At 38.0% G+C, this 72,089-nt stretch overlaps 1 long non-coding RNA gene and 2 other non-coding genes across 3 annotated transcripts; 1 reads left to right on the top strand and 2 right to left on the bottom strand.

Annotated features, from left to right (window-relative positions):
- Window positions 1-4,040: 4,040 nt before the first annotated feature.
- On the bottom strand, window positions 4,041-6,055 carry LOC125499336 (uncharacterized). The gene is made up of 3 exons (XR_007276133.2): window positions 6,005-6,055; window positions 4,994-5,060; window positions 4,041-4,283 (listed from the first exon to the last, which is right to left on the bottom strand). It is a non-coding gene; the product is annotated as an uncharacterized LOC125499336 (long non-coding RNA).
- A 21,917-nt stretch (window positions 6,056-27,972) lies between these two features.
- LOC125492193 (small nucleolar RNA R71) lies at window positions 27,973-28,079 on the top strand. Its single transcript, XR_007268637.1, has one exon. It is a non-coding gene; the product is annotated as a small nucleolar RNA R71 (small nucleolar RNA).
- A 26,400-nt stretch (window positions 28,080-54,479) lies between these two features.
- LOC125492081 (small nucleolar RNA R71) lies at window positions 54,480-54,586 on the bottom strand. Its single transcript, XR_007268529.1, has one exon. It is a non-coding gene; the product is annotated as a small nucleolar RNA R71 (small nucleolar RNA).
- Window positions 54,587-72,089: the final 17,503 nt, after the last annotated feature.

Genomic DNA, 72,089 nt, shown 5'->3' with positions numbered 1-72,089 from the left:
TTCGCATAGGCATCAACGTTTTACCCAAACTCCCACAGTTCATTAAGTTCATCTACTAGAGGTTGCAAAAATACACTATATCATCTCCTGGAGATTTAGGGCCAGGAATTAATAAAATATATATCATATTATCACTCTTCATGCACATCCAAGGGGTAGATTGTCGGCACCAACATCACTGGCCAAATACTATATCTACTACTCATATTAGCCCAGATTAAACCCATCACTAGCTGAACCCAATCGTACATTATGTGCATCTTTAGCAAAGTCTGAAAATGTTTTGTCCAAAGACTTCCATGCTTTTGAATATGCGGGGTGTCTATTTATCCCATCATCTTTATTATCCTCTTTATGCCATCACATATGCCTTTCTAACTTGGAAGAAATAAACATCCTTCGTAGTCGTAAAATTAAGGGGAAATGACGCAAGATTAGTTGAGGCTCTCGAGTTGTCTTTTGGACATCCTCCTCATCTGAATACTCATCACCACCTTGCACGACTTTCTCCTTCCATCTAGGAGCTACACATTTAGGACAATTTTTCTTCATTCGCAAATTCTTTGAAACAAAATACAATGATTAACACAAGCATCAATCTTTACATAATCTAACCCAAGTGATTTTGTGTATTTTTTTGCTTCATAAGCATTTGCAGGAAAATTCTTGTCATAGTTAAAAGCCCTATGAAAGGTCTTTAATAACATTGGAAAAGATTTATCACTCCATTTATTGCTAACTTTATTCTGTAGCAATGAGATAATAAACTCTAATCTTTTAAATGTGGTACACCTCGGATACAACTCGGCCTCCATGTCTTCTACTAATGTCATTGACTCCTTAGGATATTCATGATTGTCTGACTCTCTATTGTTTCCATTACCATCGAGCACAGAAGAAGTAGTTGAATTCCATGCATTTGTCGCTTCAAAAATTAATGGAGCCATGTCGTCAAAGGGCATTTCTATTTCATTTTCCTCGTTATCTTAAACCACCTCTGTTTTTCCTTCAAGCTCAACTGATTCCCCGTGACTCACCTATGGATTGTAACCATTATCGATACCATGTACTAGTAAGTGAATTTGCATTGTTTTTCGATTTTGGGTAAAAAGCAATCCACATTTCACACAGGGACATTTTAATCATGTTTCATCACTTTTTTCTTTGAAAGGAAACTCTAGAAACTCATCGATCCCTGCTTTATACTCCGGTTTTCGACTATCCTTTATCCCACTATGATTCATCTAACTTCAATCCGTATTCATTCTTTTAATAAAGTAAGAAAAAATGCTAAAGAAAGAATAATAAAATATGTCTCTCATTCAGTTAGAAAAAATTTTTATCTCCAAACTTACTAGCTTAGGTAATTGAATGCAAAAAAAAAAATTAGATTTGGCACTATAGAGCAATAGTGTCAATTTAAAAGATTAGTTTTGGCAGTAGAGGGGTGGTGGCAGTAGGGGGAGTGTGGGGGTGGTGGCAGAAGGGGGGGGGTGTCAACAGAGGGGTAGTGCAACAAGGGGGGTGTTTGCAGGGGGTGGTTGCAGCAAGGGGGTGTTTAAAAGGGGGGCGGGTCTACAAGGGGGTGGTGGCAGTAGGGGAAGTGTCTGCAAGGGGTGGTGGCAGTAGGGAGAGTGTCTGCAGGTGGGTGGTGGCAGTAAAGGGGGGGTGTCTACAGAGGGGTAGTGCAGACAACTAAATTCAAAAAAAAATTCACAACAAGGACAACAACATCTATGAAGGATGAGCACTTCAAAAAGTAAAACATTCAATTCAAAAAGTAATAATTGATGTAATGGAAGGTTGAGTTTTAATAAGAATTCTCATTTTCTGACAAGAATCCTTTGCTCTCCTACGACAAAGACTAGTACACTAATGCTAGATTGCACAACACGATAAGCTTATGACATCTCAATTCAACCACAACAAGAACACCAACAAAAAATGTCATGCATCCATGTTTACACTCATTGGAACCACATTTATAATAAATACCCACTAAATGTACCACAATCATAATCAACAACTTAAGAAGAATATTTAGTATACCAATACTCCAAAGTCCAAACTAGACACATCCTCAATATTATGTGCCAAATAAAAATAGTGACATTATAAACATAACCAGAAAAATGACAACAGATACATCAATACAGAAAACCATAACCTTTCGTCCAGATTGCCAAGAGCAACCCATAATTTCATAATCCACAACTTTCATAGCAAGCTTAGGATCCAAGGAAAATAATAGATACCAAAAGATACATGCTAAGCCAATAAATAGAAAAATATATTTAATCATACGAAATTGTACTACACCTTCTAAAACATTATAGGATATACTAATTAGATTCACTTCAATTTACTAGATGCTAAATCGCAAGCATGAAAGAAAGACATCAAACAACTTGATAGAGTGAGCATAAAGCACATTGCATTACATTAGAAGTTCTAATTCATATTCATTCAAAAATTAAACGTATAAGATTGCGGTAAAACTAAAATTAAAGCAAAAATTCTCACAATTTGGAAATCATAATTTCAATTCAAAATCTCAACAATTAGAGAACAAAAACAGACCTATAAATCGTTTAATCCTTCTTCTTCAGGCTATCTCTGATCTGATGCAACGCGAAGAAAATACTTTTGATCTCGCTATAATTAAGCCGAAGTTCTGCAAACCAAAAAAATTGGTAAGAGTACAATAAATCAACCAGCAAATTTGAAACAGAAAAATCTAAAGAATGATGATGAAAAAGAGAGAAATAGAAAGAAAGTAGAAGACCTAGAATTTCGTACCAATAATGAGAAATAAACAATGTAAGTAATTCAATAAAACATTGACAAATTCATAACAATAATTCAAGGTAAAGAACTATTTTGCTTGACAATAAGAGGGGTTGATTCGTGACTTAGGGTAAAATAACAAAAGATACCAACCTTGCCGCCGAAATCGCCGCTAGCCTCACCGCTCATCTCTGGCAGCCACCCACATCACCACCTGCGTAATTTCAAAAGGTTATGGCAGAGCATAAGAGGGTAACAACTGACCATCAACCAAAATTTCGATCATAATTGAAGAATTCATCAAAGAGAAATCACCTGAGATTGTCGAGATGATGAGAAACGTGAGTAAGGTGGTTAAGAATGTCGAGAAACCTGAGAAATGTGAGATATGTCAATTTGATTCATGGAATAATTAATTGGCCATCATAATTGAAGTCGTTACCTGAGAGACGTCCAATATCTCGTTGAAAATCACCAAAAATGATCGGGAAAAACTAAAGATGATGCCACCACTGAACCACCGTGAATCGAAGAGAGTGTGAGTTGAGAGTTATGAGCAGTTGAAGTCTTGGGTGTGAGGGGAGGGAATTTGTTTTTGTGGGAAAATTTTGGAGCGACTTTTATTTTTTCGCGATTTTCTATTTTTGTTTGGGCAACGGATATTTAATTTGAACTGGCCCATCACTAAATAAGGGCAACGTAATATGTAATTTGTCACCTTAGTAAGGTAATGGGCAACGCAAATTTAGTTTGTCGCCCTAATATGTATTTTGGCAACAAAAAACATTTTTGTCGCACAATAGTGTTCACTAGGCAACAAATTCAACTCGTCGCTCTTGTTGTCAACTATGGGCCACGACATTCAGTTTTGTTGCCCTTGAGTTTCAAATTCGTCGCCCAAGACCTATTTTCTTGTAGTGAGGTGTTGCATTAGTACTACCCGTTGCAACAAAGCTTTACTTTAGCGTGTCGTTGCAATACGGTGTTGCATCATAGCAGACCGTTGCATTAGTTCGTTGCATTTGCTTTAAAATGTAGTAGTCTTTATGCCAACCGTTTTGTGTTTCTTTAAGGGTCATTCCTTTGGTTTATCTGATTTAGGAACTTATTCCTCCAGGATCACTTTCACTTGTTCCTCCTCTATTGCCTTAGGAAATTTTCTTTTTTGTGAGGAACTAGAGGCTATCCTCTGTAACAACCCTGAATTTCCAATACTTCTAAAATCAACTTAGTATAAATAAATTCGGAAATCCAAAGGTGCTACGCCGCGATAATTATTAATAATAACTGCAAGGCTAATGGTTCTGACTAAAACAATAACCAATAAGTTATAACTAATTATTACAGACCAACTAAATAGAATGTAAAATAATTATTACAAACCAGAACATAAATCTTATAAATAAATAACAGCGGAAGTCTTTTTAAAGTCCTATTAAATCAAAAGGGATCCAACGCACTCTTTAACCCAACTGGAGCTAACTATCTTCAAGTCCCTGCACATTAAACACTGTAATATCAGCCAAAGGCTGAGCAAGATTTAATACTGAAATAAAACAAAATTATTCAATGTGCAGGTAAGATATATAGGAATATCTTACAAATTCATTTAAAAGGAGTACATATTATATATATAAAATTAACTTTCTAATAACCTCAAATACGATCTTTCTTTCTTTCTGAAGTATTCTGTAAAACTTTCAAATATAACCTTTCGTAATCTGTGAGTAGGAAGTATATAAAAATCCAATGAGCTAGCTAGGCTCACTAGACAAGGTAAACACCAAAGTCCCTAGTATGCATACCCCTAACTTGATAACGTACCAAGAAGGAAGACAAATGGCAAGAGTATTGATCAACATACTCCCGACTACTAAAATATATTGTTGAGACACTGTTAACTCAACATACTTCCAAACTAGGAGAATACCGCTTACCGGCAACCCCACAATAAAACTCTATAAACCCTCGTAAGGGTGAGGAACTTCCTCCTTTCAAAATCTCAACTTGGTAGAATTGAGGAACTTCCTCCTTTTAATATAAGTCTCATAAATAATCTCATAAACTCTTTCAATATAAATATTGAGAATAATATAAATCTCAACGCATAAACTTCATAAAATAATCTCGTTTTAAAAAAATAAATTTCCAAACATTATAAAATAGTTTCTCAACTCATCTGTACAAGCACAGTAAGAAATCTTACCCTATCAGCAACCACAACTAACAAAACTCAATCTCAAGTCAGAAAGGTTCCTCTACGAACCCGCAATCTACAATATAATAACATAGTATAAGTCAGTTGACTATACTTCACATAATCCACCTATAAACGACATTACTTAGTTAAAGAGCTTTAACCATTCCCAAAAACAATAATGTTACTACTAGCACGGTAAACTTGCATAACTAATCTACAAATGAAGACTCGACACTTATTTATTTTGAGAATTGAAATGAATGATTCTAAAAAAAATCATAACTAAAACTATATAAACTCATGACAGTCCATACCTAACTTCTTGTTGGTTCAACTATAGACAACATATATTGACAACCTTATATATGGAAATAATAAAACTACATCCATACTTGAATGTAACTAAAATATTCGTCGACTAGCTACCTACACCAAATCAACTTAGCTAATGCCACTTCTAATATTGCATTACAGCATGATCACATTCATTAATTGAAATAATTGCATATCCTCCATAAGGTGAAGTTGTCACCAGATCACAATACCAACACAACACAACAATCCATATAACATATTACCGCCACCACCATAACACCAAAACAGCTAAACAACAAGAACTTGCACAAGGCATAACTCCTAGTATACAACTCCAAATCACACAATTCTTGAGCCTAAATTCATTAACTCGTCAAGCTCTACGACTTTCATGAAGTAACCAAGGTCTAAAAAACGACAGAATCATTGAGAAAAAAGCCAAAACAGTAGCTGCATGCAAAACAGAACAAACAATCCACATATAACAATAATTTTAGAGTAAGCTGTAGAGACAATAATTTCACAAATCCAACTCAAAAATACATCAACTAAGTCGAATTAAACATGAAACACAAACCAATTATACCAATTTCGCATAGTAGGAATTTCCCCCAATTCGATTTTGTTATGAACCCTAATTAAACCCCAAATTCTGAAAATAAATCACCAAATATGAAAATAAAACTTAAGATTATAACTTACTTGATTAGGGGAAGTAATAAGGATGAAACTACACTATAAAAGACCCGAAAATTGCTCCTTGCTCCGATTTTCGTCCCGGAATCCGCAAGCCCAAGAACTAATTCTTCTCTGTCAAACTAACGAACCAAAGATGAAGATGGAGATGATGGATCGGGGTTGATGTAGTGATGGTTGGTAAATTATTTGTTTTTGAAGGTTTAATGGTTGATGGGAGAAATTGAATAAGATGAAGAAAGATGGTGTCGTGGGTTTTAGATGCCAAACTACTGCACTACTCTTCTTTCCTTTGTGTTTTTTTTTTCTACTTGCTCTCTTCTTATAATACTATATGATAGGTATTGGGTACTTAACTTACCCTTGTAAATTTAGGAAATTTGTTTTTGACCACATCAATAATAAAGTCAAAGCTAGTAAAAATTTATATTGTTAATAAAAGAAATTTGAAATAATTTTCATTAAATAAATTAATACAGATAATTATTGAACGGGTATAAAAATACGGGGTGTTACAATCTACCCCCCTTAAAATAAGTTTTGTCCCGAAACTTAAAGTATTACTCAAATGATTAAACTTATACTCTTGTTTCTGAAACAGCTCACGAACTTTATCATAGGAATCATCGTAATATAACAAGTAGGGAGTGGAACACATTGAAGCTTTATCATAAAACTTTCAATCACACATGCACAAACTTTATCATATAACTTTCAATCACACATCTATAAAATTATTATGAATTCTACCCCCCTTAAAAGGGAGTTACGTCCTCGTAACTAAAAATTTACCTAGGTGAAGAGATGGGGATACTTAAGACGCATCGCATCCTCAGCTTCCCAAGTAGACTCCTCCGAGTTGTGGTTTGACCACAACACCTTCACGATTTTTGTTTCACCTTTGCGAGTCTTTCGAACTTTGTGATCTAGAATTTGAACCGGAAACTCCTCATAAGTCATGTTATCATCTAACTGGAGAGTCTCTAGCTGTAGCACATACGAAGGGTCACTAATGTATCGCCGCAACTGAGAAACATGGAACACGTTATGCGCACGATCAACGCCTGGCGGCAATGCCAATCTATAAGCCACCTCTCCTATTCTCTCCAGAATCTCATACGGACCAATGAACTTAGGGCTCAACTTGCCCCTTCTTCCCAAATCTCATAACCCCTTTCATAGGAGAGACTCTAAGCAACACCTTATCTCCCACCTGAAACTCCTCATGGCGACGATGCTTATCACCATAGCTCTTTTGTCTATCTTGTGCCGCCTTCATTTTCTGCTGGATGAGCTTGACCTGCTCAACAGTCTCCTGAATCATCTCTGGACCAATCACATCTGACTCACCAATATCACTCCAACACAAAGGAGTACGACAACGCCTACCATACAAAGCTTCAAATGGTGCCATTTGAATGGTAGAATGATAACTGTTATTATATGAGAACTCAATCAAATCAAGCTTATCCTCCCAAGATCCCTGAAACTCTAAGGCACAACCCTCAACATATCTTCCAATGTTTGAATAGTGCGCTCCGTCTGACCATCTGTAGGAGGATGAAAAGCTGTGCTCATCTTCAACTTAGTCCCCAAAGCTTCTTGAAGCTTCTGCCAAAAGTTAGACAAGAATCTGCAATCTCTGTCCGAAACAATATCACTCGGAACACCATGAAGTCTGATCACGTGCTCTCTAAGCATAGCAATCGTTCATGCTTCCAAGTATCTTTCATGGGAACGAAATGAGCAGACTTGGTAAGACGATCCACAATAACCCAAATCATATTATTCCCCTTTGGTGTCCTCGGAAGTCCACAAACAAATCCATTGAGATCGAGTCCCATTTCCATGTAGGAACCTCTAAAGGTAATCATCCCCTGAGGCCTCTTGTGCTCACTCTTGACCTTCTGACAAGTCAAGCATCTCGAGACATACTTAGCAACATCCGTCTTCATATGAGGCCACCAAAAAGTCTGCTTAAGATCCTTGTATATCTTATCCCCTCCAGGATGAACTGAATATTGCACTGAATGAGCTTCTTCAAAGATCTTTTCCTTCAACTCAGGAACATTAGGAACACACCATCTCCCCTTGAATCTAACGCTACCATCCTCAGCCACTGTAAAATTGACAGGCTCATTAGCTTGCTTGTCCCTTAAAAATTGATCATGTGCTTGTGCTTTCTTGATCTCATCATATAAAGTGGACTGAATCATAAGAGAGTTAAGCTGAGCTCCCAATTGCACTATCTCCACATCAAGATTATGGAACTCCTCTCGAAGACGATTCCTAGAACGCATGGTCTGCAAACAGTGAGAGGATTTCCTACTAAGTGCATCTGCAACAACATTAGCCTTACCCTCATGGTATTGAATCTCCATATCATAATCCTTGATCAGCTCTAACCATCTCCTCTCCTCATGTTCAGCTCTCTCTGAGTGAAGATGTATTTCAGACTCTTGTGGTCTGAAAATATCTTGAATGATGGCCAAAGATAATGACGCCAGATCTTAAGCGCAAAAACAACAGCTAGCAATTCTAGATCATGCGTCGGATAATTCAACTCATGGTTCTTCAGTTGCCTAGAAGCGTAAGCAACAACCTTTTTATCCTGCATAAGCACACAACCAAGACCATTCTTCGAAGCATCTGTGAACACTTCGTACTCAAGGTTACCATCAGGTAAAGTCAACACAGGAGCTGTGGTGAGACGCTCATCAAAATCTGGAATGCCTTCTCACAATCATCATCCCAACGATACCTAGTATCCTTCCTCATCAATGCAGTCAATGGCCGAGCTATTTTCGAGAAGTCCTTCACAAACCTCCTATAATAACCTGCCAAGCCAAGGAAACTGCGAATCTCAGTCACACTCTTTGGAGTAGGCCATTCTGAAACAGCTTGGATCTTTGATGGATCAACTGAGACACCCTCCCTAGAAATGATATGACCAAGAAAAGCAACTTTCTCCAGCCAGAATTCGCACTTGGAGAACTTAGCATACAACTTATTCTCCCTCAAGACCTGCAGAACAGTGCGAAGATGCTCTTCATGCTCACTAGCATCCTTTGAGTAAATCAGTATATCATCTATGAACACCACCACAAACTTATCCAGGTACGGCCTAAAGACTCGATTCATCAAGTCCATGAACACTGCTGGAGCATTAGTCAACCCAAAGGGCATAACAGTAAACTCATAGTGCCCATAGCGAGTTCTGAAAGCGTCTTAGGAATATCATTCTCTGCAATACGAAGTTGATGGTATCCAGATCTCAGATCAATCTTCGAGAAAACTCCAGCTCCCACCAACTGATAAACAAATCATCTATTCTTGGCAAGGGGTACTTGTTTTTCACGTAACATTGTTGAGTCTCTATAATCAATACACAAACGAAGACTTCCATCTTTCTTCTTCACAAACAAAACAGGTGCACCCCATGGAGATACTAGGCCGAATGTAGCCCTTATCAAGCAACTCTTCTAATTGAGCCTTAAGTTCTTTCATTTCAGCAGGCGCCATTCTATAAGGAGGCTTAGAAATAGGTCCAGTTCCAGGCATCAAGTCAACACTGAACTCAACATCACGTCTCGGAGGCATGCCAGGAATATCATCAGGAAAAACATCTACAAACTCACTAGCAATACAAACATCCTCAACACGTGGCTCTTCCTTACTAGTGTCGTGAACATGGCAAAGTACATAGGACAACCCTTCCTAAATAGGATTTTAGAGTCAAGCAGAAATGATTTTTAAAGAAGACCCTCTATAAAACTCATGGACTCCACTAGGACCAACTACGAACACCTTTTGTTTCTCAAAATCTATCTTAGCTTTATGCTTACTAAGCCAATCCATCCCTAGAATTACATCAAAATCATGCAAAGGAAAAGCTATCAAATCACTCTAGGGTGGTACTACCACACATAATAGGGACATCTGGATACAATATTACATATTACAAGTTATGATCACACCAGAAGGAATAGAGATGTCTACATCACAATCTAGAGTCTCTAACCCTAACTTTTTCAAAGAGGTTCAGACACAAAAGAATGAGAAGCACCAGAATCAAATAGCACATAAACGACACCGAATGAATAGAAAAAGTACCAGTGACCATGTTGCCCTTGGTGTTTGCCTCAGTCTGGTTCATCACATGAACCTGCCCAGTGTTCCTCCTCACATCACCTCTTTGTCCCTGAGTAGCATTTGCAGTCCCTCCATTGCGATTAGGTGCAGCATTCCCTGGTGTAGAAAGAGCAGGACGACTGTTGTTACCATTCTGGGTCTCTTATCTGCTTGCGCCCCATTCCTCGAACTCATCTCAGGCCTGAAGTTCCTCGATCTAGGATTACTAAAACATTCATAAGCACGATGCCCTTTCCTCCCACAGTGATTACACTCCACTAAATTACCATCACAATCCTTGCCAAGGTGGTTCTCACTACAACGTTTGCAATAGAAAATCCGATCAGTCCTCTGAATTTGATGACCTTGGGGCTGGCTACGGGAAGAAGTGGAGTTCTGATTGTCCTTTGAATACTGCTGACTGGAACCTCCCTTGTTATAGTTACCACCAGAATCACGGTTCCCAAAGTTTGATTTTTATTGAAACCCCCTCTACCTTTGTTGTAACCAGCGAACCAGATGTATCAACCTTTTCTGTGCCTGAGTAGACCCTGCTGGAGTGGATTTCAACTTCTTTGCAGCTAGTCTCTTTTCCTCAATCCTCTCAGCATTACAAGCACGAGTGTACACCTCCTTCACTGTGGCATACTCACCAGCTCCCATCCTAGAATGAAGATCGGGTCTAACTTCTCCTCGAATTTCACCGCTCTCTCCTGCTCATCAGGAACTAACCCCTTAGCAAAACGAGCCAACTCCTGAAATTTCACATAGAACTCATGAACTGACATATCTCCCTGCACGAGATCATTAAACTCCGTCCTCTTCCTCTTCCTCATATGGGCTGGAAAGAATCATCACGAATCGCCTTCTTGAACTCAGTCCAACCAAACTCTCTCTCTTCCATGATCTTCTCCTTCCTCATCCACAGTCACCTTAGTAGTCAGATCAAACTTGTTATGAGTCCACCAAATATCAGCATCCTCAACCAGATAATAGGCAGCAGCATCAACCCTCATCTCATTCGGGACTTGGAGAGTGGTAAAAATTTTGTCAAATTCTCTAATCCAGTTCTCCATCTTAGTAGGATCACCCTTTCCATCAAAAGAAGACGGTTTCTTCTGGTCAATTGCCTTAGAAATCACAGCAGTTTTTGAACTAACATTGCCAGCATTGGAGTAACAGGAGTATTAAGAGCAGCAGCTTGAGCCTCAACAAGTTTCTCCATAACATCAGTTAAGGCTCGAGTGGATTGAGCTATCCCACGCATTATACGATTCGAACTTGAGTTTCTGGCACGCGCGTGTCTACGCATCATCTTAAAAGCACAATAGAAACAAAGATAAACCAAAAATGATTCACCCTTACCAAATTATTCTTAACAAAAGAAAGAAAAGAAAATAAATAAATGAATCAAGCAAGAACATGAAAAGAGAAGTATATATCATCAGCTCATAATAGTATAATTCCTTGTCTTCCCATATCACTTCCTCACAATGGCTTTTCAATTTTAATAAGTTTATTTACCTATTCTTTTTAAAGTCGTCTTAAGGAAATCTTAGTAACCTAAAGCTCTGATACCAACTGTAACAACCCTGAATTTCCAATACTTCTAAAATCAACTTAATATAAATAAACTCGGAAATCCAAAGGTGCTACGCCGCGATAATTATTAATAATAACCGCAAGGCTAATGGTTCTAACTAAAACAATAACCAATAAGTTATAACTAATTATTACAGACCAACTAAATAGAATGTAAAATAATTATCACAAACCAGAACATAAATCTTATAAATAAATAACGGCGGAAGTCGTTTTAAAGTCCTATTAAATCAAAAGGGATCCAACGCACTCTTTAACCCAATTGGAGCTAACTATCTTCAAGTCCCTGCACATTAAACACTGTAATATCAGCCAAAGGCTGAGCAAGATTTAATACTGAAATAAAACAAAACTATTCAATGTGCAGGTAAGATATATAGGAATATCTTACAAATTCATTTAAAAGGAGTAAAGATTATATATATCAAATTAACTTTCTAATAACCTCAAATACGATCTTTCTTTCTTTCTGAAGTATTCTGTAAAACTTTCAAATATAACCTTTCGTAATACGTGAGTAGGAAGTATATAAAATCCAATGAGCTAGTAGGCTCACTAGACAAGGTAAACATCAAAGTCCCTAGTATGCATACCCCTAACTTGATAACGTACCAAGAAGGAAGACAATGGCAAGATATTGATCAACATACCCATCTACTAAAATATATTGTTGAGACACTGTTAACTCAACATACTTCCAAACTCGGAGAATACCGCTTACCGGCAACCCCATAATAAAACTCTACAAACCCTCGTAAGGGTGAGGAACTTCCTCCTTTCAAAATCTCAACTTGGTAACATTGAGGAACTTCCTCCTTTTAATATAAGTCTCATAAATAATCTCATAAACTCTTTCAATATAAATATTGAGAATAATATAAATCTCAACGTATAAACTTCATAAAACAATCTCGTTGTAAAAAAATAAATTTCCAAACATTATAAAACAGTTTCTCAACTCATCTGTACAAGCACAGTAAGAAATCTTACCTTATCAGCAACCATAGCTAACAAAACTCAATCTCAAGTCAGAAAGGTTCCTCTACGAACCCTCAATCTACAATATAATAACATAGTATAAGTCACTTGACTATATTTCACATAATCCACCTATAAACGACATTACTTAGCTAAAGAGCTTTAACCATTCCCAAAAACAATAATGTTACTACTAGCACGGTAAACTTGCATAACTAATCTACAAATGAAGACTCGACACTTATTTATTTTGAGAATTGAAATGAATGATTCTAAAAAAAATTATAACTAAAACTATAAAACTCATGACAGTCCATACCTAACTTCTGTTGGTTCAACTATAGACAACATATATTGACAACCTTATATATGGAAATGATAAAACTATATCCATACTTGAATGTAACTAAAATATTCGTCGACTAGCTACCTACACCCACTACAAAAAAAACTACATATAGAGGCAAGCCAAAATTGCATCTAAATATATATTTGTAGCCTCTAATGGTGTTTAGAAGCAATTTTCTCGCTGCCTCTAATTACTCTGTCGCTAATTATAGGTTGCCCCTAATGCCGCCTTTTAGAGACAGATAAGTTATGGTGTTGCTAAAGACACTTATGTTTAGAGGCCACCATATGCTTGCCGCTAATTGTTGGTTGCCCCTAATGCCACCTTTTTGAGGCACAAAACTTGAATTGTTGCTAAAGCCACTTACATTTAGAGGCGACCATCAAGCAGTCGTTAATTATAGGTTGCCCAAAATGCCATATTTTTGGGGCACACATGTTACATTGGTGATAAGACCATTTATATTTAGAGGCAACCATAAGTTTGTCTCTAATTATAAATTGCAATTGCTTAGTTTTTGGGGCACACAAATATTGTTTCTAAAACCACTAATGTTTAGTTGCAACTATAAATTTTGCCGCAGATTCTAATTAACATAAATGGAAGAAAGAAATTATAGATTTATCAAAGAAAGAAATATGTATTTATATAAACGTGACAACTATACACAATCCAAAATAATACCCATAGATGGCCAACTGTAAATCCAATCCGGGAAACATAATAACCTAGAAGGTTTTAACATAATCATTCCCGTATATCTAAGGAGGCAAAATCTAAGTAAATTAAGCTATGTAGTCAATGCACCATGTCTGCCAATCTGTTCCAAAAAGCATGTGCCCAAAAGATCTCCAAAATCTGCAACTGTTGTACATCTTCCAAACTGCTGTACATCTTCCAAAAAATCTGCAAATAGGAAAAACTTACAAATATTTTAGTAACAAAATGGATGCATAAAATAGATACCCATCGTAATCAGGTTAAATGATAATGTACCATATATGTTAACTGCCAATATTCCTGCTAGAGCAAAACACCTACAAAAAAGAAAGTAAGCAAGAATCCTCCATTAACATTTGCTCTAGCTAACAAGAATCCTCCATTAACCACTCAATTAAATATCAATACAATATTAGTATATTATGAAGAAATTGCCGTATGAAATTCAGAGAAATAAAGTAGGGTGAGAACTAAGAACACATACTGAGCCGGTCCTTATATATGTCTTCCTGGTCAAAGATCATGACCCCAACCCCCTTGTTCCTCCTCCAGTTAGACGTCCTCCTGTAAGACCTTCTAGGAGCAAGCAATCCCGAGTACAAACCAGAAAGATCCAACATTAAAATTCAAAAATAACATATTTAATAAAAAGAAAAGGAATACAGAGACATCTCAGTCCCTCGACAAAATATGAACTTTCAATTGGTTTTGGATTGCCTATCTAGACCCTCATGTATTGCTTCGCCAAAGAGTAGCATGCTTGAGTGAAACAAACTAAAGATAAATTTCCCTTCCTATTGTCATATCTTGCCTCTCCACTGTAATCTATCTTACGCTTTCCCAGAACCCAATAAAAAAAGATATTGAGGCAATTCACAAAGTACGAAAGTTTTTCACACAATGCAAAAGAGATCTTTAGATTTCAATTTCTTGAAATCTGCTACAACCACATGATAAGATGCCAAGCAGTTAATTCAAAGCTGCTCTTGAAAAATATGGACAGGTCTTATTGGCTATCCAAAAGTGCCAACACAAATTCCATAGTCGTTCAAGCCATAAACAATCTATAGCTACAATGCAGCAGAGCACCATAAAGAGAGCACCGGGCGAACACCCCCCCCTAACTAGTCGTATGGGGTGGGGTGCTTGTGGTAAGCTGCTCAAAAGATCACAATATATATATATATATATATATATATATATATACTACAACTTACCCATGTCCATCCAGGATTATGTGGTCTTCCATGTGCCAGGTTAATAATGTTATATGGTATACCAGAAGATGTGTCCCATGCAGGCAATCATGTAAAGAACGCATTAATTACAACGCAAGCAAGAGATGAAAAGCATCATACACTGCAAGAGAGTAGGTTATTAATATTCTAATCTCTACAACTCAGACCCTCAGAGGTAAAAGGCATTTCTTCAGACCAAGGTCAGAAGACAGGAAAAGCGCACAGCCAGACGCAGCAAAATAAGATTAACAATATGAAGTATCCACCAAGCAAGTAAGATTAACAAGAGACTAGCTTTTAAGATACAACTGCATCTTAAAAGATACCATGAAAGTATTGACTCTATCGTTGTAATCCAAATTGTGATCAAAGGAGAGAGCCAAACAGGAGATACTAGGCCAAAATTTTGACATGAGCTTAGGAACGATATTAGTAACATCACAATATTAGAAGAAGGGTGTCTTATTGGGTATATCTCTGTAACAGTAGCACACCACAATTTTAAATGAGACATGTCCTTAGTGAGCGCTAGATTAGTCAAGTGCCACCCACGTCAATTTCTCAATGTTTCTTAACTCAACTTCATTCTCTTGTAAATCTTTAACAATATCACACATACTATTACTCTAATCGATCCTTATAACCCACTGAATCATCTAAGCCACACCACTTTGACCTTGAACAGAATTAAGATCATAAAAAGCTAGTCGATAAAAGAAATTGCTGTTAACCAGAAAAGAGAGAATACTATTATATAAAATACTATCATCCAGAATGCAGAATGTCCATCTTAATTCGTTGACTTCATAAGCAAATGCGAAGGAAAATAAAGGACAAAAGAAGTAATAACACTAATAAGGTTTCCCTCTAGGCTCTAACAGCTTGAAATAGACTACTAGTTACAATCAAGAACGAATCTGGACAGAAATTTCACAACAATATGACAACTCTTCATGCCTCTCTCTTACAAGTATCACATGCAAAGAAAAAATGGATTACAAGACATGAATAACAGAAATTAAAGCCTTAACTATTTTCATTTCACCAAAATTAGTGCTCATGTTACAAAATGGAAAAAGAGCTACTGTGCCACTATGTAAAAATAATCCTGTACACTGATTGTGATATTATGATACCAAGAAATACTAGAAAATCTTCTTTGCAGAGGAACTTAATAACACCAGGTAGCAGCAGTACACAAGAATGAAAACCATAAAGACTAGCAAATATTGCATGGTGACGCACAAGTCAATGAAGCTTAGTAGTGAAGAATTCTGAAATTCAGTCATAACAATTATGACAGTACAATTCAAATGTGAACTGGAATAGCACAAAATTGGCAAGCTTTTTTCAAGATGATCCAAAGTTACAGGTCATGTAAGTTTGATAAAATTATTGATGAGCTTGACAAAATTATAGGTCAAGTAATAAGTTTGCTACAATTTATTAACTTCTTGTACTTGACAAAAAAAAGCCAGGAGAGAATCATAACTTGAATTCTTACCTTCGAGACTTCTTGGAAATGATAAATCCACAAAAATTTCAGTCGTCGGAACAATACCAAATATTTGCGATTGAATTTACTCAACTCTTGTAAATGGATCTTGGTGGTTTCAAAGACAATATGAAGAAAACATGGCTATGTCTTTCTTTACTCAAATCTTATGAAAAAATAATTTGTATTGATTGACTTGCTGCTTATAAGGGTGGTATACAAGTTATAGGTCTCCTTTTGTCCATTTTTCTACTAAAAAAACCGTATGAAAAATTAGCATTGCTAATTTATCATTGTAATCATTATAGATGACATATACATCTTCGAAGAAAAAAGAATTATAAATGCTTTCTGATTAGTGGTGGGAATTCCAACTTCTAAAAGTCGTAGATAATAAGAGAAACATGAGATGAGGTAAAATAAAGATTAAGCGCATCATATATACATCTACCATTATTGAACATAAGAACTTAGGGAGCAAAATAGAATAAATAAACAATTAAGATTTGTCATTAAACCATTAATTCGACATAATTGACAGTAAAACCAAGAAATTGGTAAAACGAAATTAGGGATTTCAAACTTACTAATGATTAAAATTGAAATTTTTAACTAGATTATAAAAAGAGTGAATTCAAGGAACAAACATGCTAGTATAACATGAATCGTTGCTCTCAAATTTAAACAACAAAATACAAATACAGATCAATGAAACAAACGTTTCGACTGAAAAATTACCCTTCGACGCCGCGATGAAGAATATTTCAATTGTGAAGTTGTTGGTAATGGTTCTCCGCCATTCTAAGAATGTTTTGGAAAATTGAGAAAACCGACTAGAATCTTGTGATTTGGGATTTTTAGCGTTTAGGGATTACTGGATTAGTGTGTGGTATTCTTTCACGATGGCCAAAAGTAGCGCCTAGTATATTTAATTTTGGGAATTAGCACAATATGCTATATGTACTTCAACTAAAATTTGTCTCTAGTTAAAACATACTAATTTGAAATCTAATGTGTTACTTATTATTTAACAGATATTAGTATTACTTATTATATTAGTGTTACCTATCTCAAATATATTAGTGTTACTTATTTTTTTTTTTTTTATCCATAGTGTTACTTATTATATTAGTATTACTTAGAGATGTTACCATATATAAAGTGTTACTTAAAAGTGTTATATTTTATTGAAGTGTTACAATAGGTGTTTGACAGGCTAAAGTCGCATCACCTAATCAAAAATAACCTAAGGTCCACTAACTAGTAGTCAGGGAAGTCAGGATCGAATCCACAGGGAGAAGTTGTACTATTGTATCTGAACTCTAATATTATACTAACAAAATCAGATGAATGGTTGTGTTACTAAGCTAAACAGGTAACAGAATTAAATAAGAAGGTGTAAATATATCAGTAAAGTACTAGAATCATGGATCACTATGCATACAATTCGGGAAATCAAGGATAAACGATAACCACCTAGTAAGTCAATTGTCTAGGGCACACGTAATTTCTCTCGAACATTACCTCCCTCAAAGATCACCCAGCCGCTCTCGCATAGTCAAGGGTCACTTCGCCTAATAATTGAAAGCCTATACGGTATCTCTCCTCTCGAAGTAGATTCAATATTGCAGAAGTAGAAATATAAATCAGGCCTAACTTATAATCCTAGCATGAAGAAACAATCAAAGGAAACAATTGAAATACCAGATAATCAAACTAATCTATCAATCCCTTATTGTATACATAGATCTCCACAATTCTAGATATAGAACTACTCACTCATAATCATGAAATCAATAACAAGAATCATATAAAAACTCATACTTGGAAACATGGCAAATAACTAAGAAAACAAAATAGTTAACAATGGAAGAAATAACAAAGAAGTAAAGAAGAAAGATTACCTAATTATATTGAACTATGAATAAGCAAAAGGTTCGATCTTGAATTGAAATCACAAAGCAATAAATTAAGGTTCTTGAAACCCTCTAGGGAGAAAACTAATAATAAAAACTAGATAGGAGTTAATAATTCTGATTTTTCTATTTATACAAGTCCTAAAACAATAGAAGAAAATCTCGAAAAAAGGGCCCGCAATCATTAAAAATCTCGCGTCTCGCCAGCCGCCCGATCAGGCCAAAGTCGCCCGACAGGATCGGGCTCCAAAGAAGATGATTAAGGCCAAAACCGCCAGACGCCCGATGCAATCGGGCTGACCCGCCCGATGACATCGGGCGGCCTTATGAAATGGGAGGCAGAGTGCTGGAATGGCGCCCGACGTCGGGCCAACTCGCCCGATCGGGCTAAAGACCGAATTACGACAGGGCATAAAACGCCCGATCGGGCCCGCAGCTGAAGCATGGAGAACTGGTATCTCGCCCGATCGGGCTGGGCCGCCCGATCCAATCGGGCCGATCGGCTTATCTTCGTTTTCTTTTCTTTCTTTGCTCAAAGTCCCGGAAATCATCCTCGGGATCTAGAAACTCGGCATCTAACCTCTCTAATCCACTGTGCAATCATGTAAAGTAGGTGATAGCTTCCAAAACCTACAATTCAATACAAAATAGCAAACACACAACTAGATGGAGAGAATTAGTACCAAATGGCTCCTAGAGCACCATAATCACAACTTTTAGCACATAATTAGGGGAGAAAACTCTATATAAAACCATAACATCAAACTCCCCCAAGCTAAACCTTTGCTTGTCCCTAAGCAAAGCACACATGAATATGAATAGAATTTGCTTCACCCCTCAAAGTATGAAACTCAAACATTTTGACCTCAAAAACCTTCAAGCAAGCAAAGTTCAAGTTCAGTTGATCAGATCACTTTTGACTACCAATCACTTAAGCAGATTGTCCGAAATAGCAACCATACATAACTTGCACATCTTGAAAAGGGCTCACCAGGATGTCACTCCTCTCAATTTTTGTGGCGAGCATAAAGTGTGCCCGAACGCTCACCAACCCAACCATAATATCCCTTCCCTCTCACACTCTCATGTGTTTAGAAAAGGTGAAATATCGCTCATCCTACTCAAGTCGACTCGAATAACAAACTTAAACTTCGACTTTGGCACATTGACTCTGTATCATTCCAATAAACATTCAAACAAGTGCTCAAAAGGTCTTTCTGAGGGTTGTAATGGGGCTCGGGTAAAGGTATGGGAATTATTTGGGAATGTGGTGGAAAAGCCCAGAAAAGGGGAGCAATCAACACTTAGAACTAGGTGTGGTAAAACAGCTTCCATGATCTCAATCACATACCCAAAATAATGACCAACTTTAGATTTTTCGAACCAACCAACAATTGTTTCTTTGATAGTTTTCAGCAAAATGTATTGTCCTGGTTTTTACTCGTTTTTCATGACTCGTGACTTCTTGATCCTTTTCATGTGTTATTTTCTATTTTTTTTTTCTTTCTTTTTTTCTTTTTTTTTTTTTTCTTTTATTTCACTTCACTCATGTCATCATAAACATATTAATTCCAATCAACCCGAAAATCAACCACACTAGTTCTATCCTAACAAATGCTCCCCCAAGCTAGGCTTGGGACAATAAACATTGAAAAGGCTCAAGGCGTGTAATGTGGCTTGATATAGATCCAAAGAAACTCATTAGGCTCAGCGGGGCTAGGAGGGAAATGATTCTTTTGTAGAAAATTCTGAGGCCAAAAATCAAAACAATTGAACGCCTCTATCACAGCACAATGTTCAAAGTCATCAGAAATCAACGAGTACAATGCCAAAGTCAAGATAAGAATGATATGAGGAACTAACACACAAGGATAATTCGGACATAAATATGCATCCGAAGGCTCGAATGAATCCTTACAATATAACCAGTCCAAGCATGCAGTTAAAGTAGGTGTTTTATCATCAAAATCTACTCAAGACCAAGGCAATCAAAGATCACATCACAACATCCCAATCACGAATGCCCGATTATCCAGTATAATGAGTTAAATCATTTTTAAAGGCAAAGTTTGGGGCACAGGGAAGCAATTTCACTATTCATGTTCAACTCGTTTTTTGTTTTTTTCAGCAATATTTCATTTTTTGTTGTTTTGTTTTTTTTTTTTTATGAAAAGAAAAAGTTAACCAATTAACTAGCTTAACTAACCTAAGAACACAACACTAACCTACCTAAAAAGCAATAATAGTGAGAGGGGTACTTACAGAAATCCTCCCCCAAGCTGAACGAGGCAATGACCTCATTGCACAAGAGGAAGGGGAAGCATGGATATCAGTCATCCATGTGCACGTCCTCACTAGCATCATCTCCATCCACCTCATTGCCGGGCTGACTGTAGCTCGGGTTCCACGTATACCACGAAGGATGTGCATCATGCTCAGCAATGCGATGCAAGCGGCAGTTCTCGTCATACATCGAGTACAAAGCCAGGTGTTGATCGTTGGCTAGTGTATCGACCCGCTGACTAAGATTCTGGAGAAGAACACCATTGGCATCAACCTGCTGGCTGATACCTTGGATAGCCGCTGTATTGGCTGTAATGCCAGTATCCATGCGGTGAAGCAGGGTCATCATTTCCTGAAAATCAAAGGAAGGAGGAGCAGTAGAATATGGGGGAGGGGGAGCATCAGAAGATGAGGGGATATCCTCAACATGGGGGCGACGATAATATGTACGCTCAGGGATCTCGGGGCGGGGGGTGGGAAAGTCAGAACCTGCAATGGGAAGGTGATAGTGAGGTTGGCCAGGTTTGATTTTGGCCAAAGGGCTGGGCAGGTCAATGGAACGCATTCCGTTAATTTGCCACTTGTATGTGTCCCCACCCCGTTCTAACCAATGCAGGCGAGTGAGATAGGCATAGTCCAAGAGGGTAGGGCCTAAGGCTGGCTGATACTGGGTCTCGTCAAAGTCTGGAATGGCCCTAGCAAAAAGAGTGACTAGCCCCCCGTTCACGATGGGCCGAGAGGAGAACGTCCCGTCGGCGCGCCTCTTAGGGTATGTGGTGGCAATACGCTCCATTTGGAGCGCAACATGGTGAGGGATGTTGTAGTGGAAACGGCGGGGAGTGCCCCGATACATGTAGCTGCCTATGAGATAAAGCTCATCCCCGCGAATGAGCTGCCCCTCAACCCTCCCAAACAAGGTCTTAGACATGAAACGAACCCAAATTTTGAAGATGGGTTGGTGTATATACCTAGCATGACAGTGTTGCAAGGTAAAATCTGTTTCATCCCCCGTTATAGCATAGTAGACATCCCTGTGATGATAGTCAGGTGGATGCCCAATTTCCCCCCGGTTGGAACACGGAGTATGCGAGCAAACTCCGGCAGGGTGAGGGTGAAGTCCCTATTTAACAGCCTATAGGAAACATGTGAGATTGGTCCGGAACGAGGGTGAGTCACATTCAAGCTACTATAAAATTCATACACAAGCACGGGATAGGTATTGACATGAACAGTATAAAAGGGTTCCATACCAATGATTTTCATGAATTCCTTAAATTCATTATGAATGCCCAATTTATCCAAGAATTCAATATCGAGAAATGTGGTAGGACTTACCTCGCGCCCCTTGAGGCGCTGAAATCGTTCCCTCTGTTCTTCCGTGGAGAAGATGACGTCCGGGAAAGTCTCATCTCTGGGAATTTCCGGTGGTGGTGGTGGTGGTTGGGACCCCGTGGTAGATCTTCGTCGCCTTGTGAACATTATGCTAAGATATGCAAAAATATCAACCCTTCAACTCACTCTTTAATGGGGAAAAGATGGGAAGACTTGAAGCACTCAAATCCTCACTTTAATGGTGGAAGAAAAAAAAATGGAGAAAAAGATGAAGGAGAGAGATAGAGTGGGAAAAAAAGTGAAGAAAGTAGGATGAGAGATGAGTAGAAAGTGATAGGAGAGAAAAATTGGTAAGAATTTGAAGATTTGAAGGAGGGTCTTCAATGGTGGAAAGGGGTTTGGAGAAGAAGATGGGAGAATTAGGGGGTTAGGGTTTGGAAGAGAGAGAAAATGTGAGAGGAAGTGAGTGAAAAGAAGGGGAAAATCCCCTTTATTTTGCCAGCCGGACCCCGAGCCCGATCGGGCGAGCTCGCCCGACGCCATCGGGCGTCCCTTTTTTTTTAAACTTTTTCTGAGTTTGGTTGCGCGCCCGATCGGGCTGGATCGCCCGATCCTATCGGGCTTCTGGCTTCTTTTTCCTTTAAAGAATGATGGTTGCGGGCCCGATCGGGTGTCCACGCCCGATCGGGCGATATTTTTTCGTCTTCTCAATTTGTTGCGCGACCGATCGGGTGTCCACGCCCGATCGGGCGTTTTTGTCGAAAAAATTGTGACGGTGTTTCGCCCGATCGGGTGGGATGGCCCGATGGGATCGGGCGACGCACTTTTCCTTTGTTTTTCGAATTTTCGTTGCGCGCCCGATCGGGCAGCCTCGCCCGATGGCTTCGGGCGGTACCCAGTGAGCTCTGTCTCGTATTTTTTTTTTCTTTTGGTAGGCACTCCTGCACACATGTAACCTGAAGAGGGATATCAGTACCCTCTCACTCTCTCACCAAACTACAAAAAATGAACAAAGTAAAAAAATCAAAACTAATAAAATCTAGAAAAAACTACGAAATCAAAAGAAGGAAATCGGGTTGCCTCCCGATTAGCGCTGGTTTATAAAGGTCCCGCACGACCATAATGCTTCATCCCTCAAACAGAAGGGGAGGGGGGTTGAAGGTATAACTCCTCCACAGATCCAACAGGGATTCCGGTATAGTACAACTTCAGACGTTGTCCATTAACTTTGAATTTCTCCCTGTTACATTCATCACCTCAATAGAACCAAACTTGTTAGTGTTAGTGACAGAAAAAGGACCAGACCACCTAGATTTCAACTTACCAGGAAAAGCTTAGTCTAGAGTTGTATAGTAAAACCTTGTCACCAATATTGAACTCCCTACTCAGAATTTTCTTATCATGCCATCTCTTAGTGCGCTCTTTGTAGAGCCGCGAACTATCATAAGCATTTAGTCTAAGTTCATCAAGCTCATTAATCTGCAGTAAACGCTTCTCTCCGGCCAATTTGGCATCAAGGTTCAACTCTTTAACCGCCCAAAAAGCCTTATACTCTAGTTCGACAGGTAGGTGGCATGCTTTTCCATAGACTAGGCGATAAGGGGTGGTACCAATAGGGGTCTTAAAAGCAGTTCTATAAGCCCATAAGGTGTCATCTAACTTATCACTCCAATCTTTTCTCGATTTAGCTACCACTTTCTCCAAAATAGACTTTATTTTCCGGTTAGACACTTCTACTTGCCCACTTGTCTGAGGGTGGTATGCTAGGCCAGTCCTATGGTAGACACCATACTTTTTGAGTAGGGCTTCAAAGGTTCTTTTGTGAAAGTGGGATCCCCCATCACTAATGACAACTCTTGGTACCCCAAACCGTGGAAAGATAATCTTTTTGAACATTTTCATGACAACCTTAGAGTCATTGGTCGGTGATGCAATAGCTTCTACCCACTTAGAGACATAGTCAACAGCAACAAGTATGAAATTGTTGCCTGAGGAAGAGGGAAAAGGACCCATAAAATCAATACCCCACACATCAAATAGTTCAACTTCTAGGATGGGTGTTTGGGGCATCTCATGTCTACGGGAAATATTTCCTGTTCGTTGGCATGCATCACAAGACTTAACAAACATACTAGCATCATGAAAAAGTGTTGGCCAATAAAAACCAGATTGAAGTACCTTTGCTACTGTTTTGGAAGGCCCAGCATGGCCTCCACATGGAAGGGAGTGAGAGTGCTTCAGAATGTCATGCACCTCCCACTCTGGGATACATCGCCTGATATAGTGTCAGCACAGAGCTTGTAAAGCAGAGGGTCATCCCAGAAGAATTGTTTGGCATCATGGAGAAATTTCTTCTCTGTGGTAGCTCAGCTCTGGAGGGGTTTGTCCACTCACACAAAAGTTGGCGAAGTCCGCATACCACGGGGTAACAGAAGTGACTGCCAGGAGCTTATCATCAGGAAAGGAGTCGTCAATGGGAAGACCTTCTTCCATATCTGCATACTGCAATCGGGACAAATGGTCAGCTACTACATTTTCTGCACCCTTTTTATCTCTGATCTCCAAGTCGAATTCTTGGAGCAGCAAAATCCACCGAATGAGTCGAGGCTTGGCCTCCTTTTTGGCGAGAAGGTACTTCAATGCAGCATGATCAGTGTAGACAATGACTTTAGACCCAAGCAGATAGGTCCTGAACTTGTCCAATGCATAGACCACAGCTAGCAGCTCTTTCTCTGTAGTGGCATAATTGACTTGAGCTTCATCGAGTGTCTTGCTAGCATAGTAGATGGCATGGAGGATGTTGTCTTTTCTCTGACCAAGGACAGCTCCCACAGCATAATCACTGGCATCACACATAATCTCAAATGGGAGGGTCCAATCTGGAGATCGGATGATAGGAGCAGTAATCAAAGCTTGCTTAATCCTGTTAAAAGACACTAGACACTCATCAGTAAACAGGAACGGGGCATCCTTGAGGAGCAACTGAGTAAGTGGTTTAGCAATTTTAGAGAAGTCCTTGATAAAGCGGCGTAAAATCCCGCATGACCAAGAAAACCTCTAACACCCTTAACATTCACAGGAGGGGGTAATTGCTCAATCACTTGAATTTTTGCTTTGTCCACCTGGATGCCTCGTTCAGAAATAATATGACCAAGTACCACTCCTTCAGTAACCATGAAGTGGCACTTCTCCCAGTTCAAGACAAGGTGGACATCCTCACATCTTTTCAGTACTTTAGTCAAATTCAGCAAACATGCATCAAAATCAATGCCATACACACTAAAGTCATCCATAAATACTTCCATGATGGACTCAATAAATTCAGAAAATATGGCCATCATACAACGTTGGAAAGTAGCAGGGGCATTACATAGGCCAAAGGGCATCCTTCTATAGCAAAGGTACCATAAGGACATGTAAAGGTGGTCTTCTCCTGGTCATCTGGGTGGATAGGGATTTGGAAGAAACCAGAATAGCCATCTAGATAACAGAAATGAGAATGACAAGCTAGACGTTCCAACATCTGATCAATGAAGGGAAGGGGAAAATAGTCTTTCTTGTGGCAACATTTAATTTCCTATAGTCAATGCACATACGCCACCCAGTAACTACTCTTGTAGCAATTAATTCATTTTTCTCATTTTTAACTACAGTAGTACCACCCTTTTTAGGAACCACTTGAACTGGACTCACCCACTTAGAATCAGAAATAGGATAGATAATCCCAGCATCAAGCAATTTCATAACCTCCTTTTTGACAACTTCCTGCATATTCGGGTTCAAACGACGCTGACCTTGTATACTAGGACGATGATCATCCTCAAGATGGATTTTATGCATGCAAAAGTCAGGGCTTATGCCTTTCAAATCATCAATGTTATATCCAATTGCCTTTTTATGTTGTCGCAAAACAGAAAAAGTTGAGACATTTGACCATCATTTAATGCAGCACTAACAATCACAGGGCAATTTTCAGAATCATCCAGAAAAGCATACCGCAGAGAAGGGGGAAGGGGTTTCAGTTCAGGTTTCTTTACCTCTACCGGTGGAGTAGCACATACTAACCGTTCATCCTCATGAGTGGTAGTACCATCAAGCTCGACACAGGTAAAAGCTGCTTCCCAAGCATCCGCTTCAGTAGTCCGGATAATATCACACCTGTGGAAGAGTAAAACAAAGCAAAGCCTCCAGTGGATCCCGCATAAGGGATTGAGGCATGTCATCATTAACCAGCACATCAATGACATCTATTCTGTAACAGGCTTCCTCTAGCATGGGACTTTTCAAAGCATTGGTCAAACTAAAAGTTACCTTATCATCCCCCACAGTCAAAGTTAATTTCCCATTTTTTACATCTATGACAGCTCCAGCAGTATGAAGGAATGGTCTCCCTAAAATGATTGGGATTTGAGTATCCTCTTCCATGTCAAGCACAACAAAATCCACAGGAATGTAAAATTTACCTACCCTCACAGGAACGTCCTCTAAGATACCTAGGGGGTATTTAACAGAACGGTCAGCCATTTGAAGAGTAATGTTGGTACATTTTAAATCTCCCATGTCAAGCTTTTTACAAACAGTCAAGGGCATGACACTAACACTAGCACCTAGATCACATAAGGCTTTGTCAATAAATATGGTGCCAATATTACAAGGGATGGAGAAACTCCCCGGATCTTTCAATTTAGGGGGGGATTGATTTTGTAAAAGAGCACTACATTCTTCAGTAAAGGCAACAGTTTCTACTGCATTAAAGCTCTTTTCCTAGTCAAAATTTCCTTCAAAAATTTAGCATATGCAGGTACTTGAGTAATGAGTTCAGTAAATGGAACAGTTACCTGAAGATTTTTCACTACCTCCATAAACTTACCAAGTTGTGTGATCCAGCTTATTCCTTGATAGACGAGTGGGAAAGGAACCTTGATCGCAGGAGTGGTTGAGGGACTGTTTTCAGGTACTGTCTGCTTCTCTGCATTTGTGTTGGTGGTAGCCTCAGGAGCTGACGAAGTTTCAGTTATGTCTGCATTTTTTTCTGACTCAACCGGACCATCCTTAGGCATTGGGGGACCATCATAATGTGTCCACTCCTAAGAGTGATGGCGTTGGCAGTGTCCCTTGGTTGCATGATTGTGAAGGTAAGGCCCCAGGTGGCCTACTAGCAGAAGAACTAGCCAACTGAGCTAGTTGAGTTCCAACATCTTGTTATGCGTGCCCAAATTTTCCAGTTGAGCTTTTGTGTCAGCTTGAAAAGCATTGAACCCCTTCTGCATCTGGAACATCATATTCTTCAACTCTGTCATGGCTGGGTCAGCAGGAGGAGCAGGCTGTGGAGGTGCTTGATTTCTCTGAAAACCAGGTGGAGCTTGTTGTGAAGGTTGGTATTGTTGACCCTGTTGTTGAGGTGGATATGGTTGTTGGGTTGAGGGTTCAACACATTAGTACTCCTATATGAGAGGTTGGGATGTGTCTTAACCCAGGATTGTAGGTGTGGAATAGGGGTTGAATTGGTTCCTAGGTTGTGATTGGAAAGCATTGACAGCCTCACAGTTATTTCCCAGCGCAGGACACTCTTGAGAGTTGTGCCCAGATATTCCACAAGCATCACATACATGCACATTATAGTTAGAAGCACTAGCCATCGCATTAACACTCATATGGGAGGAATCATTACCTAACTTCAGGGAGTCAATTTTCTGAGTTAGAGTAGCTAGTTGCCCAGACAGTAGAGAAATGGCTTCAACATCATGTTTACCACCTTTTTCAAAGAGGAACGAATGGTAGAGGCTTGATTAGATGCTAGCTTCTCCAAAAGTTCATACCCTTCCTCAATTGCTTTATCCATGAAGAACCCACCAGATGCTCCATCAATTACCCGTCGTGTATCTGCATCAACTCTAGTGTAGAAAATCTGACACAAGTACCACTGGTCCAACCCATGATGAGGACATAGACGCTGCAGATCCTTGAACCGCTCCCAAGCTTCATATAGAGATTCACCAGGATCTTGGGTGAAAGTAACTATGGCATGTCTCATATCTGCAGTTTTCTGGTAAGGGTACCACTTGATGAGGAAAATCTTGGAAAGTTCTGGCCAGGTGGTGATGGTGGAAGGCAGCTTGTTATACCAGAACAAAGCTTTATCGCGCAGAGAGAAACCAAATAGAAGGAGTTCATCTCATCAGGAGTAACACCAGCTTGCTTCTGAGTAGCACAACACTGTAAAAATCTCTGCAGATGCTGATTTGGGTCTTCAGATGGTAACCCAGCGAACTGATTGTTCTGAACCATATTCAAAACATGAGACTTGATCTCAAAATTTGTAGCAGCAATAGTGGGCATCCGTACCCCAGTAGGCACGTTATCAGGAGATGGTTGCGCATAATCTCTAAGGTTCGAGTAACATTCTCACCCATGTTGACAGTAATAGGTGAGGTGGGGTTTTCTTGTGTGGGGAAGTGGTGGAGATGGTGTTTTTGGGAGGGTGTCCCTGCAGACAGCTTAGCTTGCTTAGTTTTCTTTCTGAGTCTACGAGCGGTCTTTTCAATCTCTGGATCGAACGGGATGAGATTTGGAGATTTCAATTTCCTGCTCATACACCAAAAACACTAAAACAAACGTGAGATGCTCCAAAGAACAGGTGTTCTTCAGAGTAGAGGTTAGTTTAATACTATAATTCAGACAAAATAAAATAAACCGTCTCCCCGGCAACGGCGCCAAAATTTGACAGGCTAAAGTCGCATCACCTAATCAAAAATAACCTAAGGTCCACTAACTAGTAGTCAGGGAAGTCAGGATCGAATCCACAGGGAGAAGTTTACTATTGTATCTGAACTCTAATATTATACTAACAAAATCAGATGAATGGTTGTGTTACTAAGCTAAACAGGTAACAGAATTAAATAAGAAGGTGTAAATATATCAGTAAAGTACTAGAATCATGGATCACTATGCATACAATTCGGGAAATCAAGGATAAACGATAACCACCTAGTAAGTCAATTGTCTAGGGCACAGTAATTTCTCTCGAACATTACCTCCCTCAAAGATCACCCAGCCGCTCTCGCATAGTCAAGGGTCACTTCGCCTAATAATTGAAAGCCTATACGGTATCTCTCCTCTCGAAGTAGATTCATATTGCAGAAGTAGAAATATAAATCAGGCCTAACTTATAATCCTAGCATGAAGAATACAATCAAAGGAAACAATTGAAATACCAGATAATCAAACTAATCTATCAATCCCTTATTGTATACATAGATCTCCACAATTCTAGATATAGAACTACTCACTCATAATCATGAAATCAATAACAAGAATCATATAAAAACTCATACTTGAAACATGGCAAATAACTAAGAAACAAAAATAGTTAACAATGGAAGAAATAACAAAGAAGTAAAGAAGAAAGATTACCAATTATATTGAACTATGAATAAGCAAAAGGTTTGATCTTGAATTGAAATCACAAAGCAATAAATTAAGGTTCTTGAAACCTCTAAGAAAAACTAATAATAAAAACTAGATAGGAGTTAATAATTCTGATTTTTCTATTTATACAAGCCCTAAAACAATAGAAGAAAATCTCGAAAAAAGGGCCCGCAATCATTAAAAATCTCGCGTCTCGCCAGCCGCCCGATCGGGCCAAAGTCGCCCGACAGGATCGGGCTCCAAAGAAGATGATTAAGGCCAAAACCGCCAGACGCCCGATGCAATCGGGCTGACCCGCCCGATGACATCGGGCGGCCTTATGAAATGGGAGGCAGAGTGCTGGAATGGCGCCCGACGTCGGGCCAACTCGCCCGATCGGGCTAAAGACCGAATTACGACAGGGCATAAAACGCCCGATCGGGCCCGCAGCTGAAGCATGGAGAACTGGTATCTCGCCCGATCGGGCTGGGCCGCCCGATCCTATCGGGCCGATCGGGCTTATCTTCGTTTTCTTTTCTTTCTTTGCTCAAAGTCCCGGAAATCATCCTCGGGATCTAGAAACTCGGCATCTAACCTCTCTAATCCACTGTGCAATCATGTAAAGTAGGTGATAGCTTCCAAAACCTACAATTCAATACAAAATAGCAAACCACAAATAGATGGAGAGAATTAGTACCAAATGGCTCCTAAGAGCACCATAATCACAACTTATAGCACATAATTAGGGGAGAAAACTCTATATAAAACCATAACATCAGTGTTACAAAAAACTAAAGTGTTACATGTATAGTCAAGAAAATTGACACTTTAAAAAGTGTTACCAATATGTGTTACTTAAAGTCAATTATGTAGTAGTGAATTATCGATGTGATCCTGAAAAAAATGGCTATCGAGACAACTAATTACCAAATCAACTTAGCTAATGCCACTTCTAATATTGCATTACAGCATGATCACATTCATTAATTGAAATAATTGCATATCCCCCATAAGGTGAAGTTGTCACCAGATCACAATACCAACACAACACACAACAATCCATATAACATATTAGTAAAAACCTAGCCTCCCCTGTCCTTTTCTCTCTCTAAAACCCTAGCCTCCCTTACCCCTTCTTCATCATTTAGGGGCTGCCATGGATGTTTTCATCCATGGTAGGCCCCTTTTTCCCTTTAATTTTCAGTTTTTAGTTCATTTTCTTATTTTGTTCAATAAATTAGTATCTCTTTATGAGATTTTCTCAAACCCTTTTATGGGGTTTTTAGTCTTTGTTTTGGAAATCTCCTTCTCCCCTATGGGAGTTGTGAGTATGGTTCTTTTGTTTTTAGGTATGAGAAATTATTCTCATTGGTTGAAGTTCGAGATTCAACATGAAGAATTAGGGTTTCACAACTTCTGTAAAATTATGGAAGACTATTGGAGTACGTTCATCCCAAAATTTCCGCATCTGCAGATCGTATGCCGAACCAGAGCGAACTCACAGATTGCATTGCTTCAGATGAAGATTTTTATTAAGGCAAAATTAAGTCAAATCTGCGATGTTTACATTTCTAGGGTGATATGTATTTCTATTAGAATTTTATGTTTTTTCAGAAATGACTTGTAAGTGCCGTTTGGCGAAATATTAATGAAATCCCTTTTCTTTCTTTCAAAAAAAAAAAAAACCCATATAACATATTACCGCCACCACCATAACACCAAAACAGCTAAACAACAAGAACTTGCACAAGGCATAACTCCTAGTATACAACTCCAAATCACACAATTCTTGAGCCTAAATTCATTAGCTCGTCAAGCTCTACGACTTTCATGAAGTAACCAAGGTCTAAAAACCGACAGAATCATTGAGAAAAAAGCCAAAACAGTAGCTGCGTGCAAAACAGAACAAACAATCCACATATAACAATAATTTTAGAGTAAACTTTAGAGACAATAATTTCACAAATCCAACTCGATAATACATCAACTAAGTCGAATTAAACATGAAACACAAACCAATTATACCAATTTCGCATAGTAGGAATTTCCCCCAATTCGATTTTGTTATGAACCCTAATTTATAAAACCCCAAATTCTGAAAATAAATCACCAAATATGAAAATAAAACTTAATATTATTACTTACTTGATTAGGGGAAGTAATAAGGATGAAACTACACTATAAAAGACCCGAAAACTGCTCCTTGCTCCGATTTTCGTCTCGGAATCCGCAAGCCCAAGAACTAATTCCTCTCTGTCAAACTAACGAACCAAAGATGAAGATGGAGATGATGGATCGGGGTTGATGTAGTGATGGTTGGTAAATTATTTTTTTTTGAAGGTTTAATGGTTGATGGGAGAAATTGAATAATATGAAGAAAGATGGTGTCGTGGTTTTAGATACCAAACTACTGCACTACTCTTCTTTCCTTTGTTTTTTTTTTTTTTTTTCTACTTGCTCTCTTCTTATAATACTATATGATAGGTATTGGGTACTTAACTTACCCTAGTAAATTTAGGAAATTTGTTTTTGACCACGTCAAAGATAAAGTCAAAGCTAGTAAAAATTTATATTGTTAATAAAAGAAATTTGAAATCATTTTCATTAAATAAATTAATACAGATAATTATTGAACGGGTATAAAAATACGGGTTGATACATCCTCCCTTGAGTTAGTACCCTATCTTGGACAAAGAGGTCCAATCAATACAAAATTTTTTCATTTCAAATATTACCGTACTTAATTCCCAAGGTAGACCAACTAGCTATGTTGGCTTTAAAGTGAGAGATAAGAAGTAATCAAAACACCATATCCAACAACACGATCATTCTCTATACAGTATGTAAGGTGTTGGATAAAAAGAGAGGGGAGTTTATTTGGATGTGTTGGTCAAGGCAGAACGTGTAGCACATATCTAGGAGACCCACCTCATTCCTCTTTTTAGTTGGAGGAATGAGTGCCATCCAAACAAGGTTAAACAAAATTTTATGTACCAAGGAGAGGAGATTGTGGTTGATTTTGGTCTGGCCAGCAGTTCCCCCAAAGGATTGAACTATGTCATCCTAGGAGAGATTAGGAAAGGTGACTGTTCCTTTCCTCTTGAAATATAAATCGGTTCCTGTGCAAGGAACTTCCCATATTTTTCCTAAAGTTTCTTGGGAATTTATTTTCTTCCCCCTAACTTCAGTACTACATACTCCATTAGTGTTTATGAAGTTTGCACAAAATTCGTCCATAACTAAAAGAACTAAGGCATTATTAAATGTAGTTTCAAAAAGGTACTCCATACCTTGTTAATTTAAAATTTAAATTAGTTCATTGAATTGAACTTTCTTGGCCCATTCGAAATCAACATAAAATCCAAGTACATACCTTGAATCACTTTGTTTCACTTGTTTCATTGAGGAAGCAGTGGCAATTCCTTTGGAAGGAGCATGTGTTGCTTTTCCTTCTCCTTCATCTAATTCGAAGGTTTCTTCTTCATAATATTGCCCAATTAGTTTTCTTCATCTAATACTTCTCTTAGGTGACTCCAATTTTTGTTTCTCTACCTTCATTGGTGTTTCTTGAAGATTTTCGAGTTTTAGGGGTTTGGATGGAGAAGATGGCTTTTCCATTTGTGAGGTTTTGGGAGTTTTTGTCTTGAAAAAAGGTGATTATATTGAGAGAGGTTTTGCCATTTGGTGGAAAAAGTTCAAGGTTTTATGTGGTGCGAAGAGGTGAGATAAAGATGAATAGCAGTGAACATGAAGCGATTAAAGGAACACTATTTTGGAAGGAAGAAAGAAAAAGAAAGAAGGTGCACGTAACAGTTCAGAAGAGTTACACGCGGAAAATTAAAAAGATAAAAATAAAAGGAAAGATAAAAATTGAATCAAGACTTCCTCTCTTTTTTCGACTTTTTAATTTAAGTAAAGAAAAAGAAAAGTAAGAAACTTGTGCTATAGAAATAACTTTTACTTATTATCAACATTCGTTAAATCATGCATGTTTCTATTACTTAGGAACAATAACGGGAGTATTATGTGACATTTTTGAGTTGCGTTATTCCTTTGAACCCATGTTTACATTTAGAACATTTTAATTTGCAATGGTCTTAGGCAATTCATCACAGTCACTTGATATCACATAACGTAAGACAAATCAATTCAGACATGGGGGATTGGAGCAGGAACAATTACTTGAGTTTTATTAAACCTAACTCAAGCCTTAATTTTTCAGATCTATCTCTTTGTAGAGGCTTAATTACAATATTAGCAATCTGATTTTTAATTTGACAAAACTCATGTTTAACCATACCTTTTTCCACATTAGAAAGTGATGTCTGATATGTATATGCTTAGCTCTTAATGATGTATTGAATCTTTTGAAATACTAATGGCACTTGTATTATCACAATAAATAGGAACACAATTAAAGTTTATTCCATAGTCATAGCGTTGTTGTTTTATCCAAAGCATTTGAGAGCAACATGCAGCATCAGCTACATGTTATGCTTCAACAGTGGATAAAGCAACCGAGTTTTGTTTCTTGGTACTCCAAGAAACTAAACTATGACTAAGAAATTGAATCGTACCTGAGGTGCTCTTCCTATTTAAAAGATCTCCAGCATAGTCAGCATAAGCATATCCTCTTAACTCAAATGTGGCACTTTTTGGATAGAAAAGTCCAAGATCATCTGTTCCTTTGAGATATCTAATTCTTTATTGTTGTTATATAAGACTCCTTGGGGTTTGCTTGAAATCTAGCAGAGAAACCAACACTAAAGGCTATGTCTAGATGACTAGCATTTAAATACAACAGTTTCATCATCTTGAGGAACGGGAACAACATTATTTTGAAGATCTTCTTCTCACTAGCGGAAAAATGAAGAAGGGCTGCGCTGAAAATGGCCTGTAGGGCTGCGCTTTTTGACAGCAGCCCTTTCAATAGCAGCCCTTCACTTTTCAAGTAGCACTGCGCTTGTAAAGCGCAGCCCTTCACAACGAAGGGCTGCGCTTTTTACTAAAACCGCAGTCCTTCTAAGCTTGAAGGGCTGCACTTTTCTCAACAAGCGCAACCCTTCTAAGCTTGAAGGGCTGCGCTTTTTTAAACAAGCGCAACCCTTCTAAGATTGAAGGGCTGCAGCCTTCGGGAGCCCTTCTACACGACTGATCTTCAACCTCGTGTATCATCTCGTCTACCCGATCCCTATCGTCATCTCCAAATTCATCATCCAAATTCTCATCCCCTAACTCATCATCATCCTTCTTTTCTTCACATTCATCATTCTTTACTCCAGAGCTTACCATATACCTCCCCTGCTCACCATGCCAAACCCATACGTGGTATTGAGGCCTAAACCCACGGCGAAAGACATGCTCCCTAACCACATGTATACTACTAACCTTGCTCACATTTCTACAATCCAAACAAGGACAATAAAAGTCGACTGCTCCAGAGGATGTTTGATATTCTAATGCACTTCTACAGAATTCCGAGACCCCATTCACAAACTCAATCGATTCACGACTACCATACATCAAAGTAAGATCCATCTTATTCAAGAAGACCACCTCTAATAATTAAACACAACATTCATTATAATGCATCAATCATTATTAAAGTACACACACTCACATATTCAAATCACACACGTATATAGCAAGCTAAGCTAGTGACATGTTCAATTGTATGCATGCAGTCAAAGGTCCTTATCACTCCAACCTAACCCATCCTTGGACGTCTAATCTCACTAGTGAATATATGCCAACTTTTCAATTCTAAGGAAAATCCGGCAGCATTTCCCTACAGTTCTCCAAGTACACAATGTAGATAATTGCTTATCTACATATGTACCCAGAGAACAATGTAGAGAAACGATAAGCCAAGATTTTCCTCAGAATTGAAAAGAAGACACACATTCACCACCTAAGTGAGATCAAACGTCCAAGAATAGTCCCAAACCGGGGACTATTCAAGACTTACTCCTAATGAGTAAGTCTTGAACGGGTATCTAGGCATATGATGATGATTCAAACAACTTGTAGAATTTATATATAGCTAAATCACATTGCGTTTTCATACAATCTCATATCAATAAATTATAATATACATTATAAAAAATACATATATACATCAATAAATTATCAACTTTGTCTACATGTTAAACTATCTAGTTACCTCTTAACACCAACGACGAGCAATGAAGAGAAAAGAGATACTTGGGACTTTATTTGCGTTCCTTATCCTCTTCTTCCTACAATTGACAAAACCCACATTGCACATTAATCATTTAATTCAAATAAGAAAAACAAAAATAACTTAAAAACAAAATTAATTCATAGCTAATTAACCACTCAAATGGTGGAGAAGAGATGAGAAGAGAAGAGATGAGAAGAGAAGAGAAGGGTAGTGGTGATGGTGGAGAAGAGGAGAGAAGAGAAGAGAAGGGTTGCACGGGGTTGGTGGCGCGCAAGGTGGTCGCGCAAACCCACTGTACTCGAATTTGTGGTGGGCGGCAGTGGTGCAGTGGTGGTGCACTCGAAAAAAGTCGCGCAATGTGGTGATGGTGGTAGTGGTGCACTCGAAAAAAGTCGCCAATGTGGTAGTGGTGGTGGTGGTGCACTGGAATTAGGTCGAAAAAATGGTGGTGCACTCGAAATTTTTTCGCTCGTATAAACTCTAAGTGAAAGAAAGAGGGAAAGTGTTGTGGATACTGTACATGCGCGCACTAAATTCACTCAAAAAAAAAAAAATTAAACGAAGGGCTGCGCTAGTAAAAAAAAGCGCAACCCTAAATTACAGAAGGGCTGCGCTTTTTTTAAAAGCGCAGCCCTACTAAGTCAGAAGGGTTGCGCTTTTAAAAAAGTGCAACCCTTCTAGGTGCAAGAAGGGCTGCGCTTTTTTAAAATTGTCAACCTGCTTGCTTGGATTAAAATTGTCAGATTCATCAAAGATAATATGCACACTTTCTTTAGCACACATAGTTCTTTTATTGTGAACTCTATAAGACTTACTATGATATGAATATCCAAGAAGTATTGCTTCATTACTCCTTGCATCAAATTTTCCAAGATTATCTTTCCCATTATTATGAACAAAACATATACAACCAAATGTTATGAAATGTTTAATATTGGAACTCTTACCAAAATAAAGTTAAGGAGTTATATTAATGATAAGTATCATCATGGTCGATTTATTATGTGACAAGAAGTATAAATAGGCTCAACCCAAAAGTTCCTTGGAAGTTCACTAGCTATTAACATAGTCTTAGCCATTTCCTCCAAAGTCTTATTTTTCCTTTCTACAACACCATTTTGTTATGGTGTCCTACGCAAAGAAAAATTGTGATCTAGGACATGATCTCTACTCAAGTCATCAAATTCCTTACTATGATCGGATCTGATACGCATTAATTTGTTACCACTCAAATTTTGAACTCTCTTTGTAAAGACAAGGAACTCATCATAAGTCTCGTCCTTAATAGAGAGAAAAATAACCCAAGTATATCTTGAATAGTCATCAACAATAACTAGTACATACTTCTTACCACTTTGACTTTGAATCATCATAGGACCACACAAATCCATGTGAATTAATTCCAATGGCTTTGTGGTGCTCACAATAGTTTTAGATTTGAAAGAAGATCTTATATGCTTTCCCTTGGCACACACATCACAAACTTGATCAATATGAATTTTTATAGATGGTAATCCCAAAACAAGATCTTTTGATCTAATTTTGTCAAGTAATAAAAGCTTGCATGCCCAAGTCAATTATGTCATAGGAGAGTATAATCATCCATAACACAAAGGCATGTCAAATTATTTTTAGGAACAAAATCAAGATCCACAACATATGTGTTCCCTTTCCTTGTTCCTTCTAAGATGACACTCTTAGAGTTATTGTTTGTGATCAAGTACTTTTCACTGTTAAATTTTACATTGTTTCCCTTATCAAAGAATTGGGAAATACACAAAAGATTATGTCTTAATCCTTCAATTAGAAAAACATTACAATGAAATGTGATGTTGACTTACCAACCTTACCCATGGCAACTATGTTACCTTTATGGTTGTCACCAAATATCACACTTCCACCTTTATAGGTTGAGAGTGAGGGAAACTCAGATTTGTCTCCTGTCATGTGCTTAGAAAAACCACTATCAAGATACCAAGTGCTTCCCCCTGACTCTAACTTGTAAAAATCAACTAGTTGTTAGTTGTAGGAACCCTTTCTTCGTGGGTTCTTGTTCTTGACTAGCATTAGTTAAACCCATTTCATGTTTCTCATTTTCACATTCTTGCCAATCATTCCAGTTCTTAGTTGACATTGAGTTGTGTAATGACCTAATCTTTCCACAATACATGCAAAATTTGTCACTAGGTAGGTCAACGTATTTCCTAGGCTTGTTCCTCTTCTTGTGGTTTTCAAAACTAAGTCCTTCTTTTCTTTTAGTTCGTGGTCTCTCAATCCACTTAGGAACAACCATCAATTTGCCTCTGTTCCTTTCAACAACAAGTTCCTTCTTGAGATTACAGATTTGTTCCTTAAAGATAATTTTTTCTTTATTCAAATTTTCGATCTCAAATTTGTAACCTTTCAAAGGAGTTGATCTTATATCAATGGAAATTAGAAGAAAGACAAATTGTTTTAGGTGTGAGATTTCTAAATTGATTAGATAATTTTCATTTTTCATACTCTCATCCATTTCCTTGATTTTTAAGTTTTTATCAAATAAATCAAAGAACCAACTTTCAACATTCGTTCTCATTTTCTTAAGCCATTCTTCTTTACTAACTTTAACATTTTGTTCACATTTATCATGTTCATCTGTACATCCGGGAATTGCATCATAACAAATATCATAAATTTTAATCCTAGTTTTTCCATCTAAGTCCGATTCAAGTATATGCTGGTTTACCTCAACATTTTCTTCAACTTCCTTTATGTTAGTGTTTGCCATGAGGCAAAGATTTGCAGTTTCTTCATTTTTTTTTGATCATCTTCCTCTGCAGTCTCTGAATCTCCAAAAGCTGCTATCATCGCCTTTCGAACGTCCGCTTTAGAGAAAGGTGCTTTAGTTTTCTTGTTCCTTTCAGCAAAACGTTCCTTGTTCCTTTCTTTGGTTTTGTTGTTTTTCTAAAGTGGACATTCCATTATGAGGTGATCTGTACTACCACATTTATGACAAGCAGCTTTGTTAGAAAAAATTTTAGCTTTACCTTTGAAGTTTCCATTCTTCATGTTCCTATACATCTTTTGAAATTTTCGGACCATGAAAGCTGCTTCCTTTTCTTCTGAGTTAGATTCATATTCATCATCAGCTTTCAGGGCACTGGACTTAGACTTAGAGCTTTCACCACACTCAATATCAAGGTGTAGCACATGAGTCATAAGTGATCCAGCAAGTTGTCCCAAGTTGAACTTGGTGAAGTATTTTGTTTCTTGTAAAACAGTGACCTTACCCATCCATCTATCCTTAGGAAGACTCCTAAGAACTTTTTGAACCTGTTCCTCTGATGAAATAAACTTTCCAAGAGAAGCTAACTCATTAATAACGTTAGTAAAACGAGTAAACATCTCTTTTATGCTTTCCTTATCTTTCACAGAGAACAATTCATATTGATTCAATAGTTAATCAATTTTATACCTCTTGACTTCTTTAGTTCCTTCACGGGTTACCTCAAGTAAACCCATATTTGCTTTGTAAATTTGCATCCCATGATTCTATTGTGTTCATAGGGTCCAAGTCCACAATGCAAAGGTTTAACAGTCATTGCATTCACTTCCATTTTTCCAAAGTCAGCTTTGTCATATTCAGAGAAGGGTTTAGGATTATCTCATTTTTGTCAATAGTAGTTGTGACCTCAAAATAACCAACTTAAATAACTCTTAATACCTAGTAGTTTTCGGCTTTGATGAAAATCTCCATTTCTATTCTTCCAGTAATAATATAACTTTTCATTGAGCATAGGGGGCCTTTGCGTAGAGTAAACTTACTTAAGTTTTTGGTGGTGTTCATTATTCCTTGGATCTTTTTATCAACAGGGTTTCTTATTTTTTTGTGAGTTCTAGCTCTGATACCAATTATTATTTCACTAGGAACAATACAAGAGGGTGGAAGGGGTCAATTGTATGTGTAGAAATAAACATAGCTTTTTACAGAATTATAAAACCTAAACAAAGAAACAAACTAAAGGAATACAAGAGATTTTTACGAGGAAAAACTTATTGGGCTCAACAAGAAGAAACAACCTCGACCACTATGGATTTTAATCTCAACATGATGAATGAGCTTTTGTGCTCATTCAAGGCCGTCTTTAGGTTCCTTTTAAGCTTTGGTCGAGTCATTTTCGTTAGTTTTTAGTTCTTTTTTTGTAATTTTGTGTCCTTGAGTCTTTTTGGTGTCCTAGAGTAGTTTGTCGTTGCGTTTTTGTGTTGTTTGTGTTGCTTTGCAGGTTCTCGAGGTGGCTCATGGCTTTGGTTGGGGTGCTCTCACCATGCTGGAGCTGATTTTGCTGGTTCAAGCTCGGAGCTACCGCTCCTTACTAAAGCTGTAGCTCAACTTGGGTAGATGTTTTGGATGGGCTGCAGGTTGTGAAGAGCGAGCGCTCCATGCTGGAGCGAGCGCTTCCCAAGATCCCCCAGAGCGAGCGCTCCATGAAGGAGCGGGCGCTCCCCTGTGCTCTGGCCGATAATTTGCTTTCTCCGGCACGATTTAATATTTTTTGAGTGCCATGTAAAAGCAAAGGGGGGGGGGGGGGAGAATGTAAAGGGGAAGACTGATCCTACGTTCTAGTTTTTAGTTTTTAGCTTTAAAAGAAGGAGAGAAACAAGAGAGAGAGGGGGTGACAACTTCAAACTCTTGAGGATCTCAATTAATTTATGCACTCGTAGTGGATTTTAAGGTTTAAACTCGACATTTATTTCTTGTAATCAATGAGTTTCTACTTTTTGCACTTGATTTTAATCTAAGTAATTGCATGTTTTGAGTTTCTTTAGTTTATCCAATTTCGCTACTCAATTTCTACTTGCATGTTGGTAATTTGTGTTTCTATGTATGCTATGTTGTTCATCATGAGTAGTGAGTAGTCCCATTTTAGGGCTTGGGGGTGAAAACCTCCCTTTGTGACTATGTATAGTTGATTGGAGCATATTGATGGGATTGTGAATGTGAAAATTGAGTTTTAGTGTAATTTGATTGTGGGTCTCTTTGCTTGATCACCATTGAAACTCTTCTAAGCTATCCTAATTGTAATCGAGAGGTGAATTTAGGATATGTAGCTCACTAGACTCACTTGTCTTGAATTCACTAAGAGATTAGGTATTTGAGTCAAGATTTTGTGAACTTGAAGTACTTAGGCACGTTGAATTGAGTAATTACCACGAGAGTATCAGTTGCGTAGTCTAACATAGTACTAGTTTGCTTGAGAAGGTGACTAGTTATAACATATAATTCACCTCATAACATCCATAGCTCAATTAACTAGTTCTCCATTGACTATCTCATATGAACTTAGATTGGAGCCTCATACCCAAGACCTATTTTCATCATATTGTATTCTCATTATAACTTAATTTCATGACCTAGTTTAATACAACCCCTCAATCCAAGTTGTAACCGAGACTCGTCCTCTAATAGTCCGAAATTCGTGTTCACTGCCGGTTCTCCCTTGGGTTCGATCCCTTACTTGCCCTCGCTACTTGTTAGTGGGTTGTGTTGTGGTGTTTTACAAATTGTAATTTGGAGGGGATCTGATGCTTGGCTAAGGTGAAGAGTCCTAGTTCTGTTAGGACATCTATATAGTATCCTAATTCTGTTAGGAGACTATGTAGTTTACTTGTTATAATTTAGGTGTTTAAGTGATGAAGGAATCCTATTATACTTAGGAGTCTAATTCCTTTGTCATTGAGTCTGATTAGGAGTCTTATTTTTATGTTTATCTTAAAATAGGCGTATGAATTAGATATTTTAGTTAGTTAGTTATTTATCTTTATCCTTCAAAATAAAGACAAATAAGTTTGTTAGTTGATGTTGAACCCTAGTTTTGATGATGACAAAGGAACAAAGATTCAAACTAAGTAGTGGACTAATGAGTTATTTAAGTGTATGATTTTTAAGGTATCATTGAAAGGAACAAAGAGAATACTAAGTCAAGGAGGAAATCAAGTGAGGATTTTGAAGACTAAATGAAGATGTTTCTGTAATTGATACTGGAGCAGCATTGGAGCAAGAAGAATAAAGTAAGGCGTTTTTATTTTCTAGTTCCATTGTAAAGGAACGAGTAATGTTGGTAAGGAACATTGGCAGTTTTATTTGAGAAAGATAGTTTGTTCCTTTGTAAGGAACAGACGAATTGGCACTAAATAAATCAGTTAAAGGAACTTGTAAATAAAAGGAACTAGACTTAGGCTCGAAGCATTATAACGGTTCACTAATGGAAGTTGAGTAAATCATGCCTAAAAAATAGGTAACCGTTTTAATCTAAGAGAAAATCCATTTTAATGGAAAATCTTTTTAAGGAAAAGATTTTGTTTTTCGAAAAAGATAAGAAAAATATTATTCGGTTTTTAAAGGATTTTATTTAAAAGATAATATTTTCTCAAGGATTTAATTTCAGTCTTAATATTAAATCTGTTTTAAATTAAAACTGATTTTCGGATAATGCTCAAGTAATTCCTATATTCTACGAGCAGTAACTAAAATATGTCCACGTCTAAGCAGTGATCATGGGATCATGGGATGTGTTAAGGAACGTGTTCCTTAAAGGAAGGAACATCATGAGATAATGGTTTTTCCCAAATACACGTTTTAATTCCCACGTTCTATATTACTGTCACTATAAATATTGAAGTCTAATTAAGTTCCAAATTGTGTCTGACTAAGTGATTTAGTGAGTTTAACTAATTAAGTGTCAGTGCCTTCGTTCTCTCATAATAGCAATTTGTTATTTGCTTACTTACTCTAATTCCCCTAAGCTTATTTCGATCAATTGTATTTTGGTTTTTGGGGTAAGGGGACTTTGAGTGAAGTTCTGTAAGAGAGAAGCTTTGAGTAAAGCTAATAAGAGTGAGAAAACTTCGAGTGAAGTTGAGAGGAACTGCTGTTAAGGGAAAAGTGGCTCAGGAACTTGAGTTTAGGAACTTAAGGTGTGGCTCGAGAATAGAATTAGGTGGTAACAAAGTTGTTTGGCCTAATTAGTGAAAAGAGTTGAGTTTAAAATCCCTAGTGGTCGAGGTTGTTTCTTCTTGTTGGACTCAAGAAGTTTTTCCTCGTAAAAATCCCTTGTGTTCCTCTAGCTTGTTTATTTGTTTAAGTTTAAATTTCCGCAAAAAGTTACCTTTATTTCTACACATACAATTCACCCCCCCTCTTGTAGTGTTCCTAGGGAAATAACAATTGGTATCAGAGTTAGAACTCACAAGAGATAGGAAACCCTGTTGAGAAAAAGATCCAAGGAACAATGAATACAGCCGAGAAACTTGAGGAAGGTTATTCTACGCAAAGGCCTCCCATGTTCAATGGGAAGTTCTACAACTACTGGAATTCATCAAAGCTGAAAACTACCAGGTATGAAGAGTCATTGAAGTTGGTGATTTCGAGGTCACAACTACAAATGACAAAAATGAAGTAACTCTAAAACCCCTCTCTGATTATGACAAAGCTGATTTTGAAAAAATGGAAGTAAATGCCATGGCTATTAAACTGTTGCATTGTGGACTTGGACCCCATGAACATAATAGGATCAATGGGATGCAAATCGCAAAGCAAATATGGGATTTACTAGAAGTAACCCATGAAGGAACTAATGAAGTCAAAAGATCAAAATTGATTTACTTATGAATCAATATGAACTGTTCTCATGAAACTAAGGAAAGCATTGAGAATGTTTACTCGTTTTACTAACATTATTAATGAGTTGGCTTCTCTTGGAAATTTATTTCATCTGAGGAACAGGTTCGAAAGGTTCTTAGGAGTCTTCCTAAGGACAATGGATGGCTAAAGTCACTGCTTTCAAGAAACAAAAGACTTCACTAAGTTCAACTTAGAACAGCTGGCGGGTCACTTATGACTCATGAGCTTCACCTTGATACTGAATATGGTGAAAGCTCCAAATAAAATCAATTGCTCTCAAAGCAGATGATGAAGATGATTCTGACTCGAAGAAGAAGAAGCAGCCCTCATGGTTCGAAAATTTCGAAAGATGTAAGGAACATGAAGAATGGAAATTAAAGGTAAAACTAAGAAATTTTCTAACAAAGCTGCTTGTCATAAATGTGGTAGTACAGATCACTTCATCAAGGAATGTCCTCTTTGGGAAAATGAAAAACCAAAGAAAGGAACAAGGAACGCTTTGCTGAAAGGAACAAAGAATCAAAGACACCCTTCTCTAAGGCAAACGTTCAAAGCATGATAGCTGCTTGGGGAGATTCAGAGACGGAAGGAAGAGGAACAAAAACTGAAGAAACACAAACCTTTGCCTCATGGCAAACATGAGAAAAAGAAGATGAAGATTTGAGGTAAGTCAACATGGTCTTGAGTCAGACTTAGATTGTAAAACTAGGCCTGAAATATATGATCTTCTTTATGATGCAATTCTTGAATGTAGAGATGAACGTGAAAAACGTGAAACAAACGGAACAAGCCTTAAAGGTTTGCAAGGAACACATAGAATGGCTTAAGAAAATGAGAACAATGTTGAAACTAGATTCTTTGATTGTTTTGAAAAAACTTAAAAATCAAAGAATATTATGAAAGTTTGAAAAATGAAAATTATCTAATTAATTTAGAATTTCACACTTGAAGGAGTTTGCCCTGTTCGAGTTCCTTTGATATAAGATCAACCCTTTGAAAGGATACAGATCTGAGATTAAAATTTGAATAAAAAAAAATTTTTAAAGGAACAGATCTGAATCTTAAAAAGGAACTGGTTGTGCAAGGAAAGAGGCAAAATCATGGTTCCTAAGTGGATTGAGAAACCACAGACCAAGAAAAGGAAGGTCTTGGTTTTGAAAACTACAAGAAAAGGAACAAGACAAAGAAATATGTTGATCTACCTAGGATAAATTTGTATGTATTGTGGAAGGTAGGTCATTACATAAATCAATGTCAACTAAAATCTGAATGATTGGAAAATGTGAAATAAGTAAAAAAAATGGGTTGTCAAAACAAATCCTAGTCAAGAACAGGAACCCACGAAAGAGGGGTTCCTACAACTAACAACTAGTTGATTTTTGCAGGTTGGAGTGAGGGGGAACAACACATGGTATCTCGATAGTGGTTGTTCCAAGCACATGACAGGAGACAAAACTAAGTTTCTCTCACTCACAACCTATGAAGGTGGAAGTGTAACATTTGGTGAAATAAGAAAGGTAACATAGTTGCCATGGGTAAGGTTGGTAAGTCACCATTACATCCATTGAAAATGTATTTTTAGTTGAAGGTCTAAAACATAATCTATTAAGATTTCTCAATTCTGTGAAGGAAATCTGTAAAATTTATATAAAAAAATGCTTGATCATCAACATTAAAACTAAGAAGGTTATCTTGGAAGGAACAAGGAAAGGGAACACATACATTGTGGATCTGACCTTGTTCCTCAAATCAATTTAACTTGTCTTAGTGTTATTGAAGATGATTCACTTCTTTGGCACAAGCGTCTAGGACATGCTAGCTTTTCATTACTTGAGAAACTTAGATCAAAAGATCTTGTTTTAGGATTACCATCCATAAAATTTCATATTGATCAAGTTTGTGATGCATGTGCACGAGGAAGCAAGTAAGATCCTCTTTCAAATCTAAAACGATTGTAAGTACCACTAAACCATTAGAATTAATTCATATGGACTTATGTGGACCATGAGAATTCAAAGAGAAGTGGAAAGAGGTATGTTTGTATTGTAGATGACTACTCTAGGTATACTTGGGTTATTTTTCTTCTAGTAAAGATGAAACTTATGATGAGTTCCTTGTCTTTGCTAAAAGAGTTTTTAAGTGGTCATAAAATAATGTGTATTAGATATGATCATGGCAGAGAATTCGAAAATTATAAATTTGATGACTTAAGCAGAGATAATGGCCTAGATCATAATTTTTCTGCCCCTAGAACACCACAACAAAATGGTGTTGTAGAAAGGAAAAATAGAACTTTGGAGGAAATGTCTAGAACCATGTTAATTGCTAGTGAACTTCCAAGGAACTTTTGGGCTGAAGCTGTTAATACTGCTTGTCACATAATTAATCGTGCCATGATGAGACCTATCATTAAAAAACTCCTTATGAACTTTACTTTGGAAAGAAACCAAATATCACTATTTTAGAACATTTGGTGCAAATGTTATGTGCATAATAATGGAAAAGATAATCTTGGAAAATTTGATGCAAGGAGTGATGAAGCAATATTTTAGGATACTCTCACATAGTAAAGCTTATAGAGTATATAACAAAAGAACTATGTGTGTTGAAGAAAGTATTCATGTAATCTTTGATGAATCTGACAAATAAATCCAAGCATACAGGTTGAGACTATGAAAGGGTTGTACAACCTAAGTGGAAAAGCAGATTCACAAGAAGAAGAAGAAGTGAAAGAGGAAAGGAACAGAGATTTAAAATACAACAATGATGTTCCTGTTCCTCAAGGAGGAGAAGATGTCTTCCTGTTCCTCAAATGAAGGAACTGAGTCCACGAGGCTAACAGAGGAACAACTGACAGAGTTCCTCATCTACTCAAGGAACTCATGAGGAACAACATGTTCCTATAAGAGAGTTTCAACCAAAACCTTGGAGATACAAAAGTCACATCCATGGAACTCATAATCAGCGACATATCCAAAGGTACGCAAACTAGATCTCAGTTAAGGAATTTTGTGCATTTCATGCGTTCCTATCAATGATGGAACCAAGAAATCATGAAGAAGCCTTAACTGACTCTGATTGGATTACTGCAATGCAAGCTGAATTAAATGAGTTTGAAAGAAACAAGGTATGGCATCTAGTTCCTCATCTAAACAACAAAAAGTAATTGGCTTAAAATGGGTGTTTAGAAACAAACTAGATGAATATGGAACCATTGTAAGAACAAAGCTAGACTTGTAGTAAAAGGTTATAATCAACAAGAAGGAATAGATTATGAAGAAACCTTTGCTCCTGTAGCTAGATTAGAAGCCATTAGAATTTAATTGCATTTGCTGCTTACATGGGATTTAAATTATATCAAATGGATGTTAAGTGTGCATTTTTAAATGGCTATCTAAAGAAGATGTATATGTTGAACAACCCCGGCTTTGAAAAAATAATCTCCCAAATCATGTCTACAAGCTTGATAAAGCTCTTTATGGGTTAAAACAAGCCTAGATCATGGTATGAGAGATTATCTAAGTTCCTTTTAGAAAACAATTTTAAAAGAGGAAAGGTTGATAAAACCTTGTTCCTAAAATCTAAAGGAACTGAATTTTGCTTGTTCAAATATATGTTGATGACATCATATTCGGAGCTACAATGAAACATTGTGCAAAGAATTCTCAATCTCATGAGAATGAATTTGAAATGAGTATGATGGGTGAGTTAAATTTCTTTCTTGGATACAAATCAAACAAACTGAAAAAGGAATAATTGTTCACCAACAAAAATACATAAAGGAACTATTAAAGAAATATGGCCTCGAAAATTCAAAGATAAATCACACTCCTATGGGAACTTCAACTAGATTAGATGAAGACTCCATAGGAACAAGTGTTGATCAAACAAAATATAGAGGAATGATTGGTTCACTTTTGTATCTAACTGCTAGTCGTCCAGACATAGCTTTCAGTGTTGGTTTGTGTGCTAGATTTCAAGCAAATCCAAAGAGTCTCACCTACTGCGTGAAGAGAATTCTTAGATATCTTAAAGGAACAGATGATCTTGGACTCTACTATCCAAGAAGTGATACATTCGAGCTAAAAGGATATGCAGATGCAGATTATGCTGGAGATCTTGTAAATAGGAAAAGCACCTCAGGTATGGCACAATTCCTTGGTCACAGTTTAGTTTCTTGGAGTACCAAGAAACAAAACACATTGCTTTATCCACTGCTGAAGCAGAATATGTAGCAGCTGCTGCATGTTGCTCTCAAATGCTTTGGATAAAACAACAACTTAGTGACTATGGAATAAACTTTAATTGTGTTCCTATTTATTGTGATAATATAGTGCATTAGTATTTCAAAGATCCAGTGCATCATTCAGAGTTAAAGCATATACATTCAGACATCACTTTTTAAAGAAAATGTGAAAAAGGTTTGATTAAACTTGAGTTTTGTCAAACTGAAATCAGATTGCTGATATACTAACTAAGCCTTTACAAAGAGATAGATATGAAAAATTAAGGCTTGAGTTAGGTTAATAAAATTAAGTATTGTTCCTATTCAATTCCCCCATGTTTGAATAATTTGATACTTGTGTGATATAGATATGTTTAATTGCCTAAGACCATTGCAAATAGAATGTTGAAACATAAACATGAATTCAAAGAATAAAACAACTCACAAATGTCACATAATACTCCCCTTACTGTTCCTAAGGTAAAGAAACATGCATAATATGAAGAACGTTGATGTGTAGCATAAGTTGTTCCTATAGCACAAGTTCCTTAGCTTTTAGGATCCAAAAATCCGAAAAATATAGGAATCAGATTTAATTAAATCATGATTCTCATTTATCTGTTTTTTGTATTTTTTATTTATTTTTTTGTTTTTACGCGTGTAACACTTCACCTATTGTTACATGCATTTCATCTTCCTCTTTAATTCATCTCATAAATTGTGTTCCTTAGACTCTTAAACTTTGCCATTCATAATCCTCCTCACACCTCTTCACAAACCATAAAACCCCAACCTTACTTCACAAAATGGCAAAAACATCATGCAATTCACCTTTTCCAAACACAAAATCTCCCAAAACCATGCAAACGGAAAACACCTCTTCTCCTAATTTTCCCCAAGACAAGATTGTTGAATCTTTTGGGGGAATTGCTGGTCAGAATAAGATAAACCACAACCTACTCTCTCCTGTCCACAAAGTCTTTGTATATTTAGTTTGGAGAGCACTCATTCCTCGAACTGAAAAGAGGAATGAAGTGGGTCTCTTGGACATGTGTTATATGTTCTGCCTAGATCAGCATATACAAATAAACTTTCCTTCTCTTTTCATCCAACATCTTACCCACTGTATAGAAAATAATTGTGTAGTTGGTTATGGCGCTTTGATCACCTCTCTCATTCATCACTTTAAGGTAAAGATAACTGGTTGGCCCACTTTAGGAATTAAGTAGGGAAATATTCTTAATGAGAAAACTCTAAGTGGTTTGGATCTCTCTGTGCAAGAGGGAGTACTAACTCAAGGGAGAACAGCTCCCAGTTCCTCTAGCAAGAGGAAACTGCCCAGGGCAGTTGAAGAGGAACTAGTAGATGTGATTTTGGAGGAACCAGTTCCTGCACCCATTGAACCCAAGGAACCTAAACCAAAGAGGCGCAAAACAGTTGCCAAAAAGCCTACCCCTCATGTTCCTACAAGAGTTACGCAGAGCTCTAGACTGAAAATTGTTGTTTCTGCCCCTGTTCCTTCTAACAAGGACTCTCGATTAGTTCTTTCTGATGTGGAGGAACAGGAACAAAACTCTACCAAGGAACCAACTCCTCCATCATCACCTAAACTCTCTGTTCCCCTCACTAAACTTTCTTCCATCTCTCCCTCATCTTTTTCTGTTCCTTCCAGCTTTGAACAGATAAAGGATGAGTTGACTGGTCCTAATCCCTTCTCCACCACCTCTACAAATCTTCCACCACCACCACCACCACCACCTTTTCTTCCTCACATATATACCACCACCTCTCCATCTGTTTCTACTCTAGGAACTGATGGTCCTTCAAACAACCCTAGCCCAGTTCCTCTACCAAAACCTCCTACTGCCTCTGGTTCTAAGGGTGAGGAACAAGTTCCTTCGGATGATTGTGGCTGGGTAAATGAAGTTTGTCTTCCTGCACAACATATGATAAAATTTAATAATCATCTTCACTGGACCTTAGATGATAAAACTGATAAGATGCCGGGTCTCATGAAAGTTCTAAGTGATATGGTGACTGAGCAACAGAAGAAGATGGAGACAATGGCCCTAGCCCTTGAGAGTTTGAAGCAGAAGGTTGGTGAAAATCATGGTGAAGTGATGAAGAAAGTGAAGGATGTGGTAGAAGAAGAAGTTGTTGAGGAACACCATTCCCCTTCCCTTTCCTAGTTCTTAGTTCCTCTTTGTCTTTCGAGGAACAAGATTGTTAGCTTTGCATCGTTTTTTCTTTCTCTTTTTCTTTCTTTGTCTCTTTTTGTAGTTCAAGGAACAAGTGCTATATAAATATGACTTTTGCTACTTTGTCTTCGTTTGTGATTTATGTGCATAATTTCTTCCTTGGAATGGCTAATATTCTGTGATTGATGTTTGAGCTAGTCTAACCTTTGTATATTCTAACTTAACCATGATTGGTGTTTGCTTATGGTCTCAAGGTCTTGAAATCAATTCATGAAATCATGCACAGTTTGCTCTTTTTGAAGATGACAAATGGGAAAAGATTTAAGGAACAAACTGTCAATAAAATAATAAAATGAAAATTTTTGTATGGGTAAATGAAAAATCAAAAAAATAGCTTAAGGTAAATGAAAAATCAAAAATAGGTTAAGGTAAATGAAAAATCAAAATCAAACATTAAGTGGGTTACTTAATTTTGTTGTATTTTTCATTTCTACTTTATTGTTTTATGTTTTTCATTCACTTATATTATTTTTTATTTCCTTAGTTTGTACCTTTGTTGTCATCATCAAAAAGGGGGAAATTGTTGAACCCTAGTTTTGATGATGACAAAGGAACAAAGATGCAAACTAAGTAGTGGACTAATGAGTTATTTAAGTGTATGATTTTTAAGGTATCATTGAAATGAACAAAGAGAATACTAAGTCAAGGAAGAAATCAAGTGAGTATTTTGAAGACTAAGTGAAGATGTTTCTCTAATTAATACTGGAGCAACATTGGAGCAAGAAGAATAAAGCAAGGCGTTTTTATTTTCTAGTACCATTGTAAAGGAACGAGTAATGTTGGTAAGGAACATTGGCAGTTTTATTTGAGAAAGATAGTCTATTCCTTTGTAAGGAACAGACGAATTGGCACTAAATAAATCAGTTAAAGGAACTTGTAAATAAAAGGAACTAGACTTAGGCTCGAAGCATTATAACGGTTCACTAATGGAAGTTGAGTAAATCATGCCTAAAAAATAGGTAACCGTTTTAATCTAAGAGAAAATCCATTTTTATGGAAAATCTTTTTAAGGAAAAGATTTTGTTTTTCGAAAAAGATAAGAAAAATATTATTCGGTTTTTAAAGGATTTTATTTAAAAGATAATATTTTCTTAAGGATTTAATTTCAGTCTTAATATTAAATCTGTTTTAAATTAAAACTGATTTTCAGATAATGCTCAAGTAATTCCTATATTCTAGGAGCAGTAATTAAGACATGTCCACATCTAAGAAGTGATCATGGGATCATGGGATGTGTTAAGGAACGTGTTCCTTAAACGAAGGAACATCATGGGATAATGGTTTTTCACAAATACACGTTTTAATTCCCACGTTCTATATTACTGTCACTATAAATATTGAAGTCTAAGTAAGTTCCAAATTGTGTCTGACTAAGTGATTTAGTGAGTTTAACTAATTAAGTGTCAGTGCCTTAGTTCTCTCATAATAGCCATTTGTTATTTGCTTACTTACTCTAATTCCACTAAGCTTATTTCGATCAATTATATTTTGGTTTTTGGGGTAAGGGGACTTTGAGTGAAGTTCTGTAAGAGAGAATCTTTGAGTGAAGCTAGTAAGAGTGAGAAAACTTCGAGTGAAGTTGAGAGGAACTGCTGTTAAGGGAACAGTGGCTCAGGAACTTGAGTTTAGGAACTCAAGGTGTGGCTCGAGAATTGAATTAGGTTGTAACAAAGTTGTTTGGCCTAATTAGTGAAAGAGTTGAGTTTAAAATCCCTAGTGGTCGAGGTTGTTTCTTCTTGTTGGACCCAAGAAGTTTTTCCTCGTGAAAATCCCTTGTGTTCCTCTAGCTTGTTTATTTGTTTAAGTTTAAATTTCCGCAAAAAATTACGTTTATTTCTACACATACAATTCACCCCCCCTCTTGTAGTGTTCCTAGGGAAATAACAGTTGATAAGTTAGTTAGTTATTTATCTTTATCCTTTAAGCTTTACTAGATAAGTTAGGATTCTTGTAATATAAATAGAGAATTTCGGCCATATTAATAAAGTAGAGATTATTTTTGAGTTAATTCTTGTGAGTTAAAGATTTAGGAGAGAATCCAAAACCCTAGTTGAACTTTGAGACGAAATACGCCTAAGTTCTTCATATCCTAGTTACTATTTACTACTTTTGTTACTATTTCATTAAAGAATCAATCAAGAAACCTTAAAGAACCATTCTTTAAATCAAGATTCGTTCAAGATTATATAAAGATCCAATCTTTCATATAGAAAAGCCACTAAACTACATCAAAGAGCCTAAATTAAGTGATTCTTGCTTCAAGAAACACATCAAGTGGTGTAGCTGCTGCCTCTTTTTCCTGCACCTCTACTTCACCTCCTCCATGCCTGACGATCACCAATCCTTGCATGACGCCATTAAGGCTACCCAAGAACAAGTTCAACTACCCGCGGCTCAGATGGCTGCTATGACCACGAAAGTTTCCACCTTTGAACGTGATGTAAACTTTGCACGACCACCTCCACATCATTTTAGGCGTGAAAATGACTTAAGGTTGGTTGATTTGCCTTCCTTTGATGGAAACCTCAACCCTGAAACATATTTGGAGTGGGAAAGCAGGTTGGATCGGTTCTTTTATCACAAGAACTTCAGTGATGGTTCACGTTTTTCCTATGCTATTCTAAAGCTCACCAAGTACGCTTCACTTAGGTACGATTCCACGCGTACTAGGCGTGCAAGAGAGGACAAACAACCCATTGATTGCTGGTCCTCCCTCAAAACTAAGATGCGCAAATGTTTTGTGCCTAGAACCTACTGACAAGAGCTTTTTATGCGCCGCAATTCCTTGCATCAAGCCACTATGAGTGTCGAACAATACATTAAAGAGTATGAAAGGCTCCATATGGCGTGTGATATTAAAGAAGAGGACGAATAGAAGAGCGCTCATTTTCTTGTTGGTTTAAACAAGTTCATCGCCAATGTGGTTGAATTGCAGCAATATGTAACGTTTGATGATGTGTGCCTTCTTGCTTCCAAGGTTGAGCGCCAACTAAACGAGCATCGTTTTAAGAAGCCCTCATGGTTTAGCCCACCTTCTCCCTCGTTGGATGCTTCGTCAAGCACGCCTTCCCCCACGCCTGAATTGTCGAGTGATAAGCCCAAGGCATAAGAGCCCTCCACCACATCTCCTTCTATTCCTTCAAGTGCCATGAGCAAGGCCAAGAAACCTCAATGTTTTTGTTACCAAGGCCTCAGTCATATAGTCCCATGCTTCGAAGACTAAAACTTGTGGTCAAGTGTTTTTTCTACAGGGGGAGTATAATGCGTGGCTAAGGTGAAGAGTCCAAGTTCTGTTAGGACATCTATGCAGTATTCTAGTTCTGTTAGGAGACTATGTAGCTTAATTGTTTTTAATTGTTTTAATTTAGGTGTTTAAGTGATGAAGGAATCCTATTATACTTAGGAGTCTAATTCCTTTGTCATTTAGTCTGATTAGGAGTCTTATTTTTATGTTTATCTTAAAATAGGCGTGTGAATTAGATATTTTAGTTAGTTTGTTATTTATCTTTATCCTTTAAGATAAAGATAGATAAGTTAGTTAGTTATTTATCTTTATCCTTTAATCTTTACTAGATAACTTAGGATTCTTGTAATATAAATAGAGAATTTCGGCCACATTAATAAAGTAGAGAATATTTTTGAGTTAATTCTTATGAGTTAAGATTTAGGAGAGAATCCAAAACCCTAGTTGAACTTCGAGACGAAATACGCCTAAGTTCTATATATCCAGGTTACTATTTACTACTTTTGTTACTATTTCATTAAAGAATCAATCAAGAAACCTTAAAGAGCCACTTAAAATCAAGATTCATTCAAGATTCAATAAAGATCCAATCTTTCATATAGAAAAGGCACTAAACTACATCAAAGAGCCTAAATTAAGTGATTCTTGCTTCAAGAAACACATCAGGATCCTTGGGCCTTAACTACATCCCTAGTTCCGAGATCCTCGCTACCAAATTTTGGCGCCGTTGCCGGGGAGCGCAACGGAGGTTAACTTTGGATTATTTGTTTTATGAGTTACAGTTGTTTATTATTTCCATATTCTTAATTCCTTGCTTGGGTCGTTAAGTCTGTCCTTGTTATTAATAACCCTCTACTTAGCTTTGGTGTTATACATGAGCACAAACCCCGCAGGTGATACTCCATTCCCAAAGAGGCAAAGGGATAGACCTCCGAAAAGGTAAAGGGGTAGACCTCCGAAAAGGAAAAGGGGTAGACCTTGAGTTATTTCACCATCTCCATGAGTAAGAGTTAGTGATACACCGGGCTCATCTTCTCAGGGTACTCCAATAATTTCTATTTTTGCTCCTAGAATGGTCGGGAATCAACAAAGAACTCTTGAGGACTATGGGGTTCCAATGGCATTCGAGGAGAGAAGTGGTATTAACCGTCCGCCTCTTCCGGATGGTAATTACGAATTTTCAAGCCAATTGATAAGAATGATCAAGGAAAGACAATTTGAAGGGAGAGGTAGTGAATGTCCTTACAAGTATCTTGATCACTTTGTAATTACGAATTTTCAAGCCAATTATTAATGAGCATCATGCTACAGAAGAGCAAACTCGACTTCATCTCTTTTACTTTTCACTTGATGGTAGAGCTTTGGCATGGCTTGAGTCACTTCCCGATAATTCTCTAACAACATGGGGGGAGGTACTAAGGCCTTTTTGAGGAGATTTGTTGCGGAAGAGAAGACGGCGGAGCTAAAACGTCAAATAGCTACATTCTCTCAACTAGATGGTGAGACATTGAGTGAAGCATGGAAAAGGTTCAAGGACTTGAGACGAGCTTGCCCTCATTATGGTTATGACTTGGCTACACTTTTGAGATCTTTTTATGATGGCCTAAATCCCATAGCTCGTGCTAAGTTTGATGCGGGTGCGGGAGGGCAGCTTTTGTAAATTAACTTGAATGATGTAGAAGCCACCATTGAAGAGGTAGCAAGACATAGTGCTTGGGGTGGTTCCGGCCGAAAAAAAATACAAGGATCACGGTAAGATAGATGTTGACAATTATGAAGCTTTGGCGTCCAAGTTGGAAGTTGTGATGAAAAAGCTTGACAAGATCAACTTGGCATCGTTTTCATCATCAAGCCTGGTAAATGTCTTACAACCTTGTGAAACATGTGGAGGTTGTGATCATATAACGGCTCATTCATGGCACATTGGAGCAAGTAGTCGCAACAGGAGCCCGAAATGACCCCTACGCACCTACTTTTAATCCTGTTTGGAGAAATCACTCAAATTTTGGGTGGAAGCAAGGAAACCAACAATCTCACCAACCACAACCCTATTACCGAACACAACAAGCACCCTTCCAAAACCAAAACCAATTCACTCAACCATAAACAACCAATTTCAAGCCACTTCGAGACCACCTCCCGGTTTCAATCAAGGGGGTGGTTTCCAAGCACAAAGATCCCCGTATAACCCTCCCCCGTCACAAAAGACTTCAGTTGAAGCCGCACTTGAAGCCTTCATGACCCAACAAACTAAATCCAATGCAGAAGTGTCCTCCACCATCGAACAAATGCAAGCTCAAAAATAAGATGATGGAGACACAACTTGCGCAATTAAGCCCAACAAATTAGCCAACAACAATCACTTTCGAGCCAACCTAGTAGCAACCCTGCTAATCATGATAGAGTGAATGTCATTACCTTGAGATCGGGTAAGACATATGAGGGCCCGGTTATGAAACAAGTTGAGGTTGAGAAGGAAAAAAGTGAAGTAGTTGTGGAGAAAAAGAGTGAAGAAGAGAAAAAAGAAAGAAGGAGAGAATGAAAAACAAAAGAGTGACAAAAATAAAGAGGACGAAGAAAAAGAATACGGGAAAGGAGTGCCAACTCGGCAATATCTCACGACAATTCCTGTTTCGCAAAAAATTTACAGCGAAAAAGTTGAATAATAAACTTACTCAATTTATTGAACTCATGTAGGGCATCCAAATCAACATTCCATTCTTGCTAACTATAAAGGAGATGCCGGCCTATGCAAAGTTTCTAAAAGATCTCTTGACTCATAGAAATAAACTTGATGATGCAACGGTTTCTCACCTTCCGCACAATGTTAGTGCGATCATTCAAGGAATTATGCCGGAAAAAAGTCCGATCCGGGTGCTTTTCTAATTCCGGTAAAAATGGAAGGTGTTGAACAAAAGAGTGCTTTGGCCGATCTTGGACCCGGAGTGAGTTTAATCCCCTTAGATATAGCTAGGAAGCTTAATCATGCTTTGGATTCATCAAGGGGAACTATTCAATTGAGTGACCGCACCATTAGAAGATCCATTGGAGAATTGATAGATGTTTCGGTTCAAGTTGGTAAGTTCACCATTCCTCGTGACTTTGTGGTGATGGACATGGATGAGGATCCTTGCACACCTTCGATACTAGGGAGGCCGTTCTTAGACTGCTAGAATGCTCTTTGATTGTGATAACAACACTCTTACCTTGAGAGTTGGAGATGAGAAAATGGTGTTTGGGTTTCCAAGGTCCATGAAAAAGCCACTTATGTAAGAAGTTATTAGAGTTGATGTGCTAGATGAAGAGATTAGGAAGATGGAGAGAGCCATGGAGCTTGAAGACCCTCTCCAAAAGACTTTGTGGGGTGAGATAGGTAGTGGTACACTAGAAGAAGAGGAATATGAGAAGCTCCTAGATGAGTCCGAGGTCTACCACTCACCACATGGAAGGTTTGAAGTAGTTAAAGTTCATTTGGAGGAGAGTTCTACGCCTAATCCTAAGGTTGAGTTAAAACCCCTCTCCATCTCATTGAAAAATGATTTCTTAATAATGACAAAGCTTTTCCTGTTATTATTAATGCGAAGCTAGAAGGCACCCAATTGAAAAATTTGATACATGTTTTCAAAGAAAATAGAAGTGCCTTCGGCTACTCGCTTAATGATCTTAAGGGGATAAGCCCATCGCTTTATATGCACCATATCTATCTTGAAGATGATCAAGCTTCATCCATTGAACCTCAAAGGAGATTAAATCCAAATATGAAAGAAGTTGTGAACAAATGAGGTTTTGAAACTACTCAAGGCCGCGATAGTCTGTTGTATTTCAGATAGTAAATGGGTAAGTCCAGTCCAAGTAGTTCCAAAAAAAGGAGGCTTGACCAAAGTTGATAATGAGCACGGTGAGGTTGTATCCACAAGTTCGGTTACGGGTTGGAGGATGTGTATAGATTATAGAAAGTTGAAACAAGTCAACCCATAAAGATCGTTTCCCGATCCTTTTCATTGACCAATGCTAGAGAGGTCGGCGAGTCATACACACTTTTGTTTCCTTGATGGGTACTCCAGATATTTACAAATTCTGATTGACCCATAAGATCACAAATTTTATGTGTCCTTATGGCACCTTTGCTTATCGAAGGATGCTATTTGGATTGTGTATTGCTCCTTCAACGTTCCAAAGATGTATAACCGCCATCTTCTTCGACATGCTTGAGTCGGAAATAGAGGTTTTTATGGATGATTTCTCAGTGTGCGGTTCTTCATTTTGACATAGGTCTTAACAATTTGTCTAAAGTGCTTCAAAGATGTCAAAAGATGAGCTTGGTACTCAATTAGGAAAAATGTCATTTCATGGTAGAAGAGGGAATTGTTCTTGGTCATGTGATCTCTAGTCGGGGCTTTAAGGTTGATCCCACTAAAGTTGAGACAATCAAACGCCTTCCACCTCCAACAAATGTTAGGGGTGTAAGGAGTAGAGATGGAAATATCCAGCATATGATCCGATCACCCGCTTCACCCGCACTATTAAACGGATGGAAAACCCGGTTTAAACGGATGAGAGGCGGGTGACGGGTTAACGGGTGACGGATTCGGGTGATAATTTTTCATCCATCACCCGATTATATATATATATATATATATATATATATATATATATATATATATATAACTTATTTTCTTATGCAAATTGCTGTGGGTTTTATGTTGTTGGGCTACTGGATTTTTTTCTCCCTTCACCCGGTAATCACCCGATCCATCCGTTTCACCCGCGGGTGATGGATGGATGGATTCGGGTGAACATTTATGCGGGTGATGGATGGATCGGGTGAAGCGGGTGGATGCGTGTGATGGATGCGTGTGACGATCCACCCGCCCCGAACCCCATCCATTTCCATCTCTAGTAAGGAGTTTTCTTGGTCATGCCGATTTTTATCGGCGTTTCATTAAAGGTTTTTCATAAATGGCCATGCCTTTGACTCAACTTTTAGCAAAAGATGCCCCCTTTGTGTTTACTAATGATTGTCTACAAGCTTTTGATAGGTTGAAAGATGTGTTTGTTTCGGCCCCAATAATGCAACCACCTAATTGGGAGCTCCCTTTTAAGCTCATGTGTGATGCTTTGGATGTTGCGGTGGGTGTCGTTCTAGGCCAAAGGAAGGAGAACAAGCTTCATGCAATCTACTACGTAAGCAAGACTTTAGATGATGCACAAAAGAACTACTTCACAATCGAGAAAGAGCTATTGACGGTGGTCTATGCAATTGAAAAGTTTTTTCCTTACTTGTTAGGGTCGAAAATCACTATATTCACCGACCACTCAGCATTGAAGTATTTAATGTGAAAGAAAAAAGCTAAGCCAAGGCTTATCCATTGGATCCTATTGTTACAAGAGTTCGACATTGAACTCAAGGATAAAAAGGGTGCGAAGAATTCGGTGGCCGATCACTTGTCTAGGCTTCCGTTAGAATGCATGGAAGGAGTTGAGCCAAAGATTGATGACTCATTTCCGGACGAAAAGCTAGTTGCAATAGTGAAGGAATCGGTTGCTTGGTTTGCCGACTATGCTAACTACCTTGCTTGCAACTTGATACCTCCGAACTTGGATTCCTAACAAACGCGAAGGTTTTTGAGAGATGTCCAAAACTATATTTGAGAAGATCCTTTGCTCTTCAAAAGAGGTCCAGATAGTATCTACCGTAGATGCATTCCAGAAGCTGAGGTTAAAAATGTGATTAAAATGTGCCATTCATCCCCTTGTGGTGGGCATATGGGTGTCACCAAAACAGTGGCAAAGATTTTAGAGAGTGGTTTATGGTGGCCTACCTTGTTACAGACGTGTGGATGATTGTTAAAAGATGCGATGCTTGTCAAAGATCGGGTAACATTGGAAGGCGGAATGAAATGCCTATGAACACAACTCTTGAGTTGGAAGTATTTGACGTTTGGGGCATGGACTTCATGGGACCCTTTCTTAGCTTATTTAGAAGTAGATACATTCTAGTAGCATCCGATTATGTTTCGAAATGGGTGGAAGCTTTGGCATCTCCTACCAACGATGCCAAGGTTGTAATGAAAATATTAAAGAAGGTGATGTTTCCAATTCGGGGTTCCAAGAGCAATCATTAGTGATGGAGGATCACATTTCACAAGGAGGTCCTTCAAGATACTTTTAGAGAAGTATGGAGTCCGACATAAAGTTGCTCTTGCCTATTACCCGTAAACGAGGGGTCAAGTGGAAGTCTCAAATTCGGAAATAAAGATGACACTTGAGAAAGCTGTTGATCGATCAAGAAAGGATTGGTTAAGTAAGGTTGATGATGCTTTATGGGCTTATAGAACGGCCTACAAGACTCCTATTGGCACTACACCTTATAAGCTTGTCTATGGCAAGTCATGCCATTTACTGGTTCAGCTTGAGCATAGATTATATTGGGCTATCCAGGCTTTGAATTTCGACCACAGTTCGGCCGGCGAAAAACGAATGCTTGATGATACATATTGATAAAGCATATGAGAGCATTAGTTAAGAGAGTTAAAGAACCGTACTCAAAGAAAAACAAAGAAACTGACCCGATTTGTCCTAAGACAAACAACCACCACTTTTACAACTCAAAGTACCACCAAAAAAGGCTAATACAAGGTTGAACAACTAATCTTACAACATACTTTACGAGCTTAGCCCTCACCTCAATGGATGACAAGCAAACAGTAAATATTTTTTATAAACAAAACCAACCCGGTTTTGGACATAAAGCACACTTGTTTTCAATTAGAGAGAAATCTCTGGTTTTTCATTAATCAAAGCTTAAATTTTACAAGCAAGCGGATAACTATTTATAGTACATCATGTCAAAATTATGTAGGAAACAAAGATCTACAAATACTATTAAAATAAGCTAAAAGTTAGAAGAGCTATTGTATTCGGTTTTAGGACCTTTCTCCATCATTCTGCCTATTTCTCATGATTAGCTTATCCAGTGGCTAGGAAACCAGTTCTAGGGTTTCCTGCACTTGAAGAGCTTTCCATACATTGGTCACACGTCCCAAAATGTGGAGAAATGGCTGCTACACATTGATTTCTTCTCCAGGCTTTTTCTTTTCTTTTTACACGTTGCCCAGCTGCCTTTGTGGAGTTTTCTTCCTTAAGAAGTTAAGGCAAGCAGCTGCATCATGCTATGATAAGAAACTAGCTTAAGCACATAGGTGACTAAGCACCTTACAAAAATTCAGAAGAAAAGATTAACAAAAACGTTACAAAAGATATTCTAAAAACCGACTAAACATCTAACAACGTTTAACTAACACTCTAGGACACTTAGAGCTAATTAAACTCAAAAACTGAATTTCTAAAGCATTATTATCATTATTTATAAGAAGATTAGTAATAGGAATAATAGAACTCGATGCTCCTGCATCATTCTCTCCCGCTTGGGAAGAATCTTCTTGTAAATCAAACTCTTCATCTACAAATGGAGCTAGATCACTAACGTTGAAGGTTGCTGAAATGTTACCCATTTCACTTGGTAACTCGATTTTGTAAGCGTTGTTGTTGATCTTCTCCAACACTTGAAAGGACCATCACTCCTGGGCATAAGCTTGTTCTTCCTTCTTGATGGAAACCGTTCCGTCCTTAGGTGTAACCACACTAGATCTCCTAGTTTGTAGAGCACTTCCTTTCGATTCTTGTTTGCTCTAATCTTGTAGGCTTCATTCACCTTCTCAGTTCTAGTTTTGATTTGTTCATGTAGCTTCTTCATTTCTTTGGCCTTCACTTCATCTTGTTTGTTACTATGCACGTCAATAGGAAATGGAAGTAAATCAATAGGTTTTCAAGGACTAATCCCATAGTTTACCTCGAATGGTGAGTGCTTTGTAGCATAAGTTGGAGATCTATTGTAAGCTGACTCAACATGAGCTAGCTTTAGATCCCAATCTCTTTGAGACTTGTTCACTAACGTCCTTAACAAGGTTATTAAGGTCCTATTTGTCACCTCTGCTTGGCCATCAGTTTGTGGGTGAGCTGTAATACTAAAAAGGAGCTTAGTACCTAGCATCTTCCATAAGGTCTTCCAAAAATAGGTTAAGAACTTTATGTCCTTATCTGAAACAATGGACTTAGGAACACCATGAAGACGTATAACATCTTTAGAGAACAAATCAGCAACATGAATAGCATCATCAGTTTTATTACAAGAAATAAAATGAGCCATTTTAGAGAATCTATCCACGACCACCATGATTGCATCCTTGCTTCTTTGAGTTCTAGACAAAGCTACAATGAAATCCATGCTAACATCTTCCTATGGTTGATTTAGGACTGGTAGGGGCATATAGAGACCTTGATGAAAGGTACTCTTAGCCTTTTGGCATGTACAACAACGAGCAAGAACTCCATGAACATCACCAGCTAGTTTGGGCCAATAAAAGTGCTCTTGGAGCACGTCTACTATTTTGTTGATGCCAAAATGACCAGCTAGGCCTCCTCTATGCACTTCACGTATTAATATCTCCCTTAGGGAACACTTTCGAATGCATAGCTTGTTGTTCTTGAAAAGAAATCCATCTTGCAATGAATAGGTGCCAAATGCACCTTCTTTGATGATTGGTGAGAAATCCGGATCTTCCAAATACAACTCTTTAAGATGTGAAATCCAAGAACTTGTGCCTCCATAAGAGAAAGCATAGAATGCCTCCTTGACAATGCATCTGCAACAGTGTTAGAAACTCTAGTTTTATAGTTAGAAACTCTAGGCCTCCTTGGCATGTCTTGGATTGAGCTTATGTTGGCCATTGATGTATTTTACAGCTTGGTGATCCGAATATAACACGAACTGAGCTGGTCTCAAATAATGAGTCCAATGCTCCAACGCTCGAACCATGGCATAGAACTCCTTATCATAAATGTTGTAGTTGAGTCTTGAATTATGAAGCTTCTCACTATAGTAGGCAATAGGATGCCCACCTTGAGTAAGAACTGCTCCAATTCCAACTCCACTTGCATCGCATTCAACCTCGAACACTTGATTGAAATATGGAATGGCTAGGATAGGTGCTTCACTTAGCTTGTTTTTAAGAGCTTCAAAAGCTTCTTGGGCTGCTGGCGTCCAAGTGAAGGACCCTTTCTTGATGCACTCGGTTAATGGGGCTAACAAAGTGCTAAAATCTTTGATGAACATTCTATAAAATGAAGCTAAACCATGAAAACTTCTCACCTCCGTAACGTTCTTAGGCGTAGGCCATGATTTGATTGCCTCCACCTTGGCTTCATCCATAGCTATTCCATTTTTGGAGATAATGAATGCCAAAAACGAAACTCTAGGAGTGAAAAACTCGCACTTCTCTATTTTGGCATATAGCTTCTTTTCCCTTAATTTGAGAACAACCTTACTCAAATGTTGCAAATGTTCTTGTTCATCTTTACTATACACAAGAATATCATCAAAATAGACTACAACAAATAGTCCAATGAAGGCACTCAATACCTCGTGCATAAGCCTCATGAATGTGCTAGGAGCATTAACTAAACCAAAGGGCATCATAAGCCATTCAAACAAGCCTCCCTTTGTTTTAAACGCTGTTTTCCGTTCATCACCTTCTTTAATTCTTGTTTGGTGATAACCGCTTCTTAAATCAATTTTAGAAAAGATTTTGGAACCATGTAGCTCATCTAACAAATCGTCAAGTCTAGGAATAGGATACCTATACTTAACTGTGATATTGTTAATGGCTCTACAATCAACACACATCCTCATAGTTCCATCTTTCTTTGGCACTAAAAGAACCGGTACAACACATGTACTTAAACTCTCTTTCACGAATCCTTTAGCTAAAATTTGACTCACTTGCTTTTGTAACTCTTTAGCTTCTTGAGGATTACATCTATAGGCGGGTCTGTTTGGTAATGGGGCTCCAAGAATAAGGTCAATTTTGTGTTCAATTCCCCTAAGATGTGGTAAACCTTTCGGTAAATTATTAGGGAAAACATCCCTAAATTCATTTACTAATGGTTTCACTCTTTCATGAATTTCAGTTACAACTAATTAATTTTCATCCAAAAATAACAGCAAATACATAGTCTGCCCTTTTTCAATGGCTGTTTCAATTTGTGGTTTAGAAAGGATTAAGGTCTTTTTGGTGCTGGTTTGTTGTTTAGAGGTAGGTTCGACTTTTTTATGGTGTTGGTGTATGTGTTTGGTTTAGAGGGTTTAAGAACAATATTTTTATAATTATGCATAAAGGAATAAGTGTTAGTTTTTCCATTATGACTAGTTTCTTTATCAGATTACTAAGGCCTTCCTAATAACAAATGATATTCATCCATAGGCAATATATCACACAACACTTCATCTTTGTAAGAATTGTAAGTCCAAGTGACACTCAAGAGGAGGGGGGTGAATTAAGTGTTTGTCCGAATGTTGTAAAATTTTCGATTATAGTAAGAATAGTAAAGGAACAGTTCTCTAGCAGCGGAAATAAAAGCAATGGATAAACAACGCAAGGATTTAACGAGGTTCGACTTCTAATAAGTCTACGTCCTCCACTCACTCACTCTTTTATTAATCAACTCAGAATAACAAAAGAATTACACTAATCACTTATGCACCTATGCAAAGATGATTCCCTAACTTCCACCTATGGAAGTTCGACCCAACCACCAACTATGATGGTTCAAATGAAGTTGATCACCGATCAACTTCCCCAGCAAACTGAACTCACAATTTGCTCACTTACAACAAGTTTTCTCTCAAGAATAAACAGCCTTACACGCTTAGAATGAGAGTAGTTTAAGATCTATGTGCTATTAGGGTTTGTGCTTAGATTTAAGAGCTCAAGAGATGAAATGCTTTTGCTTAGAGTATTCTGAAAATATGCGTGCAAAAGCTTACCTGTTTGTGTGCTAGCAGAACTCCTTAAACAAGCCTTTAGTAAGTAAATGTTACATGATATTATGAGAGTATATTTTCCTCGGAAGTATGGAAATTATTCCAAGGAAAATATACTCACTGATTTTACTTGATAATAAATAATATCGATATAATATCATATAACACACTTACCATACTTAAGAAGTCTTGCTCACACAACAAACCATGCATCCGTGTATTTTGAAAATCAATTTTGGCGGAAAGAAAACTTTCCTAAAATACGAATGCATGAAATAAACCCTAGAGGACTGGTTCAGATCTGTTTCCAGACTGTTCCAATCAACCAAGTTTACTTGTAGTTGTGTATGACAAGTAACCGAGGTTTCTTGTCATCCACAACTAACTCATCTCTCTAGTTTCAAACCTTTATAGTGCATCAACACCTTAATACCACTTACATTGCATCTAAGACCTAAATGCTACAACATGATCTTGGTCTTCATGCAATTCTTCAAGACTTGGCTTCACAAGCTTCGTCTTTCTATCCATTGAACTTGTACTTTGGCACCTACACATGTAAATAGAAACATGCATGCAATATAATAGTTCAATGTGGTTTGTCATCACTCAAAACTCAAAACAGGGAACTCAACAAATTCCCCCTTTTTTATGATGACAAACCCTGAAGTTCCCCCTGCAAATAATATCATTAGTTTTGAGAACTTTTTCAAACAATTTGAATTCTTAAGATAAGAACTCAAGCACTGGTCTCGTACTGTTCCTGCAGATTAAGCATCATTTACAAGTACACAGTTCACAACTAACTGACAGCAGTTTAAGAAAGAGTTTCTAAGTACCATAGGCAAATACTAATTAGACTCAGAGCTCTTAGACTTAAACATGCATTCGCAAGAAGAACATCAGTAGTTGTTCAGACTTATTTCTAAGTCATTAGGGTGAAAAGAAGTAAAGTGCTTTGAATACACTCACTTCCAGACCACTTCTGGTCTGTCACCTCTAACAAGGCACTCAGCCTTGCTATAGTTGCTACAACACACAGGTTGTAACACCAGACCTGCTTCCCCCCTAAGATTAGGTGGAAATGATCTCAGAACTTCACACTTGCTTCCCCCTTTTGGCATCATCAAAATAGATCAAGGAAATAAACAAATTAACAAATAACAAAATACAACCAGTAGATAAACTACCAATCATATGAAGTTCATGCTAAATAGGTAGCTTAAACAGCATTCTAGGGATGCTGATGCTACCACTGTTCCTGCAAAGTACCAAAATTTACAAGTCCTAAATAATAGTTATTACAGACTAGTAGTAAACCAAATTACATAAGAGAAAATGTTTTTATAATTTGGGAAGAGGGGTAACCAGATATAAAGTTCAATAAAAGAGAGGGGTTAGCATCAAAATAGAATAAGAAGAAAAAGAGAAGAAATCAATCAGCTCCAGAGTCATTTTCAGTCCCATCATCTTCTTCCTCCTCAAGATTCTCGGAAACATCTTCTCATTTTTCTTCCTCCTCTCTTCTTCTTTCTCCTCGGAAACCAGTCATCATCATCTTCATCACCAGCAGCATGGGATGACTCTTCCTTTTCCTCAAATCCTCTCTACCTGAATACCAGCTTTGTCAAGGCGAACCTCTACTCTCCTGTAGGATTCCTGAAGTGCAGTGCAAAGTTATGTAACACTATTCAGCATATTCTGCATCATCTGGTTCTGGTCACTCAACTGCTTTACCAAGGCATAAGTAGCCTGAACTGATTCCGTACTGGTCCCTGCACCAACTGCATCACCCTTTGCTTCACCCTTCATTTTCAGAACACCGCCTGCATATGACATGCCCTTCTAACCTATAATCTGATTCGTAAGTGAGACATGGTGCCATAGTCTCCCACCATACGAATTTTCCAATGTTGAATACTAAGGTCAGCCATCCTCCATAGGGCAGTGCATGCTTAGCCTTCTCCACACACAGATCATGTGACCCAAATACATAGCAGGGAGGTTGACTGGAATATGTTCCATGAGACAGTATATGAGAACATTATCCATCAACTGTACACTCATGCGACCTTGTGCTCTGGGAAACACAATCTTTGAGGCTATTGTATGAAATATCCTCATGATTGGCTCCCTTAAGTGGCCAATGGTGTACCCCTGCTTAGGGTCAGGTGGACCAGTGAACAATCTGGTCTGGATCTGTTCTGCTGTGAGTCCTTTAACTGTGGGCCAGTTCTCCCTTGAGTACACATCAAGTCCCTTGTTTGGGACTTGGAGAATTTCAGCCAAAACTTCTCAGATAAATTAATGGGAGTGCCCTTAACAAAAGCAAAGAGGACCCATCGTCCTTAGTATGCAGGTGTTCATAAAATTCTCAACCAAAGGCATAAACACTCAAGTTCTTTGCAAACAAACAGACCATTTCTGAAATTCTAAAGCTTCCTAACCTCATGCAAGAATTTCTGATCAACCCAACTCTTGGCAACAGAAAAACCAACCAGATAAACCTATCCCTCAAATCTACAAAGGCTCGGAGTGATAACTACTTTTCTTGGGTTTAGAACCTCTGCAGCAACAATAGCAGCCAGCTTCCTTTTTTTGTCAGCTGGGAACCAGTCTAGTTCTGGTTCCTGCACAATCTCCTTGCCTTTGGAAGATTCAGCACCCTTGCTAGCAATAGCCTTAACACCCTCCTTCTTAGTAACTTCCCCCTCAACTTCAGCACCTTCCTTCTTCTTTAATTTCTCCACTGGTTTGGTGTGATTTAGGGGTAGGTTTTGGGTTGTGGTTTTGACTGGCTGTTTTGTGGATGGTTTGGTAACCTCCTTCTCAACAGACTTAACCGCTTTTGATGGCGGTTTCTTGGCAGCAACTTCTTTGCCTCTTCTTCCTTCAACTAAACATCCTCCTTCTCAACTTCTTCTTCCTCCATCTCCTGATTTTCCGGTTCGACTCACCCACCGGCTCCGACTCCTTTCGATTCTGATCCTCCATCTTCTCCGACTCCTCTGGCTTAGATTCCTCAACTGGTTTTGGTGTGGGATCCTTTGATTTTGGTGTGACAGGCTTTTTGGGAGTGGTGGTTTTTGTAACTTTGGGAGTGGCGGTTTTGGTGATTTTGGCGGTTGATTTTGGAATAACCGCTTTTGTGGTGGTAGATTTTGTGGTGGATTTTGGTGTAGTTGTTTTTGTAGTGGTGGATTTTGAGGTTGCTGGCTTCTTGAATTCCTCGTATTAAAGGTTCTTCTTCCTCATCTTCAACCTCTTCCTCCATAACGGATTCTCCACTGGTTCAGCCACTCCTTTGTTTCTTAGTTTCAATTTCGGAGATTCTTCAACCTCCTTTTCACCAACCTAGTACTCCTCTTTTTGACATGATGAGACTGAATTCCTCTGTTTTGAGCACTTAGAACAAGAAAAGAAAACTTGAACAATTTGTGTTTCAAGAATTCGAGAAAGAAGAAGTAGAGAAAGAATTAGGGTTTGATCGAGAGAATATAGCAAAGAAAGAAAAATATCAGGAAAATAGTGATCAAAGAAAAGAAAGAAATAAGGAAAGTATGATCACATGCAAGAATATATATAAGATGGCAAGAAAATAATCAACCTCGCAAACTGCAGTTGCCTTAATTACAACCGTCACTTCATTTATTTTCCTAATTTGAAATTTGAAAATAAAATATTCAGAGAATAACCGCCTCAAGAATCTGGTTCCCAAGTGGTCTGCAACTGGTCTGTGCCAACTTACCTTTTTAAGACTTATGCTTAAGTACCCAAGTACTAAGATGATCAGTTCAGCATCGCATAAGAACTTTGTAAGCCCTAAAAAGCAAAAGAAAAAATGTACAAAAGAAAAAGAAATATATACACAAATTGACATCATTTGACTAGCCAAAGGGACAAGTCAAGACCTAAGAGCTCATTGTCTAATCTTAATCATACCCAACAAGGTACGAAGCTTGATGAACACTTCTCTGCTCAAAGGTTTTGTAAATATGTCAGCTAGTTGATCTTCTGACCTGCAAAACTCCAACTCAACATTACCTTTTTCAACATTGTCCCTTAGAAAATGATGCCTAATCTCAATATGCTTGGTTTTAGAATGCTGGACAGGATTTTTCGAAATATTGATTGCACTTGTGTTATCACATAAAATAGGAACACTTCCGAAACAGACCCCAAAATCCTTTAGTTGTGACTTTATCCACAAGAGTTGAGCACAGCACAAAGCAGCAGCAATGTACTCAGACTCAGCTGTGGATAGTGCTACAGAATTTTGTTTCTTAGATCCCCATGAAATGAGACAAGAACCTAAGAAGTGGGCCATTCCAGAAGTACTCTTCCTGTCCACAATAAAACCAGCAAAGTCAGCATCTGTGTATCCAATGAGGCTCATGCTGCTGCCCTTTGGATACCACAAACACAATCATCAGTACCATTGAGATATCTAAGAATCCTTTTAACAGCCTTTAGGTGAGATTCTTTAGGGTTGCTTTGAAATCTCGCACACAACCCTACTGAAAACACTATATCTGGCCTACTGGCTGTTAAGTAAAGCAATGAGCCAATCATACCTCTGTATAGCTTGCCCTCAACATCCTTTCCCTTCTCATCAAGGCTCAATTTTGTAGAAGTTGGAATAGGTGTTTCATAGGACTTGCTATCTTCAGACCATACCTCTTCAGCAGCTCCTTGAGGTATTTCTGTTGATGGATCATGATTCCATCTTTGGTTTGCTTGATTTGAAGCCAAGGAAGAATCCAAGTTCTCCCATCATACTCATCTCAAATTCGCTCTTCATCAAATCTGCAAACTCATTACACAAATCAGGTTAGTAGCTCCAACAAAATATCATCAACATATATTTGGACCACTAGCAGATCAGTTCCCCTTTCTTTCAAGAATAGTGTCTTGTCAACTGATCCTCTCTTATAGCCATTTTCTAAAAGAAAACTGGAAAGTCTCTCATACCAAGCTCTAGGAGCTTGTTTGAGACCATAAAGAGCTTTGTCGAGTTTAAAAACATGATTTGGCAAGTCACTATCCTCAAAACCAGGGGGTTGCTTTACATAAACATCTTCTTTCAAATAACCATTAAGAAAGGTGTCTTAACGTCCATTTGAAAGAGTTTAAAGTTCATTTGAGCAGCAAATGCAATTAATATCCTGATAGCTTCAAGCCTGGCTACTGGAGCAAAGGTTTCATCATAATCAATTCCTTCTTGTTGATTAAACCCTTGAACCACTAGCCTAGCTTTGTTTCTGACTATAATTCCTGAATCGTCCAATTTGTTCCTGAACACCCATTTAGTTCCAATAACAGACATGTTCTCCGTCCTGGGTTCAAGATGCCATACTTGATTTCTCTCAAACTGATTGAGTTCATCTTGCATGGCTAGAACCCAATCTGGATCCGTTAAAGCAACCTTATAGTCAGTAGGTTCAACATTTGATAAGAAGGAATAGAATGCACAAAAGTTTTGCAAAGTAGATTCCTTGTCTGCACCCCCTTGTTAATTCACTAATGTTAGATCATGGGGTGAGAGGACTTGTACTTAAAAGATTTGTTCATATCAAAGTTTGCATTTGTGCCTTCTAATGTTGAACCTGTTCCTGTACTGGTTCCCCCTGTCTCATTGTTGTTTTGAGCAGGTGAACCAGTTTCCATAGTGGTCTCATCTGCATCATCTTCATGTGGATGAGCATCTGAGTCACTATCTCCTTCCCTTACCTCTTGAGCTACCTGATTCTGTGCTGGACCAGACTCTTCCTCTCTATGAGAGTTGTGTGGTGAGCCTGGTTCAGCACCTTCTTCATCCTTAGCTCCTGTAAAGTTCAGCATACCAATTTCGAACTCATCAGCATCTTCAACCTGCACATGCTTGCTGAACATGTTAGTCTCATCAAACAAGACATGGATACTTTCTTCAACACACAAGGTTCTTTTATTGAAAACTTTGTATGCCTTGCTGTGTGAAGAGTATCCAACGAAAACAGCCTCATCACTCCTAGGTCAAACTTGTCCAAACTTGATTTACCATTGTTGTGTACAAAACATTTGCACCCAAAAATACGTAAATGTACAATGTTTGGTTTTCTTCCCCTAAGGAGCTCATAAGGTGTTTTCTTCAGTAAAGGTCTCAACATTACCTATTCAAAATATAACACGCAGTACTCACAGCCTCAGCCCAGAAGTTTCGAGGAAGACCACTCTCTAGAAGCATTGTTCTTGCCATTTCTTCTAGAGTGCGATTTTTCCTTTCAACCACTCCATTTTGTTGTGGAGTTCTAGGAGCTGAAAAATTGTGAGATACACCATGATCATTACAGTAGGTTACAAAGCTGACATTGTCAAATTCAGAACCATGATCAGACCGGATAGAGACCAGTTGATGACTAATCTTGTTTTGGACTTGTTTTACCAGAATTTCAAATTCTTCAAAAGTTTCATTTTTAAACTTCAAAAAGATTGTCCAAGTGAAACGAGAATAATCATCAACTAACACAAACACATAACTATGACCATTTCGACTTTGCACACGCATGGGCCCACACAAGTCCATGTGTACAAGTTCGAAAGGTCTAGTTGTGCTTACAAACTTCTTTGGCTGAAAAGAGGACTTGACATGTTTACATTTAGCACATTCATGACAAATATGATCTGCAGCAAACTTGATGTTAGGTAAACCTGTCACCAAGTCTTGAGATCTCAGTTTATTGAGCAAAGAAAAACTTACATGTCCAAGTCTCTTATGCCACAGCCAATGATCATCCTTTATAACACTAAGACAAGTGGCACTGGTCTTTGGAATCTGACTTAAAAATGTTATGTAAACATTGTTATGTCGAAATCCCTTGCAGACCAGTTCCCTTGTTTCAGTGTTGACTATATGACAAAGATTGGTTTCAAATTCAACATGGTTTCCTTTGTCACATAGTTGAGAAATGCTCAAGAGGTTATGTTTCAAACCTTCTACAAAGTAAACATCATTAATAGCTTGAGAAAGTGTCTTACCAACTTTACCTATACCTTTAATCAAACCTTTGCTATTGTCTCCAAAGGTGACACTTCCTCCTTCATAGGCTACGAGTGAGAGAAATTGACTTTTATCTCCTGACATGTGTCTTGAGCAACCACTGTCCAAATACCAGTATGGTTTTGCTCTCACTCTAACCTGTTCTTCGTCGGAAGAGCTGCTTCCTGCCATGAGACACATGTGTCCTTTCTTTCCTAAACTGGTCTGCTTCTGGTCTATGTCTCCAATCAGTGCAGTCACACACATTAGGGCTTCATCTTCCTCGCTTTCACCACCTGAATCAGAATCACCCTAGGCGGCTAGCATACCCCTCTTAGTCATTTTCTTCTCTCTCTGTCCTCCTTTATCATTCTTCCATGCTGGACAATCCTTGATCATGTGTTCAGTTTCTCCACATTTGAAGCAACCATTGCTGGAGCTGGTCTTCTTCGAGTTGCCCTTGTTCTTCCAAGACTTCCCCTTGAACTGCGTTCTGAGACTCCTCTCAAACCTCTTAGCCATGAGTCCAATCTCATCGAGATCTTCATCATTCTCCTCACCCTTCAAAACTAACCCACGACTTTTGGTTGTGCTTTCCTCCTTTGAATCAACCAACATCTCATGAGTCATTAATGACCCAATAAGTTGTTCTATGGACAAGGTCGTTAGATCCTTAGCCTCCTGAATAGCAGTCACCTTGGGCAGCCATTTAACTGTCAAACTTCTCAAGATCTTTCTCACCAAATCTTCATTAGTAAAGTTCTTTCCAAGAGATTTAAGTTCATTGATAATTGACATGAAACGAGTAAACATATCTCTTATATTTTCATCTCGGTTCATATCAAAAGTTTCATATTTGGACATTAGCATATCAAATTTAGATAACCTGACTTCACTAGTGCCTTCATAGGCTAATTCTAGAGTTTCCCATATTTCCTTAGCAGTAGAGCATGCTAAGATACGGCTTACCTCATTATCGGCAATACCTTGTTAAAGTAGTGACATGGCCTTTGCATTCTTCTCGAGAGTCTTCAGATCTGTAGTAGTGTACTCACTCTCCTTCTTCTCTGTTCCATCTGTATTGTTAGCCACCTTCCTTGGTCCATTCTTGATGATCATCCAGCACTCATAGACTATGCCAATGATCAGATTTCTCATGCAATTTTTCCACC

Source organism: Beta vulgaris, chromosome 7 (assembly GCF_026745355.1).
Source record: "Beta vulgaris subsp. vulgaris cultivar EL10 chromosome 7, EL10.2, whole genome shotgun sequence".
Taxonomy (NCBI): Eukaryota; Viridiplantae; Streptophyta; class Magnoliopsida; order Caryophyllales; family Amaranthaceae; genus Beta; species Beta vulgaris.
Note: the sequence above shows the minus strand (reverse complement) of the source record. Positions and strands in the feature narration are given on the sequence as shown.